At 39.7% G+C, this 69,086-nt stretch overlaps 3 protein-coding genes across 3 annotated transcripts in view; 1 reads left to right on the forward strand and 2 right to left on the reverse strand.

The window, feature by feature from the left end:
- The window catches only part of LOC139741436 (2',3'-cyclic-nucleotide 3'-phosphodiesterase-like), a 12,801-nt gene extending 12,011 nt beyond the window's left edge, over positions 1 to 790 (reverse strand). Inside the window, exon 1 of the mRNA XM_071652017.1 lies at positions 754 to 790. The gene's annotated coding sequence lies outside the window, so the exon portion shown is untranslated. The remainder of the gene's footprint in view (positions 1 to 753) is intronic.
- A 9,575-nt stretch (positions 791 to 10,365) lies between these two features.
- LOC139741437 (rab5 GDP/GTP exchange factor-like) lies at positions 10,366 to 30,343 on the forward strand. Its single transcript, XM_071652018.1, has 8 exons — positions 10,366 to 10,426; positions 14,233 to 14,447; positions 15,629 to 15,954; positions 17,601 to 17,849; positions 20,162 to 20,245; positions 23,462 to 23,689; positions 27,823 to 28,079; positions 29,310 to 30,343. Exons 2-8 carry the CDS (start codon positions 14,266 to 14,268, stop codon positions 29,703 to 29,705), a joined length of 1,722 nt encoding a protein of 573 aa, XP_071508119.1. The 5' UTR covers positions 10,366 to 10,426; positions 14,233 to 14,265; the 3' UTR covers positions 29,706 to 30,343.
- Positions 30,344 to 50,066: 19,723 nt separating this feature from the next.
- LOC139741439 (protein unc-119 homolog B-like) lies at positions 50,067 to 59,028 on the reverse strand (the record flags this gene model as incomplete). Its single annotated transcript, XM_071652019.1, has 4 exons — positions 50,067 to 50,359; positions 51,727 to 51,899; positions 52,825 to 52,936; positions 58,915 to 59,028. Coding segments are annotated over 4 exons (521 nt in total), but the record flags the coding sequence as incomplete, so codon positions are not given.
- Between the last annotated feature and the right edge of the window lie 10,058 nt (positions 59,029 to 69,086).

A 69,086-nucleotide genomic window follows, 5' to 3' on the forward strand; every position in this document is an offset into this window, starting at 1 on the left:
CTGGGCCTGGCAATGTCCATTTCTGCTTGCTGCATGCTGTCCAATAAGTCAAGGTATAGCCTAGGTACAGCCTAACCCGGGGCGCACCTTGGACACAGTTAGGCCTATAACTTCGCGTTCGGGCTGGTCGCAGTACGTGAAGTAATAGGTACACGAAGTATTACTGTGACAACTTACAGTTACATTGCATGGCTGGCGGAACCGTGGGGGCCGTGGGGGCTCGGGCCCCCACACTTTTTGTAGGTTCTACACCATAAATATCACAAGTTCAAAGGAATACATAACTATAAGGTGTAATCACTTTGGGCCCTCACACTTTTTTTAACAAGCAAGTACGTCAGTCGTAAGTGGCACTAAATAGAAATAGATAGATATCTGCAAACTGTCGACGTACAACTTATACAAGCTGACATTCTTATAATCTTAGTGACAAGTACAACAAACACTAACTAATTGCCAATTGTGCAAACAAACATATGGTCATACTGTGTCTGTGCTAGATCTAAACCAGGACAGGACACGCGCCATCGACCCACGTGGCACAGAAAGGTGGAGAAAAACGATTTCCTCCGATTTGCAGGTCAGATTTTCCTTCAGATTTTCCAATTCCTCCTGCTCCTGCCAGGTGCTAGGTGCTGGTGGTGGCAGCTTGAACTTCCTCTTCTTCGTAAGGATCGTCCTAAGTGACCTAACTGACGAGACGTGACCTGAGCTGAGCTCACAACGTCCTCGACATCAAATGGGACCTGGTACCTGTGAGCTGTGATCCTCAGGGGCCGGCGCAAGGCCTCGTCTAGATGCCTCAAACTTTTTCTGTAATATCAAAAAGTACAACAAAAACAACGCGATGCAGCTGGAAAAGGGACGCGACGCGACGACGCAGCTAGCCACTGAACTTTTGATACTCAGTAGTGGGTTTAGCGATGGCTTATGGAACGCGATTGTCGTTGATTTATTTAATTCCAAAATACTAATATACTTGTCCAATTTCTTTAAGATATATTAACATTGATGGATTATTTTTTCTTCAATTCAAATCATTTCTAGCATCATGCAATGTAAACAATTCTTAAATTATGACGAAACATTACCAAACAAATGCCATACACCATTAATCCTCAGTGTGTCTTATCGCGCTCCATAGACTTTGGGATTCCCCCTTGGCTTACGTCAGTCGTCGGGAATACTAGTACTAGTAACAGTCCGGCAGGCAGGGGTCCATGGGCTCCCATAGCCCCACCCCACCCACAAACTTTTTAAGATATTTCAAAGAAAAAAAATAGTAATAACGATAATTTTAATGATTTTAAAAAAAATCAAGGGAACAGAATTCCCATATTTTCTGAAGATTCCATCCTTACGTTCGTCTCTGTGTATGTGAGAGAGAGAGAGAGGGAGAGAGAGAGGGAGAGTATGTGTGTGTGTGTGTGTGTGTGTGCGTGTATGTGTGGGGGTGTGTGTGTGGGTGTGGGTGTTGGGGGTATTAGTATTATTACTTACAGCAACCGTATTCTTTACGAATTAAAGGTGGCCGAAATGATTTTTTTTTTCGAAAAAGGAAATTACACATATAGGAAAATTATTTCTAAGACCAAGAATGACAACGCTTCTAACAAAACTCAGGGAATATCAATATAATTTATTACATGGAGTTGTTTAAACAAAGGAAAATCTTTTTGAGTTTCGTTTTGTTGAAAATAACCGGTGTTCTTTTTTTTTTTTTTTTTTGGAGTAATCGGTAGAAACATATAAATATTTATTTTGGGATTCAATTCAATTCAATTCAATTCAAAGTTTATTTCATTTTTCGACAAAACATATGTTTCACTTCATTTAATAACAGAGAATAAGGTAAGTAGAACAATTTAAATGAAAAGACTACAACAATTGAGGACCTATAGTAATCATACATTGTATGGTAAGAAAGAAACAGAAGTGATCAAAGTGAAGTACATGTATACCGTTGCTTTAAGTGCGAAAAATGGAGGGACCCACTAAAAAGACAGAGCTTGTAGTATAAAGTGGGCCCCTCAGGAGAAGAACATCGATGAAAAGATAAATTGAATCATCGTAGATACAAAAAAAAATAACAAAGTGGAAGAAGTCTGGAAGCCCACTAAAAATTAGATTAACAAATAAATACATTTATTGTGTGTATATGTTAAGAATTTGTGGCAGAATGAAGTGATAGATAGGTTTGAGATGACAGATCTTCGAAAATTTTAGTGATGGAAGGATGATTATTTTGGTGTTATGGGCAGGGACCCAAAATAAAACTTTACACTACAATAATTTTCATTTTAAAATACATCATTTCTAAATGTAGGTCAGAGGGGGAAATTCCTACTTTTTAGGAAGTTTAAAAGTGAATAATAAGATTTCGGGATGAAGAAAAAGAAATTGCATTATAAGTTGGGATTACATTTGCTGAAATGGGAAAATGTTCCTAAAACAAGGGTCTATTAAGCATTTTTTTCTTTAGTATCATTTTGTTTTACGTATCAACATTTGGAAGTCGTTTCATCAGGAAGGAAGGTGGTATCGGTTCGGGTGTGTGTGTGTGTGGGCATGTGTGTGTATGTGTGTGTGGGTGTGTGTGTGTGTGTGTGTGGGTTGGTGGTTGTGGGCGTGGGTGTGATTTGGGTTTTGGTGAATCGGGGGTTGGTATGGGGATTTGATTTGAAGAAGGATAGTTACAAATTGTACGAAAGATATTGGTATGATTTAATATTTAGGATATGGTAGATGTAGATTTGTTTTGGTTGGAAGGGGAAGGGTTGGTGGGTTTTTAATGAATGATTTAATTCTAGATTTGTATAATTTATTTGGAGTTTTTATGTATATGCCCTTGCAAGTGAGAATGAGTTTCATGATTCAATATATTCGAGGGATGTAGGTTTGGTATATGTCAATACATTGTACATACTCGTGAAGAAATTGTCAGTAGGGTTGATTATAATCGAGTTATCTTTGCTGAAGAGAGATTATTTGCAGTATGAATTGACATATGAATTTGTTTGTGTTTTGAATTGCATTAGTACCGTTTTTGTTCATGTTACACCCAGAATGGGTTGATTTATGAATGATTTGAATGAAATCAATAAACATAAAGGAAAAACAAAAACAAAAATAGTGATAGGGGTAAGAATGATCAAAACAAAACAACAAAATAAAAGATTTTTGGCATTAGAAGACAATGGTGGTCACAGAGGGTAAAGTAATCGTGTAAATTGTTAGTTATTTGCATTTTATGGAATCAGATATAAAAACCATTAAAAGTGTGTGGGATGTGAGGCAGTGGCGGATCCAGAAGGGACGCACCGGTTCGTACCCCCTCTTTATTTTTTTTTTTTGAACAACAAAAGAAACAAATCAATGATATAAGATGTTACTATATGTTTGGGGGGAAAGCACCCTACAAGCCTTGCTTCTTCAGCATTCCTCCCCATATCCTGCATTTTCGTAACTTCAGAATGTTTTTGTGTGTGTGTGTGTGTGTGTGTGTGTGCTTTTTCTTTTTCACCTTGTCATTTGTGCATCTATAAATTCCATTTATCATATTTTGTAATATTCACATAATTATATATGTATATCTATATTATATCTTATGTGGAAGGAAAAATATATTTACAAGTTCCGTTGGAGATGGAAAAAGTGAAATGAAATGAAATGAAATAAAAAGAAAAGAACGGAGGCGCTTGCGCCCCTCCTTTAATTTTGTAAGGCGCCTCCCCTTTACAGAAATCCTGGATCCGCCCCTGTGATGTGTACAATATTGTATTCATAAAACTGAAATGAATAGACCATATCCATCGTGTCATCACGATTGAAGAGTTGTATATAGAATATAGCATTTTTAATGATAGATTCTCACGGGTATCGCATGCAAACAAACTGATGACTATGACGCGTTTATCTGCGAATCATTGAAATAATTGGTATTGGCAATCAAATCATCACCTAATTTGATTTTACTGGACTAACAACCAATACCTCTGTTTCGTTGAACATGTTGAATATCAAGTCAGTAACTTGTGTATCCTCTTTCATTAAATGTGACCCTGCATCACGAAAATCAATAAAAAGTCGCCAGACATGGATTTTTCGTTTAGGGCAGATTCTAAAAGAGCATACTCCAAGCTTTAAAATGGTGTATAACTAAATTCAAATGGACTCTCCTAATCTATATATATCTGAATATTGGTAAGAAATCACATATTTATACACTGTTGAAAAGTATGAACTGATAAGAGGCTCTGAAGTAGGGTCTATTCATGCGTTTAATCTTTACCAAACGTGCTAGCTGTGCGTAAATGGGACAAAAACGGGATCTAAAAATGAAGGGATTATCAGATTAAGCTGAAATAGAGCATGCTCTCGAAAACATATTCTGTCCATAATTGATGCCAACTTCCAAAGCAGCAGTATTATCCTTTAAAAGTTATTATAGTTGAAAATTAAGAGTGTGTATAAGGATTTTCAAGAAATGATAAGGAGCTTCTAAAACATACCTGATCTCACTACTTTACAAAAAGGGTTGTAGAAAAACTGCTGAAAACGTACTTTCCCATTCATTTTATGACCCCAAACTTAGCGGGAATGTAGAAGAATGATAGCTCTTTCAGAAAATATGGAAAACTCAAGACTGACTTGGTTGACCAGTTTCACCCTTTTTGAGTCCTAATGTAAAATCAATGGGTGTGATTTTTTTGTGGTTTTGTAATCCACGATCACAATTTTTTTCTCTTCTGTTATCTATTCAGATTAGTAAATTTGAAGATACTCACTGTAAACAAAAGTGAATAAAAGTTACCCTTTTTTGAAAGAGCAAGCTAGCAAACAATATTGGGAGGTTCTGACCATTTCATGTATTTTTTTTTCCAGGATTTTTCTTCGTCCGCTCTTTGAAATCTTCCTTCTCCTCTTTCTCCTCCCTCTTCTTTTTTAATCTTTCACTCCTTTGTTTCTTCTTCTTCTTCATTTTCTAATCATTGACCTTCAATTCAACTCAATTCAATTCAAATGATTTTATTTCCACATAAGTAATATAAAGTGATATTTAACATTTACATGAGCAAAGTATACATAATATTTTAAGGAACTTTGAATCACATAAGTTTCAACAAAACATGGATGCAATTATAATAATATCAACTTTGATTTTAGATGAATATTAAACAAGTAAGCGATACAAATTTATTTTGTAACTCTTAATGGAATAGAGGAATTCACAAGAGAAGCATGGCTTGTAAATTTTGTGAATTACTCTAGAAGATGAGTGCATCTAGATTCGTCAAGGACTCAATGTATGAAAATTTTGATATCATGACGTCAGGCGAAACAAACAGAAAGAAAGGACTATGACAAGGACAAGACCCAAAGCAGGGACGGAGCAGGCAGGAAAACAGAATAAAGATAAGCATAACAAAGAAAGGAAAAGAAACAAAGACGAATGGTCTACAATTCGGTTTTTAGGAAAGGTCTCCAAGGCAATGGGTAGAAACTTGAAATTCAATAAAAAAAATTGCCAAATGGTGAAACACAAACCCCTAATATTGGAAAAAATACTTATCATTTATTTTTTTATTTGTTTATTTTAATGAGGATGAAAAAAATCCTTTCTTTATTTATTTGTTTGTTTTTGTGAGGATGACAAAATAAATCTTTTCAGTTTTGATTTGAAGGAAGGAAAAGTCAGAGCATCTTTTAGAGTGTTGTCAAGGCTGTTCCAGAACCTCGGGCCTGTGAAAGCAAACGTGTTTTGGGCAAGAAGAACTTTATATTGTTCGTAATAATGGTAAATTATATTCACTGGAATGTCGAGTAGGATTATTGTTTATCGCATCGTTGCGACGAAAGATTTGATCATTAATATTTGTGGTAAATTTTTATTATAGTATTTAAACATAAATTGACCCAGCTGAAATAATCATAAATCATTCATCTTTAATTATTTATTATCACAAAACAAATTCTCAATATGAGCACTCGGATTTAAGTTGAAGATTACCCTCAATGACTTTTTTTTTTTGCAGCAATAGATTTTTTTTTTCTAAAAGAAATTGATGCATGTTGTCCCACACATAAAAGTCCATAGTTCAAGTACGGTAAAATAAAACTGTAGTAAAGCATAATTACTGTGGAAGATGGTAAAAATGAACCTCACTCCAATGCACATCAATCTCACGTTTCGTTGCTATAGCTGCAAATATAGGCCTAACACTAACAAGACACACATAATAGTGCATGAAAATATGATTTACGAGAAAAGAACGTATTTGGAGATCACAGACTATTTGGATACAACGAACAATTATATATAGTCATAACATCCTATATATCTATCATCTGGTTACAACTATTTTAAGACGTTTGGTCTATGTGACAGTATGTGGATCAATTTTCGTGCAGGTGTTATGGAACTGAATTTGAGATTGCTATTATGTCTTTATCGGTCAAGCATCCCAGCCAATCGGGGGCATCCCACGAGACCGACACCCACGAGTCATACGGTCCACGAGACCGACATCAATAACAGGTCCATGAGTCATACAGCCCACGAGTTATACGGCTCAGGAGTCATACAGCCCATGAGTTCGACACTACGCACAAAAGGCTCATGAGACCGACACTAAGCAAACATAGCCCACGAGACTGACACTAAGCAATAAAGGCTCATGAGACCGACACTAAGCAAAGAAAGCCCGCGAGACCGACAGTAGGCAAAAAGGCCCACGAGGCCGACACTAAGCTAAAAAGGCTCACGAGACCGACACTAAGCAAACAAAGCCCACGAGACCGACACTACACTTAAAAGGTCCACGAGACCGACGCTACGCTACGCATACAAGGCTACGAGACCGACAGGATGAACAGCGCCACCTATAGACCAATAAATTGTATAGGGAGTCCTGATACTTAGCATAGGAAGATATGAGAGATGTAAAAGAAGAGTTGCCATCTCCGTCAGGGTGTAACCCCATCAGTAAAGTTGCCCCCCCCCCCGAAATGATTAGGATCTTTAATTGTGTTTGCATGGGTGTTTGTGAAAAAAAAATGAACAAAGTACAGTAAAAGTGTGTAACAGATCTTTCCACAGTAAACATGCGAGGGTGTTGAATTAGTATTAATGAGAAATAAAAATAACGTAATCGTCTATTAAGATAGTGTAAGGGATTCGGAAAAAATTAGATGCATCCATGAAAACAGCTATTGTATTTCACGAAAATGTACTGTTAGGAGGAGAATAACACAAGCAAAAATTGAGGTGAATCCCTGCGATATAAAACGTTTTAATCAGTAGCATTATATTACAGTTACAGAGACAATTACAAATAGATCTTACTGCAAAACTTACATGCAGGAGGGTAGAAAATCTAAAATAGAATAAGTAACTAGTGAATCGGGAAAGAGAAGAGGTAAAAATTATATCCTGTCCATCTTCTAGCTAAAAACTGGGAAAGCCTATTAAAATAGCACGATGGCATTATCAAAACTTTAGAATTAATCCGTACATCGTTCTTGCCCTTTTTTAAATTCATTTGTCTTTTTTTTTTTGGGGGGGGGGATGAAGAGTACTAATTCTTTTATTTTTTTGGGGGGGGGCATGAAGAATACAATTCTATTTTTCTACTTGATAGCAATGTCGCTCCCACACTTGCCCCTCCCCCCCCCCCCCCCGAAGTATGTAGAAATACATGTTTGATGTCGTTCATTAAAATTTACAAATTACAACCGCCAGTATGTTATTTTTCCGTTCATGGAACACCCTGTACAGGTGATTGACATGTAGATGGCGCTGTTTATCCTGTCGATCTCGTGGGCCTTCTTTGCCTACTGTCGGTCTCGTGAGCTTTCTTTGTTTAGTGTCGGTCTCGTGAGCCTTTTTAGCTTAGTGTCGGTCTCGTGGGCCTTTTTTGCCTACTGTCGGTCTCGTGGGCTTTCTTTGCTTAGTGTCGGTCTCATGAGCCTTTATTGCTTAGTGTCGGTCTCGTGGGCTATGTTTGCTTAGTGTCGATCTCATGAGCCTTTTGTGCGTAGTGTCGAACTCATGGGCTGTATGACTCCTGAGCCGTATAACTCGTGGGCTGTATGACTCATGGACCTATTATTGATGTCGGTCTCGTGGACCGTATGACTCGTGGGTGTCGGTCTCGTGGGATGCCCCCGATGAATCGGCCTTAAAATTCTTGAAAAAAAAAGACAACAAAACAACAACAACAACAACAACAACAACAATAAAGAGTAACAACAGAAAAACAAAGCAACCCGTATATAATGGTGATCTTAACCACCACTAGGAACTAAGACTTCGTTTTCAATATGTTTACCCACAGTATGTAACAGACAAACACAGAAAAATAAATTTGAAATCATAGGCCTGCAATACATTACTTATTGGAGTCATCCACGAGATTGACACCGGCCAAGAGTCAAACTATATACAAGCCCTGCTTTTGCAGTTCCGTAACATACATGTATTTGACATCTTGTTTAGAATATTCTTTTATACACATTTTCTCGTCTTAATCAACTGATTATACTTACTTGTATTTTGTATATTGTCGTTTTTTTTCATATATGTTTTATCCCAATGTCAGGTGAAATATGAAGACAAAATGTATACGGAGCTGTTCGCCGAATCTCGAGTGTTAGACCGGCGCAGAATCAAAAGGTCCTTACCTTTGGGGGCAGTGATTTGAAAATGTTCAAGATATCACTTTTGATGCATATAATTATGTGTACGTCAGTTATATCACAAAACATCCTACCATACAAAATTTTTGCAATAAAGCCTAAAATATAAGGAGATATCACTATTTCCCCCATCAACTGTGGACGGTTTAGTCTGAAAACATTTTTATTATAACTATTGTTCACATTTTGTATATTTAGCAATACTTAACATCGATTATTCTGGTCCAAATTTTTACATTGGTGGTTTCTATCCCTAACTCACATTTTAGAACTATTTTGAAGCTCTAATGCTGGGTTTTTATTTTATCTGCAAACTTTCGAAGGTAAATTATGCCTTTAAGAATGATTGATAATGCAATTGCAAATTGAAAAGTAGAATATCGCTGTCTCTCAAGTTATTATACATATTGTAAACAAATAAAAAGGAGGTCCTACTTTTTTTTCAATTCATTTCCAATTTTAGCACACCTTCTATTGTTACTGCTGGTATTATTTTTACCCTATCACCTACCAAATCCACTCTGGTAAGGGAGTGACATTTCATTTTCAAGCATAATAAACTTGTTGATTGAGATTTTCGAGACATGGATACGCTCTTACATTTCTGGAGCAGCGTGGTAACAGTCATGGTAGCTCGAATTATCGTTATCTCCTCGGTCATATCAGCAAGGCGAGAAAGGAAAATGACGTTGCCCGTCCCCTACTAGGACGCGGGAATAGTTATTTCCTTATAACCACTCTCATGCACAGTAACATACTCACTTTCCAACGGTTGGAAAGTGAGATGTTGTCCTCCTTCTCCTTCTTTCCTCTCGCTGTCTTTTTTTTTTTTCTTCATGTTTGAAACACAAATGTAAACCTAACGTTAATACGTTGGTGACGATGATGCTGCTGCTATTAATCATTATCATTATGATGATGAAGATGATGATGTGATGATGATGACCGATGATGATGATGATGATGATGATGATAATGATGATGATGATGATGATGATGATAATGATGATGATGATGATAATGATGGTGATGATGCTGATGATGATGATGGTGGTGATGATGATGATGATGATGGCGGTGGTGGTGGTGGTGGTCATAGTTATAATATACTAGCTATTTCGTTATCGAATATCATTATCATCATATACAGTACACCTACACTTCTAATGTGGAATCAGTTGTTGTCACGATTGCCATTATCGTATAAGATCAGGGAGGTGACTCCCCTCCCTTTTACTTAGGACAGTTATCATTACCAAGATCATTGAAGATTATCAGATGTGAGCTCGGGTCATAACAAGATTCGCAAGAACGCCGAGCGATCTAAGGAGTGTGTACAGTAAACAACAAAAACAAACACATGAACTATGAGAGACTCTTATAAGGAGAGCAGTGTCAGCTGATTAAAAATCACATGATCAGTGAGGTAACAGACCAACCCCGTCTGAATGTGTGCGCTATGCGCTATCTGACGTTACGGGTTGAAGGGGAAGAACGCCCATTGCATGAGACATAGCATCTCGTACGTCCTGTTCGTCTATATACTTAGTACACTGTAGCTAGTTGTGCGTTTCATGAAGCTCCGGACCTTGGTTTCATTCATTTCATTTCAGTGCGTCAAGTTACAAGCTTTACATGCGTTTTTGTCAGGATTTGGGCAGTGGAGACGTGGAGACCACAATCGCGCCTGATCTTTGGTCGGCATTTATGCTGAAGAACACTTGCAAAGGTAAGAGGTAAATTATAAAGACTTGTAAAGAACACAAACATGATTGAATTTATGTTGATCTACACACTCGACTCCCTGCATCATAGTGCATGCACAGGCACACTGCAAACCCTGGTCACTCACACGCACCAGCACAGGAAGTCTTCCACAGACACCACAGACACAGTGAAAGTGCGAAGAGGTTTCCGTATCCCCTAACCCTATAAAGCCTTCATAGACGCAGTACAGAGTGTACATTACAATATAGCGTACTCTAAGTAATAGCTCTTGGTTTTGCTCTCGAGTCTTGGCTATGTAGCCTTGTAGGCCTAGTTTTGCTCTTGGCTAAGTTACAAGTATGCCTACACTCGGAGCTGATCGCGAGTTGAACAACACAGTCAGTGACACTGCACTGCACTGTTAGTATACTGTCAGCGTCATGTCATATCATGCCATGGACATTCACATGGTGTCTACTCTAATTTATTGATCAGTAATTTAACTTTAACCACTGTAGTGTAGCTCTTCTGTACAAGTTTCTTGGACTTTAGGGCTAGATCTATAGATCAGTAGATTAGATGCACATGTAACAGTGGAGTATAGTCTCTACATTGAAGTTATAAAACTTATAAACTGGACCCTGGTCCCTGCTGAGCCAAATGTGAGTGTCAAGTGAGTGTGAATCTGTGATTACTAGCACCACTGGAACTCGTTGATAGATTGTTGAGTGTTGTTAAGTAGCGTTCTGACAATGTGTGTTCATGCATTCTCTGTAGACAAATTACTTGCTACTGGTACTCGATACTCTGTAGAGGGTAAGGGCACCAGTATTCGGTCAGGTACCGGTATTCGGTCAATTTACTTGTCACCAGCCAGTAAAGTTCAACTGTCACAACACATGCAAATCACATCAATTCACATACTTGCACACTCATTCACAACAGGAAACTCCCTTAGCCCCCTCCAAAAATCCATCCAAAATCCCAAATTTTACCGTCAAAAGTGCAGAATCGGCGCTACTTTCCAAAAGCGCGCGCAAATTGAGCCCAGTTGTAAGAGTATGGGTTGCTGAAAAAGCGCTTAAAATCGAGAAATACGCCGTTCTCTCGCGAGATTTTTGGCTTATCGCAAGCTCGGAGTGTGATGGTAGCCTCAAAAACGCAAAAGAAAAAAAATTTCTGTACGTGCCGATACAGTGTCTCAATGTACAAGGGTTGAATGCAAGTGCCGATTCCCTAGTATTCGGTCACCAATGGGCGCCGCAACGTCCCCGATGCAATTTTGCGCCAACAAGGTAGCACGCGCACACATTTTTCAGCTGCCTTGAACACGCCTTGACTTTGAATGCGCATATCGCGTAACCGAATACTGGTCGTGGTGACCGTATTCTGGGGAATTTTCAAAGTGATATATTTTGGGATTTTGTGAAATTCTGTGTGATATTTAACAAAATAAAAATTGAAATTTAAGAAATTTGATATATTTCACATACATTGCTGCAGATATGATGTATGTATGCATTATTTTAGTTTCAAAAATATTGCAAAAAAAGTGACCGAATACTGGGGATGTTACCCTACTTTCATTGTTTTTTTTTAAATTATGCAGACTTGCTGAAGGACAGTCATTTTTGGCTGAAGTGAGTGAACTGGGGTAAAATGCAATAAACTCAAACACATATAAGGCCAAGTAAAAAAAGATAGTAGTTTCTCGTCCGGGTTTTTTGAGCAAGGCGATGAGGGAGGTCCTTACTATTTGATATCTTACTATTTTTTCGAGGATTGTAAAAATGAAAGTAATATGTGTTTCTCGTCCGGTAATTCTGAAAAAGGTATTGCGAAAGAGGATTTTATATTTTCTATATCCAATTCATGAAATGAAATATCACTCTGGTAGCTGTGTTATGAGAGACCAGGTCCCAAGTGTATGTCTTGCCTGCACTCTGTGCATTTTCAAACAAATAGATTATGTACCATACTTGAAATGAAACTTCATGCATGCAGAAATACATTTGCTTTTTCTTTCCACACAGATGTCAAGGGAAAATGACCATCTTAATACTGGTATTTAGTGTTGTAATGGCATTTCTGATACCAGTGTACTTGCAATTCTGATGTATTGTGCTATTAAATGAAACAGGTATAAAACATGTCTTTCAACAAAGAATGTACGACTGAAATAAATTCCATGATATTCAAAACACTGCTTTATTCATCATTGGTGTTTGTGACTTTTTGTGTCCACACAGCTGGTATGTATCTGCATTTCTTAACAGTACAATTGTATCACATTCAACTGGAAACTAGCTTGTACAATTGCAGATGGATGTCAAAATGATACTGATATGGCATTATAGCATTAAACATTAAAAGATGTTTCTTCATGTTCTAAAAAGACATTTGATAATCACTCATCATTTGGATGATGAATGATTGTATACCACACTACAGAATGGGATGATACGACTCACGGCCGTGTCCGTGAATTTACATCGTAAAGAAAAGTATCCCGCAGAAATACGAGACAAACCAGAATCCGTGGAAAAGTTATTTATTTTGTAGATACACCCATTTGATAATTCTACATTTGCTGGAAAAGTGCATTCATTTTCTCTTCAAAACAGAATAATACATCGCCGTCAGATGCAATGTTACAGAGCAGAGTGTACGGGCTTCTACACATTCGAATGTGTTCATGCATGCGTGCAGACAGCTGACAGACCAGGGGATGGTACCGGTGACCGACCCTGGACAGCTACAGCTACATACAGCTAGCTACAGACACGCACACTTTGCCAATACGGTGCGGCACGGCCACTGCACCGGCACCGTACCTTCCGACACTGCACACACATGCACATAGTCACAATGACATGAAAATGTATACAAACTCGATACAATCCTCACAAGCATTTGTACAGTACAATTCATCCGCTTGAAATATAAACGGGGAAAAATACGAACAATGCGCGAAATATGCGTGGAATATTGACAGCGATTGATCGCAAAAAGAAGAAGAAAATGTAGCCGCGCTCGCGTTCACGACGTACCGAGTGCGCTGTACATCACAGCTAGCCCAGGCCGGCCCGCCCGCGCCCATTATCCAACTACAGTTCGACTGCTTTGTGGGTCATTCCTTCTTGCCGAGCTCGCAGTGTGAAATGCATGCGTTATCATACGCACTACAGAAGCTACAGCTGTACTACAGCGAAGTAGCAGACGTAAGGCGTAGGTAGTAATTAGAAATGAGACATGTACAGTATCACGATTGGTAGGTGAATTGTCGATTTTTTTTTCGGCGGCCGAAAAAATAGTAAATATAAAAAAAGTCGATGCGGCAACTGAAAATCGATGCGGGCGGGGAGCGGACTGGGACGAGAATTATGAATTTCTTGGTATTTTCAGCGCCATTTTGAAAATAGTAAATAGTAAAAAAATTGATGCGGCGGCCAAAATCGATGCGCGCGAGGACGAGAAACTGGTTTCTTTTTTTACTTGGCCTAATGCAGGCTGCCCATATTTCGACCACAACGCTGTCCAAAATTTGACCGCCTGCTACATGTAGAAACCTACAAAATGCTGTATGATTTTGGACGGTGTGTGCTAACACATGGTCTTTTTCTCATTTTTTGTTAATGGGTCCGCATTGGTGGCATTAGGTATACAAAGCACTACTGTTGCTTGATGAATAGTGTATATATGACCATCACATGAATTCTACATAATTGTGGCACAGTTGATAAAAAACATAGCATACAATAGTGTCTGGATGCTACGTATTGTCAAACAGCCCATGAATATTCAGTATTTTGTGTTTGTGCCTTTCAGATATAGCCATAGGGGGCGGAGAGAATATTCACAATGGCTGCGCCTCCAAGGAAAAAGAAGGGCTTCCACATTGACGAGTCTGAGCTGCTGTGCAAGAATGGATGCGGTTTCTATGGCACCGTGGCATGGCAGGGGTACTGCTCAACATGCTGGAGGGAGGAGTGTCAAAGAAGTCGGCAGGCACAGATAGAGAGTGACGCCCTCTTTGCCAGGAGGTAGGAAGGATGTTGCTATGAGACTGCAAAGTGTCTTGCTAGCTGATGCGGGGTTTTTTTGTACCCTGGGGTACCAAATAGAAATCTGTTATTCTGCTGAAGTATTTATTTATTGATTTTTTTATCGCTGTACCCTGGGTTACCAAAAACCAAAAAAACAAAAAAAAACTGGGTGAAAGTAATTTCTAATGCTTTATAGAAGATTTTGTTACAGCAATGATCTCAGCAGTGCAGCAGTATTATAACATCAGCGTTCCTCACACACACTACACCAGTGGTCTCAGTGTCACATACAGACAGCTGCATGGCTCTGTGCATAGCCAGTCCATGGAAGACAAAAATAAGTAATCATAGGACAAGTTAGTGGTTGCATATGATCTCATTCTGACTTAAAGGGGAAGGCTAGTAACTGATCAGTGGGAATCAGTGGAAATGCTGGGAGATGATTGTTCCAATCCTTATGGGATTCATTCAAGAGTTCATTGTATATCTATTGTTGTGTGAAAATGATTTGCTTCAGAATGGTCTCATATTCACGTAATGTGCAGATTAATGCTCCGTCACTGACCAGGGACGCTAACCTGGAAGCATTAAACTGCACATTACGTGAATATGAGACCGTTCTGAAGCAAATCATTTTCACACAACAATAGATATACAATGATCTCTTAAATGAATCCAACAAGGATTGGAACAATCATCTCCCAGCATTTCCACTGATTCCCACTGATCAGTTACTAGCCTTCCCCTTTTTAACTGCAGTAATATTTATTATTTTGAAAAAAAAAAGTTATAAAAAGTGTCATTATTATAATTGTAATTACTGTGAGAACTTTGTAACAGGGCTGAATTGGCACCAGACTCGATATAACCTATTGCTAAATTCTGAACTCCATAATGGCAGTGTGTGAAGAACGTCTTTTGAACACGAAATGGCACCATGCGACATGATACCCTGGGTAACAGCTTGAAGCATCGTTTTGAGAACTCAAATGTGAAACTCAGAGTGTTTAGATATATCTTTTAAGGATAATTTCTGAGAAGTAGATGACATCCTTTTCATTGGTAAACTTCTTGAAGTTTGCATGCAAAAGAATGTTGAAATTTAAGAGTGAAAAGTGCATGAATTTGGCATCACTTCTTCATTTTGATGTTTTGCCCCTGTACTGTATATCATATAGACTCTATGAGAGTGAGATGCAGCGAAGTCTCCGCCCGTCCACCCTCGTTACAACGCCCGAGGGGTCCCAGGAACCAACCCACGCTCCCCTCAGCTTTCCCCAGCGTCAGACCAAGGCGAGCCCCACCAGCGGGCACCATCCCCCGTCTCCCGGCCAGGATGCCACCTCCGCCTCGGGGATCCCGGCCGCCCAGGCGACTTCCCCCGTGGCGCAGAACGAGACGCTGACGTTCGACAAGTTTGAGGAGAAGCGGAAGCAGAGGCAGCAGACCAAGTCGAAGACGATGATGACGCTGTTTTCAAAGAGCGGCAAGACATCAAGCAGAGGTGAGAGTGGGGGGATTCCCCCATGCTTGACTGCACAGCAGGGGGTAACAATGGTGCCATATCATACAAAATCAGAATTGACAATAGATTCCTTAAAAGGTTTTCAGAGATGTGAAAATGATTCATATTGAGAGCAGCTTTGTATTATGATCTGAACGATTTTGAATGTATCGTGTGAGTTGAAAGGCAGAAGTTTCTTTGTGTTGGGGGGATTCCCCCTGTGCTTGATTGCATAGCAGGAGGTAACAACTGTCCCATATCATACAAAGACAGAATTGACAATAGGTTCCGAAAAATGGTTTTCAGAGATGTAAGAATGATTCCTATTGAGGGCAGCTTTGTAATAAGATCTAAAAGATTTTGAATATGTCATGCAAATTTAAAGGCAGAAGTTTCTTTGTGTTGGGGGATTCCCTTGTGCTCGATTGCGTAGCAAGAGGTAGCAATTGTTCCATATCATGCAAAGAAAGAACCGAAGAGAGCTTTCCAGAGTGGTTATCAGATAATTTACAATGAGTCATCTGAGGTGTGGTATTATTATTAAAATTTGAGTGATTTTGAACATATTGTATGAGTTTAAGGCAAAAGTTTCTTTTGCAATCCACTATGTCCCCATGTCCACCCCCCCTACCCCCCAAGGTTAGGTCACATTTACAGGCTTTGTGATTTCATGTGTGATGCTTCGTAATAGAATAATACCAACAGATGAAAAGACTTAATCATATGTTTGGCAAGATCCTCATGTTGCAACAGCCCTGACTGGAACTGTTATTTCAAACTATCACCTTACCATCCTAAAATTGTAGAGTCTTCATGTACATCTCTTCTTTCAGGATTATTCATGGACAGTAAGCAATTGCCTGACAGTCGCATGATAGCAATGAAAAATATACTGTCACATACACCATGTATTTTGCAGGGTTTTTATTTCCATGAATTTCCCGAGTCAGGTGCTAATGGCAAATTTAACAATGCACAAAAATATCAACTCTAATCCAAACATGAATGCGGCGTGCACACATATATTTCTCTATTCTTTACTGTATTTCATGATTGTGAATTTAAAGGGTGTGTACAGTTCTGGTCGAGGTGAGGATTTAGCTTTTAACATTTGCGAGATATTCAGAAACCACTCTATGAGATATCAAAGAGCATGCAATTCTAAAGGGTATCAAAAGTTTATTTGATGAAAATCGGTTTTGAAATGGCTGAGATATCCAAAAACAAGGTGAAACAAAGAGATCTTAATAAAGTTGTGGCCTGTCGCCTTTTATTACTATCACTTTTTTGGATATCTCAGCCATTTCAAAACCAATTTTCATCAAATAGACGTTGAATCCTTCTTAAAAGTACATGCTCTTTCATATTTCATAAGAGGTTTCTCATCATCTCACTTACAGTATGTTCAAAACATGAATCCCTTACCTCAACCAGTACTGTACAGTCCCTTTAACCACTCATAGAATTGTTTGGAAGTCCCGATTTTTAAAAATATTGGACTTGCTAAATGTATAGCCTGTACTGTACTTGCTGTGGATTTAATATTAATGCATTGTGTTTGATTGCTTCAAGAGAGAATAGGCTCTCAAGTTTTGTTTTTTGTTTTTCCACCATTGTCCATATGTCTTGCTTGCTTGCATCAACAGAGGGAGCCTCTCCGCACGCTCGGCTGGAAAAGCAGATCAGCACGGAGAGCCAGCGGGCCATGGGGGACTTCATGGAGTTCCTCAAGGTGCTCAACCGTCCCGCCGCCCAGGACCTCAACAAGCAGTGCCGCGCCTTCGTGGAGCGCCTACAGCGCGATACGGGCCTCTCCGTGGAGGAGCAGGCCGAGCTGGTGCAGGACTTCTACCACAGCATGGCGGACAGGATGAGCACGCACAACTCGTTTAAGGGTGAGGACTCGTGGAAGTTGTGAGGATGATGGTGATGATGATGAGAAGGAGGACGAAGGTGCAGAAGAGAGCATGAATGAAAGAGAAAGAGATAGATAGATAGATAGATAGATAGATAGATAGATAGATAGATAGATATATAGATAGATATAGATATAGATAGTGGTAGATATATATAGAGATATAGATATAGATAGTGGTCGATATATATAGATATAGATAGATGGATAGATATAGATAAAGATAGTGATAGATATATATAGATATAGATAGATGGATAGATAGATAGATGTAGATATAGATAGTGATATATATATAGATAAAAATAAATCTAGATATAGATATATGGGGTGTTGCAAGAAAGTTGCAATCAATTGCAAATAATTGCTAATTTTGAAACAACCATTCTGATTGGCTCAGGGTCTGCCCTATTAAGAAGACATGCATGCAACAATGATTTTGATTGGCCAATGACAATCAGTTGCAAGTTGCAATTGATTGCAACTTTCTTGCAACACCCCAATAGTTAGATATAGATCGATATGAGAGAAATAAAATACTGTAAAACCAGAAACATGCATGGCATGAGACTTTCGCGAGTTGGAGCTGACAGCTTTTTTTCATGGCATGAAACTTTCGCAATTTGCCACCAGAACTCAATGTATTGTGTAGCCAAAACTTTGGTGTGCACTCTACTTTCACAACTGTTGGTTTGTGAAATTTGCGAAAGTTTTATGCAAATGAAATAAAAACTATATAACAACTGATACAGTGGGTCACTCTTATTAGTGCTCATAATCCCTGGTACAAGTAGGTTAAATGAATTTGCCATCAAAAGTGATGTATTTATAGAAACTTATTTTAGATGAAATTCATTCAGACGCTTAGAGCTTGACGCTTTGAGATTGGTAGTGATATTTAAGTGTGTTATGGTATAATGTGAAGGTCCTTGTTACTTACGAAGTAATCAGTACTTCATGTAGTACTGTATAAGCCATACATATGTCACGATTATAGTATTTCGCAAATTGGGACTCGTAAGGCAACATCATAAGTGGTTGAATTTGTGATCAAGAAATCATATGGATAGAAAAAAAAGAAATGATATCTCTTTCAAAAAAGTTAGCAATCTCCTTTTCAGACTTTATAAACTATAAAACAACTCACTTTGCATACCGGAGGCAATTTTATTCCTTTTTTTTTTAAAGTTGCTGACTTCATTAGTATCACTTGACTTGCAAATCTGCAAAAAGAGGGAGGGAGAGAGAGAGAGAGAGTAAGTTTGAGGTTTAAATGTTGATTTCAGTGATGTGGCGACTGATTTTAGAGTCAAGGGTTTTTATTCATGAGTAGTGTCTTCAGGCTAGGAAAGAGATTCTGAAGGTCAGGGCGTGATAGTGGGATGTCACATAGAGACGACTCGGTTGATAAGCTTCCCCAAGATTGCTGTTTTCTCACTGATGACTAAAATTTTCCAATGCTGCGTACGATGACAGTCCTGAAGGCATCAGGGTCTGATTTGATCTTTAGGGCAGACGTGGCAGGAAGTTTGCGATTAATGGTTTACAGCTATTGCCGGTCCAAGTATACGATCTCTCACACAGGCATCTTGGGGCTGACAAAGTTTCAAAGAAAAGGAAGAAAAGCATGCACAGAGTTGGTCAGGAAAAACATGATTGAATGATCCCATCACCTTCGTCAAGGAGCCAAATAAAAACAGCCGTAAACAAACAATCCTCACCAGGGGACGTATTGGTAATCTGATTAAAGCAGTACAGAAGGCAGGGAGGTCGTGCAGCTAATTCAAAGAAAAACCGCAAAGGCAGTCATGCTGGGTAGGCCATATTTATCACAGGATCCTTTGATGCCAAAGGTGCAAATTGCTGTATAAATACCAAGGGGGGGGGGGGGATTGTTCCAACAAAAAGACCAAAGAAACAATCATGAATTTTCCTGTTAAAGAGTTTTATGCCCAAATGTGCAGTAAATGTGTTAGCACCCTGTTCCCTTTCTTTTATTTTTCTTGTTGATATGCTTGAGTTGGTATTTGTGTATTTTTGTTTTGTTTCTACATGTATTTGTTTTTGTACAAGCAGTTGCAACATACTCTCCACCTCATGTCCATGTTCACATTGTGCAAAATCAGTAGACTGCGCTTAATGTATTCTTTAGTTCATGGTTTGCTTTCCAAAGCACACTTAGACTGGAAGTACCCCAAACTTTTTAGTCCTCCCAAGAAGGGAGAACACACATGCATGACAATTGAAACTGAAGCCCCGTCATGGTCATAATTTTATTTCTCTCTCCTCTAGGTTATAACCGGCGCACTCGCCATCTGAATAGGTACAGGTCAGATCCTCATGAAGAGCCCGACGCTGGCTTCTTGCCATCCCAAGGTGACACACCCAGTGTGCATCTTTTCCCCCATCATGCATCCCTTCCCTAAGTCACATGACCTCACTCAATTATGCCCCCCCCCCAAAAAAAAAAGAAGAAATAATAATGAGAGGCTCTTGCATTGATCCATACATATTGCACTCACATCTCATCATTGAGCTTGCTGGTAATGAAATTGAGGTGTTTTTTTTTTAATCATTATGTACAGGTGCCATATTTTGGTTGTAATGTTGACATTGTATTTACCGGTAATACCCTGATTTGATTGTGATTAAGGTGAAAATGTAGCTTGTTTTGAAATATACTTTGTTTGATGTTATTTTTTCTTCCCCCGAGCTCTAGCTGTCTAGTGTCGAAAGAGATAATGAACAACACATCATCGCCTCTCTTATTTAATGGGCATCAGTACCTGTACGTAGAATGCTGTGTGTTTATGTCTTTTGTCAAAAATGGACAAGTAAAACTACCCATTTAATCCTCATCGATACTGGTCGTAACGACTTCAGATAATACCATCTAGTCTGGAGGCTGGAGATGTTTGTGGTTTCACTTCCATTGTTTTGCTTGATTTCATTGCGGACAAAGAGCGCAAGTGTCTCGAGTGTCACAAAACTAAACCTCAGCTCATGCATCTTCCATTGGTGGTGCGTAGTGATCAATACTTTTAAATCATGTCAGCTAATTCGTGCACAGAATGACAATGCCATGTCCATGTGACCTGGCATTATAAATTCTAACCCATTCATTGTGACTGTGATGAATGTTGCTTGTGGCCAGTATGGAAAAGATTGTTGTGGAATGAATACTCACCAGGAGATTTATTGTGCCTGAGCTCCATACACAGCATGCATGATGGTTGCCATGACGCATGACGTCATAGAGACCATTTATTGGGGAAAAAAACAAATCTCATTTCACAGTGGAATTGCCTGTGATACATGCTGTTGTTTTATCCAGGAAATATGCATCATAAAAAAGTATGCTACATGTAGAATGGCATTAAATAGAATAAGGTGAGGTCAATTAGGATATTGTATATACAAAGCTTGCCTCCCCAAAAAAAGTGTATCCCACCATCAGCCATCAAAATAGCCTTCAAAATATATTTTTGACTGTGCATCAGTGTGTTTCTTTGATCTGCAAAGGTTTGCTGCCCTGCAAAAGGAGAAAACTGTCCAAAATCCCTTGATACATCATACCGTCAGCCTCTAAATCTCCCCGCCCTCAAGTTTTCAAATTAGAAATATATTTGTGTCCACTGCATTTATTATAAAGCCTTATTCCTATCAGTTTACATACTGCAATCTGGAGTACCATTCGCTGGCTGCACTAATTGCAGACAGATTATGTTAACTGTCATGCAATTTAGAAGCTATTTTCAGTGTCATTATATCACGATGAAGCCTCTATATGTGTATTTCACATGAAGGAGCATTAATTTCACATTTACAAGGGAGAGTACTGCTCCGGGTGAAGCAGCTTGAACTATATTTGGCTGCCTGCTTTATTACCACAAAAAGGTCATTAAATTGTATTGTACTTGAGTGTTATGACATCTGAAAAGTATAACCTAGGTAATCATCACCTTTAGCTTAAGATTGTTCTTCAGACTGGGAGCATACTAATCAATGGATTTAAGATGAAAACATTTTTGATGTAGGACATAGCTCCTTCAACCCTAAAAGGGCCGGGGGGGGGGGCAGAATCCGCCCCCCCCCTCGACATTTCGCGCTATAATTCTGTAACGCGAGAAGGCCTCATCGCGAGGCTTCTTGACTTTCTTCGTTCCAGTCTCGCGCAACGTTTGAGACCAAATTTGCAACGTCCGCGCATACTTTTGCGAAGCCACGCCCATTTTTGTACCGGAATGTCGCCCCAAAACGGGCACAATTTTGTGATTTTGTGTACATTTCCTATGGAAAACAGTGCTCTGTCATGAAAGTCATAAAAACCTAATTATTTTTACAATTAATCACTTTCATTGATTAATTTTGTGCTAATTATAGTAGAAAAGTGGTCTGTGACAATTTCCAATGAAAAAACAAAGAAAAAACAAAAGTTGAAAAACGGAGAAATACATAAGAAATTCTGAAAACAATAAAATACATAAGAATTGAAATGAGTTTTGGAAGTTTTTGTGATGTACAATTGTTGAATATGCTAAAACAGATTTACAGATCAAAAAATAGACTCTAAATGCTTTTAATTAGGCTAAAATATGATCTTCAGCTTAATTTGCATAATTATTTAATTAAAATTAGAAATTGATTGTTTCAAAAAAATCTTATGACACAGTCTTGTAGATTTTGATGTGGGTCTTACGCATGCGAAATTTCATCGCGATCGCACCACCGATGGCCGAGATCTCGGGGGGGGGCGGAATCCATCCCCCCCCCCCCCCCGGTCTGAGCACTGAGCATAGCCAAAAAAGCCCAGCCCCTTTAGGGTTAAGAGATTTTAAAGAGAATTTCTTGTTTGCACTGTATATAGAGCAGGGATTCCAGGAAAATTGTACAAAGACTAAAATGAGATACCACTGCATTGTGTACATCCAATGCAACAAAATGCTGGCCATTTGTCATCTTGTGGTTCAGAATTTTGCAGTCCCACACACTGACACTCATGTCATAACTAGTTTGCTTGTGTCATCTTTAGCAAGCTTTACATGTTGGGTTCAATATTGCTATAAATATATGCACTGAAACAGATACTGTATACGCCATATATTTAGCGAGACAAATTTTTTGAGAATCGGGACTTCCCGACGATTTTCGCAAGGAGTTAAATTCATGATCGTGGAGTACAGTACTGAATGAAGAAATATATGCGTGCACGTCACATTCATGTCGGGATCAGAGTCAATATTTTCTTATGTCTTTAATTCACGAACAGCACCTGACTCGCAAAATTTGCGAAAATAAAAACCTGGCAAAATATCTGGCGTATACAGTAAATGAATCAATAAACAAACAGATGAATATAATCATAGATGATCATACTCATGATAGAATTAATAAATAGACACACAATTGAATGATTGAAAGAAAGATAGATGAGAGAAAGAGAGAAAAATGCTAACTGTCACATGTGGATCTTAAAATGCATGTAGGTTCTCTTCTTGTAGACAAATCAGTGCATCTACACAATCATAGGTATGTAAGTTTTCTTTTTTTCTTGGGGACCCCCTCCCACTCTACTTTCACGCCCTTCCTCAGGAACCACACCGGAGCAGTGCACCAACATGATGGACCACCTGGAGAAAGTGGTGATGACACGCCTCTACCGCCACCTCTTCTGCCCCCCGCTGACCGACGACGAACAGAAGGACCTGGCCATCCAGAACCGCATACGGCGGCTGCGGTGGGTGACGCCGGCCATGCTGGACGCGGCCATCGACGAGGGTAACCCGCAGGTGACCCGCCTCATTGAGACTGCCCAGGAAGGTGAGTGCGATATTCATTTGTTAGCGATGGTGAATTCTGTAATCTGATTGGTCATTCAGCTACGCAATATATCCAGAATTACATGGATGAGGTCATTGCCCTTGTTGTATTTTGTATTTCGCATTATTCATTTGCACGCATCATAGTTGGCACACTTGAACTGTTACAATTTGCCACTAGCTAGCAGCCAGCACACTGCAGTAGTTAGATTACTGTAAAAATGTTGAAATTTTCGTGCATTTCGCACAATCAGAAACTAGCGCGAAAATAAAAGTATGCGAATATTTTTGCTTGCCACATGTTCCTGTGCGTGATGTCTTGATTCCGCGGAATTAAAAACATGCGAAACTGTTCTTACCCGGCCAAGCGGGAAAAATAAGTCACGTGAAAATATCCACTTTTACAGTATATGAAAGAGAGACAAGAGAGCACAAGAAGTACTGTAGGTAGACTAAAGTTTGTGAAATAAAATTACGGGTCTAAGTTTTTATAGAAAATTTCACAATGAGATTACACCAGAAGATGAAATTTTTACCTCCTACTTGTGCGAGGTAGACGTAGGGAGGTTCACTGTAGCGCTAATAAAATTAGTAGAGAGTGACCCTAACCCTGAGACTGTGAAAATCACAGTCTCATCAACAAACTTGTGATTCAAACCACAGCCTTACAGTAATTGCTGTGCAGTGAATATGGTGAAAATATTATCCTGAAGTGAGAAGTTTTCGTGGATTTCTCAAAGTGCAATATCTTATTGTTCGCATGAATTTATTTATCTTTTTAGTAATGTCTTGACTATCAACAAATTTAGTGCATGCAAAATATGTTTTTAGTGGGCAGAGCACAAAAATTTGTACGAAATGTCCACTTTTGACATCATTTGATTTTCTGTGATGCTCATGAACACAAAAGACAGGAAAGACTGTCTAAGATACCAATTCATTACAGGTTATGTGGGAGAGTATGGCAACATGAAGAGGCAATTGAACAATAGTTTCCTTGTTGAGAGAAAGCACAAATAAGGAACAACTCATTGCACAATGCATCATCTTCAGTCTCAATAGAAGTCTGAAAGAGGAAGTCGTTTACGATAACATCAGCGGAGCAAGGACAAACACGTGATTTAGATTGTTGGTGAAAGCTGGATACACTTAAAGGGATTGTATAGTTTTGGTTGAGACCTAATTTCAGGTTTCTAACAGTTTTTGGTGAGATAATGAGAAACCTCTTATGAAATATGAAAGAGCATGTAATTCTATGAGGAATTCAATGTTTATTTGATGAAAATTGGTTTGGAAATGGCTGAGATCTCCAAAACAGAGCGATTCTAATAAAGTGTGGGACCCCCATTTTATTACGATCGCTTTGTTTTACTTTGTTTTTGGATGTTTCAGTCATTCCGAATCCAATTTTCATCAAATAAACTTTGAATTCCTCTTAAAATGATATGCTCTGTACTATTTCATAAGTGTTTTCTTGGTATCTCGCAAAAAGTTAAAAGCCCAGTTCTCATCTCCACCAATACTGTACCATCCCTTTAATGTCAGGGAGAAAAAAACACAATAGCAGGCTGAATGTGGGTAAATTATATGATGTAGTATCACGTGTTGGCCTAAAGATAGCCTCCCAGGTCACATGACATTGTTAGTATGGCAGTCCTTGTTTGGCCCATTCGCAGCAAGAGCATAGACTTTGATTTTTCCGAGATATTTCTTACAAAGAACTTGGCTTCCTCTCTTTGAGGATGATATGCCGGGGGGGGGGGGGGGGGGGAGACTTGTAGTGTAGCCAAATGCCCAATTTCTGATTGTGGTATTTGCCAATTTTCCATGCTCTGAGGTTTCCAGTGACGTACAATTTGTCCCACCTTCACTTCCAAAAACTTACCATGGAAATGGTAAGAATTCCAGCCATTAAATGATACAGAGTTATGGAGAAATCAGTGTGAAAGTTAAATGATATCAATCAGGCAGATGATTAGGTGTTTGAAAGCCATGGGATGTTTCAAAACTCCAAGGCCTGAATTCACGAAGGTGGTACAAATGAAACCATGGTTTAAACCATGGACAAAAACCATGGAGCGCCAAGTGTTGCATGGAATATTTCGTTACGAAATCAGTCATTTCGTCGATGAAATGATTATTTTGTAACGAAATGACAACATTTTGTAACTAAATGAACATTACGTCCTCGAAATGAAATGATAATTTCATTAACGAAATGGTCATTTTGTCGACGAAATTACCAATTTCGTAACGAAATATTCCGTGCGACACTTGGCGCTCCATGGTTTTTGTCCATGGTTTAAACCATGGTTTCATTTGTACCACCTTCGTGAATTCGGGCCCTAGAGTTTTCTGCTTTGTGAAAACTCGAAAGTTTCCAATTTTAAGATATTTGTAGACATTAAAATCTGACCATGAGAAAGTTGAGGAAGGTATCAAACTTGAGATATTGAACAAATGTCACCTTTCTAGTTTTTCGACCAAATCTTTTTTCTTTTTTCTTTCTTTGCTTATGTGTGATTTCTTCAGCTTTAATGTCTGAGACCTTCCTAGGATACATGATGAAGGGGGTTGGGTCAGATATGTGTTATTTCCTTGATACTTGAGTAAGTTTATACCTTTTCTATTTAAGACATGGCAGGCCTCAAATTACCCGGGAGGCAAAAGGCAATTTGTCGCAATGCTCTATCTACTTGCCGCAATGCCTCTCTCAAAATTACCATGCTTACTGCAACTTTTCCATGCTGCCCTTCAAAAATTTTGAGAGAGAGTGCCCCTAAAACCAAAAATTGCCTGTCCCTAAAACTGGCAAAATTCAAGGCCTGACATGGGATGAGTGATGTCATAGTCACAAGATTCTCGTAATTTTTCATGAAGTGACCATGAGACATTACGTGAAGGGATTTCCTGACCTCCAGTGATGGCCATGGTTGGTCTGTCTGAGATGTTCAGGATATTGCTCAAGTTCTCATGTTTCATTTCGCTGCTTTCTTTGAGAACGCAGATATCCTGTTTCAATCACCTTGTTTTTCACTTCAAACTAGTGGTGATAAGAAACACCTCATTAGGGATGGGATACAATAAGCATTATTACGGAATAATTTTATTTAGAACTAAAAGTATGAAGTGTTAAGATTGTGAAGTATTTTCTGCGAGAATTCATGTGTGTAGGAAGTGCTGCACCCTTTTATTATTTGATTCATTAACTTATTTTTGCCCCTTGGTTTGTTCATTTGTTTTGTTTTGTTTTTGTTTGTTGTTGTTATTAGTTTTTTGTTTGTTTTTGTTTTTGTTTTGTTTTGTTTTGTTTTGTTTTGTTTTTTTTTTTTTTTTTGGGGGGGGGGGTTATGTTGTGTGTATTAAATGGAAGTTACCTTTAATTCACCAGTACGTAAAGGATTCTCAAGACAGGTAATGACTCTATACTGGGTAGTGATGGATGGGTTAATGGAGATGTTGTTGTCCTGACTAGGAGAGAATGTAACGAGTGATAGCAAGGAAGAATAGGTTTTTAGTTGTGTAAAGTAATGGCAAAAAATGGTTATGCCACAACATATTACTTATTTCACTGGCTAGTACTACGACCTGACCATAAGATATATCACCCAGAGCATGGTGGAAGGATGCTTTACAAGTACTCTTTAGTGCCATATATTTCGCGAGGTTTTTATTTTCGAGAATTTTGTGAGTTGGGTGCTGTTCATGAATTTAACAATATGCAGAATTATCACCTCAGATCTTGACATGAATGCGACATGCACGCATATATTTCTCCATTTCATTACTGAACTCAACGATCGCGAATTTGACCACTCGCGAAATTGTCTGGAAGTCCTGACTAGCGAAAAAATCAGACTCGCTAAATATGTTGCAAATACAGTAAAATATAACACAAACCTCACACACACACACAAACACAAATCAAAACCAAAACAAAGCCTATTAATTTTCTTTAACTGGAAAGTGCTCTCAACAGTTAAATAGAAATAACAGAACTCAATTGTAGCAATCAGTCACAAGTGAAAATGTTAGCATTACCGTCTCATCTTTTAGTATCTGTTCTGTATGCATATATAGCTACAGTCTAGCTGCGGCTTATGTGAAAGAATCTGATCTCTCTCTCCAACCCAGAGCTGATCGACATGAACAGCAAGAGGGCGCCCATCGACAAGCTGAGCTGCATCGTGCGCACCAGCAAGCTGATCTTCCAGATGGTCCACCAATCCCAGGATGCACCAGCCAGCGCCGACGACTACCTGCCGGTGCTCATCTACATGGTTCTGAAGGCCAACCCGCCGCAGCTGCACTCCAACATCCAGTACGTCTCCCGCTTTGCCAACCCTAACAGGCTTATGCAGGGGGAAGCTGGCTACTACTTCACAAACCTGGTAGGTGGAGCTACAATAAATTGTTTTTAATCATTTTTTTTTTTTGTGTGTGTGTGTAGTCGTGTCTTGGATACGGTTCCATGACATTTGCTCCTGCGACAGTTGCTCTCATGAAATATCTGCACGCTTAGCCAAACATAAATTCTACCCACAAATATAACCCTAACCCTAATCCTAATCCTCACATCAAACTGAACCTAAAGCCCTATAACAACCCTATAGGGCCTAACCCATACCCTAACTCCTTGGAGAAAATAAGACCGGAGCGATTGTCACAGGAGCAAATGTCGTGTCACCTTTGGATACAAGGCATTATTCAAGAGATTAATGTTTTAGCCCTGTAAATTCTGTTGCTATGCAGGGAATAATTTTCCAACTTGAATTTAATTAGCGATTTCAGCTGATGAATGATATTTCAAATGGTATCCTAGACACTTCCATGGAAGAAAACTGCTACATAAAAGACAGGTTGAGTAGCAGTGGTATAAAGAATGCATGGCAAATTGTGATGCAAGGAATATTATTCCCTGCTATAAATGTTGACTGGTAGTTGGTGGTTTGTGTCCCTCTCAAACCTCTGAAACGATTACCGACGTATCCAAGTTATCATAGCTGTTAACAAATCTCCATTGTTATCTGAAGTTATCAGACTTTCATTTGGTGTGATGTCTTTAATCATCTGTTTTCTTTGATCCATGTTACATTGCAGCTCAAATGGCACAGTGATCTTGCCTTTATCCAAGCTTGTGCAATGTTTGATAGATTGACAGGAATTTGAGATGTATTACATCAAGACAAAGCTCCAGATGATACTTTACTCATGAAAAACATTATCTGTGGAATCCTGTAGTTTTCACTGGTACAAGCAATTTGTGTAATATAAAAAGACATAGCTTTGAAAACCTGTCAAATCACAGTGATAACACAGTGGTGACTTTCAGCAGGTTCATAATTGAAAGATAACTTGTTTAAGGCCCCGTCACGCTAGAGCATATGTATCAAGCCAGTGAATGCCCAATGAATTCTAAAATTTGAAGATATGCTTGCATCCGTTCATATGCGTTGCTAATGCTAGAATAGTTTGTGACATGTTTGACGTTCTTTGTAGTCATTAGCTATTCGTAGGGATTCATAGAGATACGCTGGAGCCAATTTTTAGTTTTGGACATGTCCAAAATAAATGTATGTCCCTATAATTTGAAACTTCATTCTTCCTCTCTCCATGTTCAGTGCTGTGCAATCTCCTTCATCGAGAACCTGGACGCCCAGTCTCTCTCGCTCACCCAGACGGAGTACGACGACTACATGTCGGGGCGGGCGGTGCCCCCTGGCAGCGAGCGCACCACGGAGCCCATCTGCGAGGGGCTGCGGATGATGTACGCCAACCTGTCGGCCCTGGAGGACCTGCGCAACAGGCAGGACTGCCTGATGGAGAATGCCCTGGACCTGCAGCGGGAACTGGTCGCCTGGCGGGACGGCGTGGTCAAGCAGGTGCAGGAGGTGCTGACCACCAAGCCGCTGGTGGTCAAGCGATTCCACGTGCCCTCGCTGGACGAGGACCTGCCGCAGGAGGACAGCAGGGAGCTGCCCTCGCCCCTCCAGCCGGAAGTCGTCCCCCTCCCCTGAAATGATGTCCTGGCCGCCTGCTCGGGGTTGGGCCAAAAACCTGCTGCAAGCATAAAAAGAGGCTTTTGAGTGACATTTTTATTATTTCCTGATGCAGGCGTTGTACTGTCCTGAAGTTGAGCAAAGTTGGACACACACACAAAAAAAGTTCAAATCTGACTGATCACTTTTGATCATTTGTGAGGGTATCGTAAATCATCGTACAACCACGATGGACTTTCTCAGGATCAGGCAGCAACTTTGTGAGCAGCAGCAAAATCTTTGGCAAGCAAAAAAAAAAAAAAAAGCCTGAAGATCTTATGGCAGTTAATTTTACAATAAAGATTCACATCTTCGTGTAGCCTTCTAGTGTGGTGTGGGTGTCATTGTGTGACCTGTAGGGATCACATGTACTTTGGCTCTTGATTGCCTTTTAACCAAGTTCGGGACCAACTTAGTGCAAAATTGAAATTCCATATTCGTATGGCCATCTTGTGTCAACTTTGGGGCAGTGTGATGCTGGCCTTAGCGGTGACTCAAGATTTCAGCTTCAGCCCTCGAATTTTTTGGTAAAGTGTCACAGTCAGATACATGTGCTGTATGTCCTTTGTTTCCTCAAGACACATGTGGTGTGAGTCAAGGATTTGTCCAAAAAAAAAAAAAAAAAGTCATCAGATTTGAATGCAAGTAGCTGTCGTCTCTCAATTTGTCAGCGCCTATAGTCTGTTTCGCCTCAAATTTCAAGTTACTATCCAGTTTTTCCATGCATCTGCGACTTACTCCTTTCTTTGATACATGTGAAATATATTTCAAACGCGTTTGAAATGGTTCATTAGAGCAGCTTTCATTTTTCATAACAGTAGCATCAGGCCAAATGGAGCGCAAAGTTAGTATTTCTGTCTTTAATTTACGGCAGTAATATGTCCTATCCTGTAGTTCTTTATGCATTCGTGAGTTTAATTGTCCTCTCGGTACATCTAGTGTCTGGAACGAAAAAACAAAATCACCAAGACCCTCCCTCCCCCCAAAAAAACAACAACAAGCAACACACACAAACAAACAAACAAAGCTAAAACAAAAACAACAAAACAAACAAACAAACAAACTTGTGATGAGATCATAATTTGTCAGGACAAGGGGGAGGGGGGAATGTATGGGAGGTACTAGTAATGCTGGTTAAATGTGATAATATCAAGGAGTAGGAGCTACACAAAGGTAATGCCATTAAAGCACTGACTGTTTCCTATGTGTGTGACAGGTGTCAATTCTTATGGTCAGACAGCCGGGCATTTAACAGCGGCTGGGGTGAAAACGAACCCATGGTCAGCGAATTTTTGAGATGAAATTATCTATTTTTCTTCATAATTGGCTTCCAAATTCTATGTAAATGTCAGAAATGGTCCATCTGAATATTTCTAATAGCCACAAGAAATGTTACTGACAAAGTTCGATAAAGAGTGGTAGACGGAGGATTCTGAATGACGACACCATACTGTGTCGTCTGTGTTACCACGTTCATTCGTACACTGCATACTTGCATGCACTGCTGCATTTACAGCGATATGCTGTATTAACCGATTCTGTGAGGCGGTTTGTGTATTATCGGCATGGGCAGCGCCATTACTGCGGTGTCCCGGCCAACCCCCCTCCCACTCCCCCACCCCCTCCCTACATTAGCACGTGCATGGAATGAAAAACTAATGCATGGTTGTTTTAGCCAATAGGCGTCTCGTACTGAGTGCACGAACGCTTGCTTAGTGCGCGAACCTTTGTTACAAGTGCGCGATAAACATGTTGCGCGGGGGGTGGGGGAGAGGAGGGTGGGGGGGGGGGTCGGCTGGGACACCGCAATTTGAGCTAATGGCTGCGCCCAGTGCCACAAATTGTCTGCTGCCCTCAACGAACCCGAATCGGTCAATACCAGCGAGCTGTTTGTTTTCACTCCAGCTATACTGGATGTGACGTATAACTGACCATGAGAATAGACCATTTTCAGTATTTTTTTTTCAAATTCTATGCATGCTCTGTTCACAGAAGTTGTCCCTAGCAACCATGAAGCTTGCTGGAGGCTTGCCCTACCTAGCAACAACTGAGTGAATTCCTGCCTGTGGAACTTAATATAGGGAACGGGTGAATGAAATGCTTGTTTACCAGGCTGTAGGAAAATAAACATCCATGAATGGTAATACATTACAGAAACAAGTTTATTGGTATCACAAGATGAACCTGGTAATTCAGTCCGTTGCTTTAAAACCTTGCACACAGTTGCAGTAAATCAGCTTACAAAGCATTGCTCTGTTGTACGTGTAATTCCTATTTTGTTTCCAATTTCTGCAAACATTGAAATTTCTTTGTGACTTAAATCGCTTTCTACTCTCTTGATATTTACCTAAAGTCTTGCTATTAATTTTTGCTTTTATGTCTTGATTGAATACAGAAAGTAGAGGTTACAGGATTTGTTTTTTGGTTTTTTTTTTCAAGGAAACTGCTGTATATGATTTGATAGAGTTACATGTGCTTGTGTCAGTTTGGAGGTGGTTCTGTTTTTAATCATTCTCTCTGTCTTCATCAATTGACGAAGAAGATGTTACGCCACATCACAGCTTTATCAAAAACGAAAAAATTCTTGATTCATTTGTCAAAGTTTTACCATCCTTTAAACCAGTGTTGTTTTACATTATTACAGCAGCATGATACTTTTCTTTATTTACAACTTTGTGAATTTGAAGAAGCTGTATAAATGTGAAGACATTTTAATTTATTTTTTATTTTTTGAAGGTTTTGGTAATTTTTTTTTTTTTTTTTTTTTTTTGGGGGGGGGGAGGGAATTTTAACGTAAGTTCAGAGGACTGAAGGAGAATGCATGTGAGTTAACTGAATGAACGTACGGAATTAGTATAGAGTAATAGTCACAATTGTTGCTTCATTTTCTTTCATTAACATTTTCAGTATTATATTTGATTTGACATGATTGCACAAATGAATGGATGGCATTCATAATTTGCACTTTTGTAGAGACCTTCCGTTTGATGTACATAAAGTGTACAGTTCACTCGCAAGATTTTACCTTCGTGATTTCCACACCATGACTGTTTAATGTGTCTGTTACATAAGCATTTGCCCAATGGGGAAAGAGTGGATTCAACACTTCATCTTGCTGCAATTGAGTGATGTATTATGATTCTAATATGAGACACATTAAAAATGTGCTGTGTATATGCCTGTTTATATTATTGATTGGACAGTAGTTATGGCTAATGTTTCTGTAAATTCAGTTTCAGTTATGGCTATCTGTTCCGTTTTATGTATATGCGCACTTTCTTATGTAAATCTCTGGAATATTTGGGTTCAGTTGCTTTGCATGTGCCCCCACTGATCATTTCATCTTTTTTTTAAAAGTGCAATAAAAGTAAATGTTGTAATGGTCATACAAACGTGTGTCTTAATCATTATGGGGAAAATGATGTCTTAAGATATCGTCTGTTGAGAATGAGAAGGGCGTTAAGTCATCTTGAACACTCTGGCCCGTATTCTGCTAAAAACTTAGACCCGAGTTTAAACCCACGCCTGGGTCTAAAGTGGGTTTTTGGGGTTTAAACCTGGGTTTAAACCACCAGTTTAGACCCAGGTTTAAACCCAGGTTTAATTTGTATTCTGCTAAGTCCAGCTGTGGTCTAAATTGGGTTTAAATTAAACCTACCCAGGAGGAGGTTTATTTCGAGTTTAAATCGAGTCCAACGATGACTGGTAAGGGTACCAGCACACAGATCAATGCCGATGGCACAAAACGAGTGGCTGGCTGGATACAGCAGCTAGCTTGCCGGCCACACGCGAGTACACACGAGATACGCCTACTAGTACATACTAGATCTAGTACTTATAGCAAATTGTAGACTTAGAAGAGACCTCGAGATCTAAATGGTAGAAATACTACTACCTGTACTAATACGTTAGTCTAGATAAGCTTTACGATGAAAATAACCTGAAGACTAGACCAAGAACTCAATGTAGGACTAGAGGGTAGAGCCTGAGGTCGATTTGGCATAGATAGACTAACTGTTAGATCGAGAACCTAGATCGATCGTAGGACTAATGTTAGGACTAGTTAGTAGGAGTAGGGTCCTACTAACGTTAGTAGAACCTATTCGAATAGCTAGAGTACATTATTGTAACGTTAGGACTAACGTTAGATCTATTAAAAGTTAGGTTGGTGTGGTACGGTAGGTAAAATCTAACGTTACTTCTAATATCGAGACAGGGTTGATAGTAGATCTAGATCTATTTCTAAATTTTAGAATGGTTTCCATTTTTATTAACTGACAATCTTAAGAGAAAAGCTTTTATTCAATTTCCTACCTCAAAGTCCTGGTTTGATCAATTGCCAGTCCATTCCAAATTCACGATTCAATCGACATAAAAAGCCATGTCCCATCCAGCGCACACAGCAACCGTGCCGCCGGCCGGCGCGGCGCGATGGATCTGCTGGTACTGAGCATTCAAAGCTAGCTAGCCAAGAATATTATAGCGCTACGCTATACGCTTACCATGTATCCTGTGATGTGCGTCGCACACGTACACAAACTGTACAGTAATGCACAGTGCTTCACGAGTCGTCGCAAGCAAAAATACAGCATGCCCTTATTCGACATAAATACCCGTAAAAACTATTCAAAATCCAAGAAAGTCACGCTCATGTGGCTGATGCACTGCCAATAATAAATTTAAGTGGATTTGTGGAGAGAAAAGTACTCAGAGAGGGAGAATTTCTTCTTCCATAGAGGGCACCATGGTGGCTTGACCCAAGACTATTTCGGGTTTAGTTAGACCCGAAATAGACTTGGGTTTAACTAAACCTCGCTAGCAGAATACAAAATTAAACCTCGGGTCTAGCTAAACCATAGGTGAGTCTAAAATGGGTTTAAACCTTGGTCTACAGTACAATACGGGCCTATGGGTTTTGTGACAACTTAACGCCCTTATCATTCTCAACCGACGATATGTTCTCTTGTGTGTGTGTGTGTTTGTGTGTATGTATGTGTGTGAGTGTGTGTGTGTGTGTGGGGGGGGGGGGGGGGCAGTCATCTTTTGTCAAATTTAAGCTCCATTGTACTAAACAATGGCTATGTGTTGATGTCTAATTCTGTGTGTGCCTATTTCACATCCAGCCAGCCAGACATAGAGATACTGTAAAAGTGGAAATTTTCTTGCATTTCGTGTGACCAAAAAGTAGCACGAAAATAAGAGCACATTAGCATTTTTGCTTGTTATACAATGTACCACTATGTAATGTCTTGATTCCGCAGAATTAAAAACACATGAAATTTGTCTTACTCGGCGGAGTGCAAAAAATTACTCGCACAAAAACATTCACTTTTACAGCAATGCCTGAGATTCTCAATTATACTTGGATTGCTTGAAAAACATTTGATGAATATCATGTGTTTAGGAAACATTTTGCTCTGTTTTCCCCAAGAGGCAAAACATTGACAAGATTTGTGTGTGTGTGTGTGTGTGTGTGTGTATCTACTGTGTTAAAAACTGGACAATTGAGGATATGTCATGCATATGAAAATGTCACAAAAGGAAGCGGTGGATTTAAATTGGGTTTTTGCACTTGAGAAAAAGCAGTGTTCTGGAGGTCAATCTGAAGTTGAAGCTATTTAAATATATACAACCACACACCCATACACTCACACAGACACACACAGACACACACACACACACACACACACACACATATATATATACATACAACTACATCTTTATGTGTATGTGTGTACCCAGTACTACTACATTGACTTACTCATATATCATGACTATGACAACAGGGAGGGACTTTAAGTTTCCAAATCATTTACCGAAGATATGTTTTATATCTTTGTATGCACAAACCAATTGGAGAGTTGGAAGGCAATGACATACATGTACTGTAAAACACAATATTTTTGCGGCATGAAATTTTCCCGAATTGGAGCCGACGGCCTTTTTCCAGGCATGAAATTTTCGCGAGTTGTCTCTAACATTCAATGCATATAGTGTAGACAAGGACTTTCACATGCATTTTAATTTCGCGAATCTTGGCTCTTGCGAAATTCGCGAAGTTAAAATGCACGTGAACATTCCTCGTTATACAGTACACTGTAATTGCCTCTTCAAATCTGCAGAAGTAATTCTATCACCCAAAGTCCTCGCCTCACTGTCTCATGAAAGCACATGAAACTTCAAAATTTCATGATTTTCCTGTCTTTTTGGTAAAGTTTCAATTAAACTTGTAATGGTGTTCCACTTTACGAAAATTTGGCCATGTAGGACAGTGCAGCAAAATACAAGATGTAGAATTAAAGGAAACCAAAACCCAAATATAAATAGAGTGAAAGTTGCATTATTAGTAGAATATATCATTTAAGGTTTGAGAAAAATCAGACACTTGAATCAAAAGTTATGAATTTCTAAAGTTTCAGTGCAGTAACTGCTGGATAAGGAGATTACTGCAGTTCATGACATCATTGTGAACAACAATATAAAGAAAATACATGGAGAATTCCGCAAAATTTAATTTTTCACAGAAAGTTCGCATTCCATCGACATGCTACTGGCACATGTTAAGGGTAATATCATTCCTTCTGCTTTCTGAAAGAGGTAAGCAAAGCACTCTTTCATAATGCTAGAAAAGTGAAAATATGTTGAATTTTCTTTACATTTTCTATATATTGTTGTCTATAGTGATGTTATGAACTGTAGTAGTCTCCTTGTCCAGTGATGACGGTGTCAAAACTGTAAAAATTCATAACTTTTGAACAGAATGTCCAATATTTTCCTCAAACTTTCACTGATGAGTTCAACTAATGTTGCTGCTTTCACTCAATCCACATTCATATTTGGGTTTTGATTTCCTTTAAAGGGGATGGCTAGTAACTGATCAGTGGGAATCAGTGGGAATGCTGAGGGATGATTGTTCCAATCCTTGTGGGATTCATTTAAGAGTACATTATATATCTATTCTTGTGTGAACATTATTTGCTTCAGAATGGTCTCATATTCAAGTAATGTGCAGTCTAATGTTTCCAGGAAAGCGTCCCTGGTCAGTGACGGGGCATTAATCTGCACATCACTTGAATATGAGACCGTTCTGAAGCAAATGATTTTCACACAACAGTAGATATATAATGTACTCCTAAATGAATCCCACAAGGATTGGAACAATCATCCCTCAGCATTCCCACTGATTCCCACTGATCAGTTACTAGCCATCCCCTTTAAGGAGCTCTTGCAGTGCGAGAGAATATATAGATATAGTTTCTGTGCTCGACAAATGATTAATTATTATTTTACTCCATTTATCAAAAGTCAGCTTGGCAGATTAGCAGCGTGTAATTCTGACCAATGTCATCATCTTGTGACGTCAAGTGATACTTGAAATTTCATAGGTATTGTCCGACATCATTGACAATGTTACTGTTTTATTTGATTTTTAGTCTCAATGTGTTTAAAGTCAAAATGAAATGTTTACTGCCATTTCACTTTAATTCAAAGGGGAAATCCAGTCCAAATATAAGTTAGTTCGATTTAAAAAATTGAATTCAACGGTAAAACTTTGACTGAAATCGGATGAAAAATAAGGAAGTTATGACATTTTGAAGTTTTGCTAATTTCTGCAAAACAGTTCTTGTACAGGGGATATGAATATGCAAATGAGTGAGTTAACCATGTCATACCCTCACAATTTTCCATTGATCCTGTACAAAAACAAGAGACCCGCGGGTCTAGCGCTCACCTGAGTATCGCAAGTTCACCTTTTACGCAGTCACTAATCTAAATTATTCACAGCTCTACCAAAATTTGACGAGGCATTCTCAAGTGGAAGATGAAAATGTACAATAAGGGCCCAATTTTTTCAAGATTCCTTAATTTGGGGGAATTGGGGCCCCCTGGGGCCCTCTGGGTGGGGCATGGTGCCCAGTTTGATAAATTGAGATCCTGACCACCTAGGGATGCTACCTGCCAAGTTTGACAAAAATCCATCATGAGGTTTTCAGGAAGAAGATGAAAATGTACAATTCAGGCCCCCATTTGGACCCTTCCAACCACCCCCCCCCCTACCCCCAAGAGGGGCACCCCTGGATCTCCTATGAACAAACTTGAAACTACAGTCATTAATGTACTCACTCATAGTATTATCTCAGCTCTATAACTTCTGATTCTAGAGAAGATTCTTAAAGATTCCTTCATTTGGGGGGTTTGGGCCCCCTAGGGGCCCCCTGGGCGGGGCATGGTGCCCATTTTAACAAATTGAGATCCTAACCCCCTAGGGATGCTACCTGCCAAGTTTGGTGAAAATGGGTCATGGGGTTCTCAAGAAGAAGATAAAAATGTACAATTTAGGCCCCATTAGGACCCCTCCTCACCCCCCCCCCCCCCTGGGTCCCAAGGGGGGCACCCCTGATTCTGCCATGAACAAACTTGAAACTACAGTCATCAATGTGCTAACTCATAGTATTAACCTAGCTCTATCACTTCTGGTTCTAGAGAAGAAGATTTTTGCGGATTCCTTAATTTTGGGGGGTTTGGCCCCCTGGGGGCCCCCTGGGTGGGTCATGGTGCCCATTTTAACAAATGGAGTTCCTAACCCCCTAGGGATGCTACCTGCCAAGTTTGGTGAAAATGGGTCATGGAGTTCTCAAGAAGAAGATGAAAATGTACAATTTAGGCCCCATTAGAACCCTTCCCCACCCCCCTCCCCTGGGTCCCAAGGGGGGCACCCCTGATTCTGCCATGAACAAACTTGAAACTACAGTCATCAATGTACTAACTCATAGTATTAACTTAGCTCTATCACTTCTGGTTCTAGAGAAGAAGATTTTTACAGATTCCTTAATTTTGGGGGGTTTGGGCCCCCCTGGGGGCCCCCTGGGTGGGGCATGGTGCCCATTTTAACAAATTGAGATCCTGACCACCTAGGGATGCTACCTGCCAAGTTTGACAAAAATCCATCATGAGGTTTTCAGGAAGAAGATGAAAATGTACAATTCAGGCCCCCATTTGGACCCTTCCAACCACCCCCCCCCCCCCCTACCCCCAAGAGGGGCACCCCTGGATCTCCTATGAACAAACTTGAAACTACAGTCATTAATGTACTCACTCATAGTATTATCTCAGCTCTATAACTTCTGATTCTAGAGAAGATTCTTAAAGATTCCTTCATTTGGGGGGTTTGGGCCCCCTGGGGGCCCCCTGGGTGGGGCATGGTGCCCATTTTAACAAATTGAGATCCTAACCCCCTAGGGATGCTACCTGCCAAGTTTGGTGAAAATGGGTCATGGGGTTCTCAAGAAGAAGATAAAAATGTACAATTTAGGCCCCATTAGGACCCCTCCTCACCCCCCCCCCTGGGTCCCAAGGGGGGCACCCCTGATTCTGCCATGAACAAACTTGAAACTACAGTCATCAATGTGCTAACTCATAGTATTAACCTAGCTCTATCACTTCTGGTTCTAGAGAAGAAGATTTTTGCGGATTCCTTAATTTTGGGGGGTTTGGCCCCCTGGGGGCCCCCTGGGTGGGTCATGGTGCCCATTTTAACAAATGGAGTTCCTAACCCCCTAGGGATGCTACCTGCCAAGTTTGGTGAAAATGGGTCATGGAGTTCTCAAGAAGAAGATGAAAATGTACAATTTAGGCCCCATTAGAACCCTTCCCCACCCCCCTCCCCTGGGTCCCAAGGGGGGCACCCCTGATTCTGCCATGAACAAACTTGAAACTACAGTCATCAATGTACTAACTCATAGTATTAACTTAGCTCTATCACTTCTGGTTCTAGAGAAGAAGATTTTTACAGATTCCTTAATTTTGGGGGGTTTGGGCCCCCCTGGGGGCCCCCTGGGGGCCCCCTGGGTGGGGCATGGTGCCCATTTTAACAAATTGAGTTCCTAACCCCCTAGGGATGCTACCTGCCAAGTTTGATGAAAATCGGTCATGGGGTTTTCAAGAAGAAGATGAAAATGTAAAAAGTTTACGCACGACGCACGACGGACGACGCACGACGGACGACGGACGACGGACGACGGACGACGCACGACGGACGCCGGACGAAGGGCGATCGCAATAGCTCACTTGAGCCTTTGGCTCAGGTGAGCTAAAAAAGGACAAAAATTCAATGTTTCTGTCATTGAAGTCTGAAACATGTTATTATTCCTAATTGAATAATTTCAGAATAGTGATCAGTTGGATATACCAGGAATTGAGCCTTGGGCATAATTGCGTTTGAATGAACAACTGAAAATTTAAAAATTGTATGTACAAACTATATAGCAAGTTGTCAGGGTATGACATGCTCACTATGCCATTTGCATATTATATTCATATTTACCGTTCAAGAACTGTTTCCTGAAAAATTAGCATAACCTCAAAATGTCATAACTTCCTTATTTTTCACCCAATTTCCATCAAAATTTTACTGTTGAACTCATATTATTTTACTCTTTCTAATCAGACTAAGTTATACTTGGACTGGATTTCTCCTTTAAACTAATAGTGTGTTATTGGAAGCAGAAAAACAAACATAGTATTAGCACAGATGACTTCGATTTACGAGAGAGACTGCTGAAAAAAGGAAGATTTGACAAGCCTTGTTCTTTGCAAGACATAAGGAGAACTTTATTTTCTGTCAATGAAATATTTTACATCCAATATCTTATGTCTCTTAAAAAAGTCATTTATGAAAATCAACAATTAGATGACAATAAAGAAAAAAGATGGAATAAGCCAAAAAATAGTCATATATTCAGTAATTACATCAAATTATCATATATCACACAGAAAAAAGAAAAACAAGTATCCTATTTAGTTACAGTTCTGTGAAGATGACAAGTGAATCTCTACATACAGTTGCATTCTAATGTTTGGAGAATACACAATCTAGTACCACAGTGTTTGGTGAGAGATGAATTATCTCTTTATACACCATCAATGCATGTCATGTGTTCACAAGTATTACAAACATGTTATCAAGTCGTTTTCGTCCAGACACTGATATGGGGAAGATAGGAAAGTCCCAATTTCTTTATACCTCTCACATGTATCAAAGAAAGGTGAAAGTATACAGCTCTGAATATACCATACCCTAACCTGCTATGCTGTACAGTTGGAGTGTTACACTGAATTCAGCAACTACTGTGTGACATCAGGAATGCAATTTTTTTTAATAGTTAAAATGCACAAAAGAAACTCCCCACTGACAATTCTGGATCTGTAAACTCCTTTCCTTTCTATATTATGTGGTGCTTTTCTTTCTGTACACAGACTGGCCACATTCCTGTTCACAGGCAACATAAAGTGTAACATCGACCAGAATCTTTGTTCTACTTTTGCAAAAACACTGAAGTTTTCATGCACTGAATGTAGCACACGTAGAGACCAAGCGCGAAACACAGAGCGAAGGCGTTCATCCCGTGACAAGTCAACAGCCACGAACAGCAGGAGACGCGATACTCGCTGGGTGGGTACATGTCGGCACTAACGCGTGGTTGACATATTGCAACGATTTGTCTAGACATACTGCAACGTACGTGATGACAATGCAAAAGCTTGATTCACAATATACACTCAACACAGTCTGAAGTATGCTCTATAGTACTATGGAAAAATTACAACTACTTTTAGCTGAGGGGAAAAACAAGCTGGTAGTAATTACTCATTCACGCACATTTTTTTTTCAAGGTGATTAAACAAAATAATCATGCACATTATCAGTAAGTGTATTTTCTCCATCCACAGAGAAATTATACTACCAGTCTCACTGAAGGATGCAACATGTACAAAATGTGGTAAATCAAAAGAACTTAATTATCGCTAGCAGAGAGTGTTATTTTCTTAAGTGAAATCTGAGGATGAATTGTAAGGGAATCCACAATAGGCCTTATTTGTCATGAAACTCAGCAAATAACTTGCTGCACTCTTATTATTTGTACTGTAAACAAAAAAAGACCAAAAATTTGTTTTCTCTGGTTCTCATGACCTGTGACACATTCTTTATTTGTCCCATACACTTGAAGACTAAAACTGATTTCCCTATGCCTTTTGATGTCATACACACATTCCTTATTCTTTTGTACAGAAAATAGAGGGACCACAATGTAGCTTTCTTTGGTTTGTTCAAAGACATTTCCTGCCTGTGAGGGTAAAGAAGGATATTGTATCCTCCATAAACCTTGACTAGAGGTAAGGAGAAATCTGGAAATGATCCTCTTCAGTAAAGACGAGTTTACAGTGAGAAATAGAGGGAAAGAGAACATTCTGGAAGAAATGTGGGTTCTGCAGGTAACCATACACCCTCATAGCTACAATGATTTTTCCATTGGGTGCCTTTTTATACAACTGACCAACACTCAAGTGGTAACGACTCATGATTTGCATAACTTTGCCCAGTTTTTCACTGGTCAACTTGATTTCTTGTACCTGCTTTCAATTACATAATGACTTTGACTTCTGAAATTCCTCTGGACTCTCTTTTGTCACATTTCCCAGCATCTCATACATAATTTTTTGTCACTTTTGCACAGATCAAATTGTTGATGGATAAAAGAGGACAAGCCAACGAGTAGGCTCAGCGTACACTGTATACAATTGATAGGCCTCACATGTACTCTAGCTGCATATTCCAAGTTCTTCACCATCACTTTTCATTTTCCATGTGCAACGAAGCAGCCATGGCTTGACTTCTAATAGTTGCCCAGACCATGAATTTAGCTTGCCCAACAGCAAAGTTTCATTGGCACTAGGGCAGGCAGGAGGGCAGGATGTGATCAAAACCCTGTATAGTGCATTGTGAGGTCATCTGAGCTGGCAGTATGAACAGAAGTCACTCTTGACTGTTTTGAGTGCCATGTTTGGAATGCCAATATCCTCATTACCATTACTGCAACATTAACCAGTAACACACAAAAAACCCCCCACAAATGTAACATTGTTCATAATACCAAAAGTTTGTGGAAAGAAATGTCAGCCCCAGTAAATCTGGTATACCGGTAACTCTGTCTGTTACACTGAAATCAGAAATAACGGAGGCCTGATTATAAGTCTACTAGCCTATACTGAAGTTAAACAGCATACTAAGTCAAGATGCCAATTTGTAACAGTAAGTTCTGTCTACTGGTACATGTTTGCGCCCCCAAATAAACAGCATACAACATCTTTCTATGTCACTTCTGTCTCCATTTAAAGAAGGGAATGACTTTAATAACTGAATCGATGTATAATTTTTCATCGAAACTACTGCTCAATGAATATCAGTCACATTGTGTCATACCAAATTAATTTACAGCAAATACACAACAGCTCTGGATCTTGGTTGAAAAGCGCAGCAAGCAGACTGCCAGCCACATGGCATAGGGCCATATAATAATCCTATCTCTTAATCTATCTCTCAAAATATCCATTTATATATAATAGAGCCCAGAACAAATGGAAGGAAATATTGTCCAATCACATCCAATCCCTTTATCAAGGTCCATGTTAAACACTGATGCACAATACTTGTATAGCAGTGATGCTCTGTAAAACTACAACATAGAGCTGAGAAAAGTACATCCTGTAGTACATATAATGCTACGCCGAGATGGGAAACAGCACAAACTATGGAACAAAGATGATATATACCGATCATATGGCATAGGCACTTGAATTAAATTCTCTTTCCTCACTAACCATCACAAAACACAGGCAATTCATAATCAAGTCTTGTGGCAGCAAAGGTTGTGTGCAAGTGAAATAACAAAGAAGCGACATGCATCCACTAATGTCTTTGGAATAGGGGATACACTATTCCTCCTTCTATCAAGCCATTTAATGTGATACCATGTTGGCATGCTTTTACATTTTGTCACAGAGCATAGGAAAACCTATTGCAGTGAGTATAATGCCAACTCACATGGGCAAAAAAACAAGGTAAAACAGCTGGGATTCAAGGTTACCCCTAGCACATGGTTCACTGCCACAATCATCCACAATGACAACATGACAAACAACAACTGAACCGACCAGGAGAGAGAGAAAAAAAAAATCACTGCATTCACACAGCCATCACTTTCATAAATGCCTGTCCCAATGACGATCACTGGAAAAGCCAGGGACTGCAACACTCCGGAATGTTACCGTAGCATCCTGCGTCCCGCACTCATCCCGATCTGCTCCCGTCGTCGACACGCAAGAGTTTTGCAAATGTCATCTGTGATTAATGCCCTTGACGTGCTAACGACAAAACGCTTTTGCGGAGCCATGGCACTATCATCAGCAGTGGAAGATTAGGATAACAATTACACTGCTCTCTCTCTCTCTCTCTTCCTCTCAATCAGCTTATAACCAGGCAGAGCTTGTACAATACATGCCACCTGCAAATTGGGGGCCAACAAACTATAGCATGCTGCATGCTGCATCTACTCCACAGGTGACTGCAATGTTGGAGCTTAGTGAAGAAATCTTCAGCATCAAGACAGCTGACTGCTTGTAGACTTATGCAAAAAGAACAAAACAAAACATGTGTACATACACACACACATCCATACATATACACATATGTATATATCATCGCCAGGGTGACAAGACCTTGTATCTCAAATTTTGGTGAAAATGGCTTTTTTGGATTAATGCTCAAATAATCAGTTAAGTGATGTCCTGTCTAAATCCTAGCTGTCTTACCCTAAAATGAAGCCACCACAACATGTCAAAGGAAAGACTATCCCATTTGATAGTGCTTTGGTTACCATGTTTTGTTTTGTTTTGTTTTGTTGTTTTGCTCTCCTGAACATTTGACATTTTTGAGATGCGAGGTTTTGTCGCCTCAGGGACAATATGTGTATACAGCAGACAAGACACAAAGAGAAGATGAACAGCGATGATACGAAGTGGATAGAAACAATAATCCTCGTCAAATTTGCTGTGTTGTTTCGTGAAGTACGCAAGACATTCTGATACCTCTTGTTCTGCCATAACATTACCATGGTAGTCAAAAGTGCATTGCATTGACTCTGGTGGAATTGGAAAAAGTTAAAACCATCAGCCTATTCAGATCAGACCACAATCTACCTTGCTTTTGTCTTATACGGGCATGAGACTGTAACATTCACCTAAGCTTCCCAGAGCTGGCAGCCAACCAGATCCAAAATGAGCAAAAAACTTTGCAACCTGTACCTGAATCATACCAAAGCTGTATTTGAAAATGACATCACATTACAATGGAAAAGGACAATATTCACACCTACTTTACATGCTGTGGTATCCATGTTCTGTATAAACATGTATCAGGGAGTGCCGTTGAACCTTGTTCTGTTCACACACGTACTTTAAATATCATTGTGAGCCTGTGATAGGGGGGGGGGGGGGGAGGCAGGGTAGAGGACCAGGGTTGACATGTTACTGGTCATCCAACCTTGACCATCTATCGACAAAGCAAATCTTCACTATTTTTCTTTTTGTCTCTGTTTTTCTATTTACTGTTTTGATTTAGGTGGGTGTTTTTTTTTATAGTTTTTTTGCTGTCGTTGCTTTTTTTTTAGGTAGCTCCAAAATCATAATGGGGTTTGAAGCAAATGTCTGCCTCTTGGACAACTACAGGCTATATACCACATGGAATCTTGTTGCTCCTGAAGTGGACAAATCATTGTGAAAATCTGTCTAGAAAAATATACAAAAGCATTATCATATTTCTCTTGCTGTCTCATTTTATCTTTTTAAAAAAAAGAACAAAAAAAAAACACACCCAGGCTCTGACTGCCTGCAAGTGCAAAGAATGAATACTAGTATGTCAGAGATAATGGAGAAAAGCGAATGATTTCACAGATTCTTACGAGTACATTCAGCGAAGGATGGAATATCCAGCAGAGTGAATGCCACACATGCACAAAAGCTCTCACAGATCACCAGTTTTCTTTATTTCTGCAGTTAAGATTACAGTAAAGCTCATGAATACAACACGTTGGACGGTTCCTGAAAGAAAAAAAAAACCTAAAACTAAAATCCCCACTTACATCCTGTGAATTTTGTAATACACATACACACCAATATGAAAGACAAGTTAGCAAAAACATCAACAAATCAACTGACATGATCACAGAATGCAGAACACACATGACAACTCAACACAGTTACCATATTCATAATCTTCCATTGAAGTAAAAATAGATTGTGAACATTTATGACGACACTATAATATTCACATGTACTGCACAAGTGACGCATACAATACATGAATCACCAAAACAAAAACAAAAAAGTAAGAAAAACAAAGAAAAACTAGAGGTATGCGATGGCTATGGCCCTTGAACAGTATTGGCACAACCATTAAAAAAAACATAAATATAATGTAGTTTCACTAGAGAAAGTATACTCCTAGGCTATAAATGAGAAAACACAATTTTGTTTCTTTCAAATAAGCAACAATCAACATATTTCATATGACAAAGCAGACATGGGGGGGGGGGGAGGATGTATTGACCAAAAAGCTTGTAGAATCTACCAAAATGCAAACATAATAACCATTCATTTTCACTTACAAACAAGGTGCCACATGGTGGCGATATTCAGGGATCATTTACAAATGCTTCCAGCATAAGGTCTATACATCTGCATGTGGACACTTTAACCGCTACGGGAAGAACTAGCCTTGCTTCCAGGCTACGGTCTGTAATACGGACTTTTCAACTGTGTGGACAGGGACGCCATTCTCTTACTAGAGTGGTTTCAAATGGCTGCTGTAAACTTGTTACGTCTGCAGTGTTATCACCCATTTCAATTTTCAGTGCACGCCATTCACGATGAACTGTTATGACGTCACTACCCCGTCCCCTCCCGAGGGCTGGCAATTGGCATGCCAAGCAATGGCGTCATTCCCGTCTTGAATCTAGGAGGATGTGAAATCCTGAGAAGACATGTTCTCGATTCTGGCGTTGGACGTGCTGGAGAACCTAAAGCATGCGCGGTTCTTTTAAAAGACATCATTATCTTGCCATCCACGTCCAGGACATGAAATCGAGAAGTCCTAAATGTCTGCATGTGGACACTTCAATTGCTACAGGGGGAACTAGTCTTGCTTCCAGGTCTTCAAAGCAAGTATCATCTACAGATACTTATTGTATCATGACACACACAATTTGGCTAGACTGCCAGGCATATAAACAACTCTAGTCTTTACGCATCTGTGCTGCACTTCGCAACCTAAAACCTTCGTGGTTTGGGGCCGAGAATGAGAAGGGCCGAATATGAAGCTTGCACGTTGAGGATGACAGACGACATCACTCGTCAAATCACGTGCTGCACTTGCTGCTGTTGTTGTTGTTATGTTACTCACCACTGCTTGTCAAACAGAATCGCAGTAACAACACACCAACATTTAACAGTTGGCACAAAATATGTCAACAAAGGTTTTTGTCGTTTCTCCATAGCAACACAACTCACACAACTAGACTTGCAAGGTGAATAACGGGGTTACTTTTTAGTCTCGTGTAGAAGAGAGAGCCTACACATGATTTGAACGTACACACATACTGCTATACAGACTCGCGACTTGAAAACTTTAGCTGGAATGAGGAATTGATACATGTATTATATACAAAGTTACAGATAGCTTTTGCTCTAAGTACTGGCTCAAAGTGATCAACCCATTGGTCGAATCTAGTCCAATCAGAAATATCTTCTCTTCCATTATTTACAAGAGAAACCCACACAACAGAATCTCCACACGTCAGAGTCAGACTCGAAAGTTGACAGTCATTCTCGCAAAAAAATAAAAAATAAAAAATACTAATGCACAATTCATGCTGTGGATCTCCACAGCAGGCAGTACAAAAAAAAACTACGGTCAGTGAGATTCTCCTAAAATAAATGTAGTCTACACACTACTAAGCTATCACACAGTACTGTTATTTCTCACTAGCGCCCTCCATTCAGGTATACCTCCCATCCCATCCTTAGGTAAAGTTTGAAGTGTGGTTGTTATGAATGCCTGCCAAAACTTCTCTAGTACCACTTGTTCCTCATCATCATGATCTTATCCATTTTTTTAAACATTAATAATGATGATAAAGAGAAGACACCCTCATTTTAAAAAAAGATGAGAGTAACTGCGGTTTGAAATAAAGACTAACGGAGACCTTTACATGATAACAGATTCAAGGCCACATATTAACATGTGACGGTCAATTTGTGGTAATATTTGACTGTGAATAGCAAGGTACATGTAGAGGGTCTAGACCCAGACCCGGCCTACAGGCAGTACTGATCCTATACTGACTCCAAGTCAAACAGCCTTAGTTTGGTTCTGACTACTAGGGGAATGGGGGGGGGGGCATCTACTCTCAGTCATTTTACATCTCAAAGACCTAGGAAAACAGTCAGACCTCAGACTTTGCTTTTTAACATGACACAAATCTATACCCTGAAAAGTTCATGCTCGAATCCAAAGAAAGGCAAATACCTACAAGATGAGAAGCAGAGAAAGTAACCTGAAATGTGAAGCAAGCAAATGCAAGGGGAACTTTCTGAGGCAGAAATAAGAAGGCAGTTTGATGCACGATGTATATATATATCAAAGACAGTGGCCAAGACATCTTTAGATTAAGTATAACAGAGGGTGAGATGGTTAAGTACACAAGAGGACTAATGCCAACAAAAAGTACTGCGTGCGTGTGATTGAGCACACCACATACTCAAATCTCTATGCACAAATCTATAAACAGTGCCCTCCTTGCATGGACACGCACGTTTCAGACATTCCTTCTTCTTTTTTTTTTTCAAATTTTTTCATTCAGTATAATTAAAAAATTTTCCCTTTCATCTGTGTTTTTGTTGTCTATATACATGTTGAGTTTGAGCTCAGAGATATATATGTGTATGTGTGTATATATAAAAGGTATGAGAATAGGTATCTAACTTTTCATATGTATACATGAGAATCCAGATACATTGGGTCGAAGAGAGAGGTGGTATAGTCCAATATGAGCCGCTATTGGTCTGGAATAGATCTGAAAAGATTAAAGCCATGGCATGATTTGAGACTTTGAAAAAACATACAGATGTGGACTGACTATCAGTAGTATACTTTCAGTAGTGCATCGTGTAGGACTTGTTCAGACCCTGTGAGGTGACTATGTATACCATCTAGTTTGGTCATGAATGAATGCATACATGCACTGGGGGAAAAACAAAATATGACAAAATGATGACATATGACGTACACACATGTGGGTCACACTTGCATGAAGCATACGGTTCACAATCACATTTAGCTGTGTTACAAAGCATGTCTGCTTGCAAAAGAAGACATTCTTACCCAATCAATCTACAGTGTCCAGGATACACGGGAACATAGCGTGGTCAAGACAGACTGGTAAGAACCTCATACAAACAGCCTCTTCATTGCCATCTACACCCAGAAAGCTACTAAAGGTGATATATGTCTGGCTAGTAATACCGAAATTATGCTATCACCCAGAGTGATATTTTCATTCATTCAATTATGATTGTTTTCAATGCATACTTCTGTCGGAAGTTAATCCTTTCCCTACCTCCAGCCTTGTCGAAAGTTTTCCCTATGGCTTGCCTGACTTTGCTACGTCTGATTGAACACATCACTGAAAAGATTCATCTGATTGGAATATCAACTGGGTAAAAGTTCATTTTAACACAATCAGTTGCAAATTACCTGTTCTTGATGAGACTTTCGCCTACATGATCTGAAGAAGCCTGTAGATCCAGTAGGCAAAAGTCTTATCAAGAACAGGTAATTTGCAACTGATTGTGACAAAATGAACCTTTACCCAGCTGATTGAACACAATCTGCATTTCGTCTGGATAGAAATGGACTTGTGTGCAAGATAGCTTTGTGGGATATTACTTAATTACCATACCGTCGTCAGAAGTAATAAAAAAAACAAAGAAATAAATGTGACTCAGAACACACAAACAGTACACTGTACTATACTGTGCCACATTCCATGTCCAATAAAAATTCTGTGCCAACATCAAAACAATCATTTATTGACACGAAGACGAAGAAACAACACCAAAATTGCTGCTCAGTACTAACATAGTACTCAGTTCTCTGTCATTGTGCATCCCAATTTTACAGTGGGATCTCTCACTTGCTATTAAAATGCTCACTGACCGAAGAAATGTGGACACCAGTACTTACAAAAAAGTCAACGAGTAAGAGAAGTGGAGACAAAGTGATAGTTGCGTGGTGACTAACAGCCTAATCCAAACATATTGCTCCCACTCCCCCCCACCCCTTCCTTACCCCACAAACCATTTCTGAGTCTGGACACCAGCCTGTTGGCGAGTGACATAGACACACACATACATTCACACACACATACACACACAGACACACACACATACACACACACACACACTCACATACATACATACATACACACACACAGAGCTGTCTACCAGGACAGAAGACTGGTGATCCCATCTCACATGACTAAACACTCCCCACGTCCTCCCTCCTACTGACAGTCTACAGTGGGAGGAGTGTGCTGCCGTACACCGCTCGGCAGCCGATCACATGGCCCCGATGCCCCCGTTGTAGGCGTAGTCGGCCTTGTTGTGCATGATGAGCCTGTTGTCCACGAAGTAGAAGCTGTCCGACTTAGTCTCAAAGGGGTTGTCAACCATCTCATGCACTGTGAATGAAGGCAATTTACAAAGAGGAGACATAAAAGGAAAATTAGATATGAGATTCACAGATACCACCAGGTCGACAACAAAATCTGACCCATCAAAAAGGGGAGTGACTTGCATATAATGAGGTGAAACACAGTTCATGTGCAGTGTCTTTTAAAAGTTGTAATTCACGACAGCTTGTCATCTCTGACAATCGTGAAAGTATAAATCTTATGATTACGGTCAGTCCTTTCATAGCGAGATACATGACATTGGCAATGTGGGACCAGCCAGTACGTACCAACCTGGAATCTGCAGCAAACCAAATGGTACAGCACATTAATATGAGGAGGAATAACAAATTTCTTTGGCAATCACTTTAGTTCAGTATTTTGCTAGAACAGCCTCAAGACAGCTGCAATTTACTCTAGAAATCATTCACAGCTCAAAATACTGGCTTTACTATAGTCCCTTAATGAGAAAAACATGGACTGGAGGAGAGAATAACTGCTCTTACTGAAATAGAAAAAAAAAACAAACAAATGTGGAGAGCCAAAGCAATATTCCTTCCCTTAAAAAGAAAAAAAAAAGAGAGAAAACTGGCAGTAAATCAGTGGCTGCGTTTATCTAACTTGAGAGAGAGAATCACGTTTCAAAACACGTTGGAACGGTGTTTGCAAACGTGGTTTGAAACGCGATTCTCGGGGAGCCGCGTTTATCTAACCATCATACAATCGCGATTCGAGTGGTGTCACTGTGCAGCTGCTTTGCGCCGCTTGACCCGGGAAGCAAAGGTCAACTGCATACCACCAAACATGCCTCTTCAGTCACACACAAATAATGGGTAGAGAGCACAACCAGAAACAGCTGGGATTTGACCTTGAGATATAAATGCGTTTCAAAACGGCATTGCGTTTATCTACTCACAGAACGGCGATCACGGTCTCAAATGTGTTTCAAAACGCCCTTTGAAAGGCATTTCAAAACGGCGTTTCTAAATGCGTTTGAAAATACGGTTGCGTTTATCTAACCCCTGAAAATGCCTCAAACGCGTTTAGGATCGTGATTCTGCCTCAGAAAGGTTTTAGATAAACGCAGCCATAGTCTACTGTAAAACCAAGAATCACTCGCGGCATGAAACTTTTGTGAATTAGAGCTGACAGCCTTTTTCGAGGCACGAAACTTTGGCGAATTGCCAACCATAAAAAGACTACGAGTATTCTACAACACATTAACACGCATCGTGCAGACAGAAACTTGAGCGTGCATTTTACTTCCATGGCTCCTCTCAAACTTCATGAAAATCTTATGCATGCAAAAAAAAGTTTCTGTTTTTACAGTATTTGTTTTATATGAACACAAGAGGGCAGTGTTGTAAACAGCTCACCTTCGTCCGTTGTTAGCTGAGGAAACTCGTATATATGCTCGCACGTGTTCTTGCTCTCGGGAATGATGAAGCCGAAGTTGAAGTCGAAGCTCTTGAGCAGTCGGTCCCGGAAGTAATGCCTCTCAATCATTCTGAAGTTGCTGATTGGCTTGTCACCGACCACAAACTCTACCCTGTGAACGACAGAGAAGGAAGAATTTTCCACAAACACCTTTAAAAGTGGACACTCAGCATGGATGGACACAGTGCATGCAGCCTAGATGTTGAACAGGCAAAACTAATCTGTTGACTCATGCCTGAACTCAAATGGCAAAAAATCAAACAAACACACAAACAAATCAATAAATAGCCAATCAAGATATGAATGTGACATACAGTGCGTATAAAAAAAAGAAAAAGAAAAAGAAATCCAGATTTGGACAGCTACTATTTCATAATTGTCAGCTATGGAGAGCACAGTGTTAGTTGTGAGGAAAGGGGAACTCTCCCATTTTCCATTGATACCTAATTATGTTGAAAAATGTCATGCATGACTGAGCACATGAACTTTAACATTATTCCCATGTACATGAGGATGTTTTTTGGATAGGGAATAAATCTACGGAACACAGGAATGCCAACCTCGTAAACAGCACTGCAGTATTCAGAGGGTTGAAAAGGTGCATTTTTGGTGGAAAAAACAGTATTTTTACCTTTCCTGCTTGTACTAATACATTTGGGAAAAATAGTATTTTCCATGATACCTGCAATACTTTTGGACACAAAACAGAACTTTCAAAATACTGGAAAAAAGAAGTAACAGTTGGCATCTCGGAAAGCACCTTGGAAAGTTATCTGTTGTATATGATTTATTTCCTCTCTTTTTATATCTTTTGCTTTTCTCCACTTGTGAGGGGTTTTCACTATCTTCTATTAAAGAATTTTGGTTTGTCAAGTTGCATATACCCAAAGGCTTATCCCTTCCATATTGAAAGATAAAAGAAAACAGAAAGACTGACCAACAAGTACAGGAGAAGAGAGTTTTAAAAAAAACAAGAGAGAGGGAGAAAGACAGAGACAGACAGAGAAACAAACAGACGGGTAGACAGACAGACATACGTCGCTCCAATAGTCTTCAGTTTCAGGAACTGTGGCGTGAATTGGTAGCGAACAAAGCGGCCCGCATTGGGGTCGACGTCCTCTGGCTCGGGCTCCACGTCATCATCATTTTCTGTCGGTGAGAACAAGAGTTACGAGAAATGCAGTGTGAGATCACATTATGCATCATAAACTGTAACATGAGGCCAGACATCTATACATATCTAATAGTGGCTGTATCAGTGTGATCAAATGCAGCAAAACCGCTGCTCATGCTGACGTCAAATCGGCCCACTCAACGCACGCTTGCATTTCACTGGTGCAAACATATCGCCGGGTCACATCGTGGGGGCCCAGCGTCACACAAAGATTCTCAGGATTACTGTCCATTGAACGAATTGCAGTTGCCACGGCTACAACTAAAATAACAGAATATATCTGTGTTATGCTTTCACTGTTACCATGGCAGTCGCAAGTGTCGTCTGTATCGGTGCTTAATGAAACATGACCCTGACATCCTCTAGATTGTAATCCACTAGAGTGGTCTTAACTTGTGCTCTCTTGTGCACTGCAATTATTTTTACCTTCTATGAGCTAAACAAAACTGATCGTGGACAAAAATAGAAACAGCTATCAACTTTGGGGAAAAAAACAAAAACATTACGAGTTTGACAATATATGTCTCTAAACTTAGAGGCTGGTGAAACAGTCATTGACCATAACAATGAAAATGGGTCATATTAAAATTTTCCATTCCATTCCATCATTGAAATCATTGAAATGTGCATGAAATTGAGGTTACACCACAGCAAAATTTCGATCTAGAAAATGGTAATGAGCGCTGAACCTGATTCTACTGATGCCCCCATTCATTGATTTGTGACGGCAACCTACAAACCACTATCACTACACAATGGACGAATATGATTCATATGCGCATATTGGCAAGCATCTGTTGGCACTGCAGGCATTGCAGCCAAAGTACCTTGCAATTCTTTTTTCTTTTAAATTGTTGATCACAAGCTACCATGAAATTTTGTCATGACTTAAACACAGCAACATTGAAATCTGCAATCCTCTACCCCCTCCCCCCCCAAAAAAAAAACCTTTGAAAAATTTTGAGGCTTTCTACACTGCAAAAATAGAGCGTTTGCAGGCATATTTAGGACTGAAATGCATGCTAATGGAGACATAGTTCTGCATCTAAATGACTGGTAATAAGCTTTCGTGTCGTGATGCATGGTGACTGGGTGAGATGTCATCGTTTTGTTTACTCACAAGAATGGGCTGCCATAGAATTTTATCACATGACAAGGATCTGCTTCATCATTTTATAAAACAAATAATACACATCATTTTGACTGGCCATTAGTAGAGTTACCCGCACTTGGTACCCTTGAAACAGTCTGAACACTCTCGACCATTGCCTCAGGCATGTCAGACTGTTCCAAAGGTAGATAGGTGGGTAATTTTTACTAATGCCCTCACTGATGTATATCATTTGTATACTACAGATTCACAGGGTGCTAAAAATGCACTTGCCTACTGGCCCTGGGGAACTGAAAATCTCTACTAAAAATTATGAAAGGCATGTGCCTATTATAACAGTATGGTACCCTACTTTCAGCGGCCATTTGATTTGAGCAAGTGGGTGAAAAATCTTTGGTAATGCAGTGATGAGCCTCCAGAGTAGATAAATACCCCCTTCTATTCATCGCCAGGTAATAGAGAAGGCGGCTAGAGACAGATCCAATTCATGAGTTTTATTGATGACATGCAAATCCAAGAAAGGCGTAAGAGATTTCACCTTTACCGACACAGAGGAGATATATTAAAGTGCTTGAAAACAGGGACGGCCTGTGAAAGGGTGAGGTGGTGGTGGTGGGGGGGGGGGGGGGGGGAGGGGTGTAGAGCTTCATTTCATTCCGGGAACTGACAGACATTTCAAATTAAAACATTCAAACTCTGGATTCTACAGCTGTGACTGATATGCCCTCAAAACTCAAATCCACCCAATCTTGAGAGATATTGAAACTTTTCTGTCCATTGATCTGTAATATACGTTATATGTAATGCAAGTGTATCTGTAATATCTATCACTTATACATATGTTATGTATGCACATAGGTTGCATTCACATAGCCATGTGCTCATTCATGTGCACTGTATATCACCAATTTTCAAGTAAGTATTGTAAGGAAAAAGGGCCCAGCATTTCTCAAATGAATCTTTTTTGATGATCTAAAAATCATTTGCAAAAGTTATTACACACTGCTATAAAATGTGTGTACATATTTGTAACATGCATTGACCTGTTTGATTTGGGTGTTGTTCTTATGTTAATGTCTATGACTCAATTCAGTCATAAAACTGGGGGCTTCAGTATGCAAACAATAGTTAATCTATGCATTGACATAGCAATGTACCTGACTCACTGCATAATCCTTTAAATTACCTTTTCTTCTTATTTTGGAATCCCGCCAGTTATGACGTCATATGTAAGCCAAATAGGTCTACACAGGTATCAAGGCCAATACATAACAGTAAACATCATCTATTTTGTGGGGGCTCAATATTCATGAATTTTGTCACAGCAATTTGTAACACTGGCACAAAAAAATATGAATGCGTGACATTTCCCTTAGCAAAACCCACACATTTCCATTGATTAGCTTACCACAAATTTTTAAACTTGTGACATAATCTAATCATAAGGAATTCAGGGTGCCAATTGTTTATGAAACACAATGGCGTAGGATGATCCTATACTATAATACTCGAAGTTGTTGTTGTTGTCGCGGCCTTATGTATTTCCTGTTTTATTTCGGCGTTGCTGGTTTCTCTATCTCCTCCCGAGCCCTCGGCTCCGGGCAGTTGCGACCGGTGCCGTCGGCCGCAGGAGAGTATCCTACATCGAATGGCGTGGGTTTCGTCCCCTCTCCGCCTCCGTGTCGACGTCGAGGACGAAAAAGAAAAATTAATTAGCTACATGCATAATGCATTTTTGTGCGTGACGAAAGAGCCGAGCGTTTCAATATTCACGGAACCTGCGCTGGCCTCCTGCTTTCTCGATCTTCCATCTTTTAGCTTGCAGAGACACTGGGGGATACTAAAGATGATGGTGCAGCGAAATCTCTGACATCTTCCGGCGGACGCGCACGCACACACACAATGCGATACATCTCTATGACACAATGTACCTCGCAGAACTCTATACACACTCTACACTGTGTGTAATTATAGTTCTGTGATGTACCTTTGCCTCCGCCTGTTACGTGTACTGAATGTATTGACGATGGTTACACGAATCTGTGTGTGCGTGATATGGACTACAAGGGCATTTACGTACAGTTCGCCATTATTGGCGTCCCCAAATGAAAACAACGAACGTTGGTTATGTAATTGTATTTTGCACAACTGCAGAATACTATATGCAGCTCAGGTACGTCATTTAGTTTGCTCGCCGTTTGCTCTCAAGTCCGGTGTCATTGTACGCAGACTGTTTAGGACGCGGCTAAGTATTTGCCGATCGTACCCTTACATATCAGATTACACGCGCAGCTGTGTCCATTCGTTTACTGCAGAGCTGCTGTAATCATACATATTCATAAGATGAGCGGACGTAGAGGAAAACCTCGCTTTGCCGACCGCCTATTTTTAAAATTGCAAGTGGAAATAGAATGTGTGGTTCTATGGTCTATCAAACCAAGTTTTGGTGACAAAAAAAAGAGGGAGCAAATGAAGACGAATGCAGTGATGTATATATTCTTCTTTCTTCCATAACATGGGAAAATATTAAAGAAAAAAATACGAGGTCGTGAGAACCTACTCCCACGGGTGCCTATTAAACCTGATGACTATGATCTCCCCCTCCCCAAATAATAACAATGATGATAATAATAATAATAATAATAATGATAAGGATAATGATAATAATGATATAATAATAACAATAATAGGAGCAATAATTGTAGGCCTAATATTAATATGATAATGTACAATCTGAAGCAGATGTAGTTCTATATTAATATGATATATCAAGCCAAGTTTTGGTGATTAAAAACAACAAGGAGGGAGCAAAATTATGAAGACGAAAATATCTTATTTTTCTCTCATAACGTGGGGAAAAGTAACATGAAAAAAAAAAAAACACAAAACAAACCGAGGCCTTGAGACCAGCCGTGGATTCCCGCGGGTGCCCGCGTGGATGCAAGAGCAGGGGGTAATCAAAGTCATAGTGTTAATATCTTCCCGTTTCGACAGGAACAACCTGTGGGCAGAACTTTCGGGGAATCTCATTTGCGTTTTTGGTAATTTTTCCCTGAATGTTTTTGTTTTCTACCCTGCGGAGGTGGAAATGTGTGTGTGCGTGAGGGGGGGGGGGGAGGGGTGAGGGGCAACAAGACAACTGTTGGACTTCAACGGGTGCAAATAACCCCTCAAAACTCAAGTTCTATAATAAAAGCAAGTAGTGGCGGGAATGATCCCTACCAATGGACCGGATCGCCTGGCATATACTACAAAAATGTATTATAAAATTTCTGGGAAGGGTGGTCATTTAGAAGACAGCACAATTAACGAAAGAATGAGAAGACTTTTCTTTTTATTTCTTCAATAAAAATGTGCAAAATCGTATTATGAGAAAAAAAAATAAAACCCCTCAGACCCGTGGATTTCCACGGGTGCTGCTAGTTAATGTTTAAGAACACTCCCTACTGCATTGTCATTGCACTGCATCAGATGCATGAATTGATTGAGAATATTATCCAATTACAGAAATTAATTGCCTCATAAGATGGCACTGTCAATCTACTCCACCATCTACCACGGGTAAGAGTCAAGATACCACATCTACAGATAACTCTCAAGCTAATGGCTCGAGAATCAAAGCAACGATTACTCATAAATGTATGACTGTTTGATTGCTAGGCAAAAACATGACAACAGGTTGTTTCAGGTACATGCTATGTTGGCACTTCTGGCCTACACCTAGATATCACAGCAGAATGTGAGTGTGATTCGTTGGATGAACTGCATAATTACACCAACCACTTTAGAGAGAAGCAGCCCTTGTTTGGAGGTAGGTTTGTTTGTTTGTTTGTTTGTTTGTTTGTTTGTTTGTTTGTTTGTTTGTTTGTTTGTTTGTTTAGTTGCTTGTGTGTGTGTGTCTGTGTGTGTTGGTTTTTTTTTCAATGGGGGGGGGGGGGAAGGGTTTGACTTTGCTGATATCCTCACAATTTGATTTACTGGCAGCCAGTCACTTTAGAACAAGTCCAAAATCCTGATTCAGCTGGATTTTATCATAGGCCAACCATCACCGTGAAAGCCTAAGTCCCTAATCAATGATTTTTCTTTTATGGCATTTCTAGATTCTCTTGACTCTATGCATTTCAGTGATGTATTACTTGCATCACTCTATTTCCAAACAACACCCAACAAAAAACAAAAAAACAAAAAATGGTAGAAAAGCAGGCTATCACACAAAGGCACTTTGGAAAAAGATCAGCTTATAAAGCTTAAATGCAAACAAGAGTGTGCCATAGATTGGTTATTCACAGGCCATGGGGTGATTAACAGTATGTTATGGCATGTTTCATGAAACCCACAAGCTTCCACTTTCAAAAAAAATTCCAAAGCTCTGAAAGTCAAACAGGAGATAATATGGATATCAAACTTTTAATCTTTGAACAAATATATAAAATATCTCATCTTTCAGTCACATAACCTAACTTGGCAGTTTCTACACTTCACCATCAGTGACTTTATTCTGGCACTGTGCTGGTACAGTAGGTCACATATCAACTTGAAATTTAAAAAAAAATGATAATTTTCCTTCTAATCTCAATGCTTGGGCATCCTCAGGTCAATCTCTGTCAAAAGGGTCAAATTCAAGCAAGAGGTCAGTGTCAAATTGTGAACAAAAACAGAACAAGACTGGTATGATGTAACTCAGATCTGACATGTCATATTCTGGAGCAGCAAGACTACAATCAGAAAGAAATAATCTAAGGAGAATTAAAAAAAGTCTTAAAGAACAATAACACAGGTCATATGGCACCAGTCTTCAACACAGTATAAGGCTACTCCCTTCCTACTCTGCTAAGGATTTACCTGATGGTGGGGGCTTTGCGATCTCAAATAAAATGGTCCCAGTCTCCATGTCTCTGATCTTGAATCTCGTGAAGTCTATACTGAAGATGTTGGCGTCTGGGTCGCAGAGGTAACCTGCAGAGAGCGAGAGAGAGAGAATAATGAAAGATTTGTTTTACACACAGCCATCTGTTCATTACAAATTAATTGCCTTGTGATCTAGCGCTGGAGTGTCAAACCGACTAATTCCTACACTGTGGAGGCATGGAATCATCATCGTCCTAACAGCTGGAGCTGTTTCTATCACTCATCTGTCCCCCCCCCCCTCCCTTCTAAACACCCTATTTCAATAAATTGTCTGCAGTGAGACCTGTGGAGAATAAATTGCCACAGTTAGATGAAGCCAAGGAGATGTGTATCAGGCACTGGTACAGATAATTTAACTCATTGAACCCCAAAGTACACGCACATTTAAGAACAGTTGTGGAAGATTCAGAGAGGTGGCCACAGCCAGGTCTGGGGCTACTAAAGGGTTAAAGGGGATTGAAACCCAAATATCATAAGTGAACGGATGGAATGCAGCAATTCTAGTAGAACAGATCAGCAAAGTTGGAGGAAAAACAGTCAATCCATTCAAAAGTTATGAATTTTTCAAGTTTTGATGCACATTACTGGATGAGAAGACTACAATACTTTATGCCGTCATGCATAGACGATATAAAGAATATATTTAAAAATTAACATATTTTCACTTTTCTAGCACAATGAAAAAGCGCTTGACTTACCTCTTTCAGAAAGTTGGGAGAACAATATTACCCTTACAATATATGCCAGTAATACATGTGTAAGTCAAAGGACTGTTCACTTTTCATAAAAAATTAATTTTGTGGAATTCTCTTTGTATTTCCTTTATTTTCCAAACATGATGTCATGAACTGCAGTTGTCTTTTTAGCCAGCAATGGCTGCACCAACACTGTAAAAATGCTCTACTTTTTAAGTGATTATCTGATTTTCATCAAACTTTCACAGATGTGTTCTACTGATATTGTTGTGTTTACTCAATGCACATGTGAATTGGGGTTTCATTCCCTGCAACAATGGCAGTATTAGACAAGAATGCATTACACATCATACAATCTTCACAGAGAGCTGTATCAGCTGCCTCATTGAAAGTATCGGAAGGAATTTAATGTCTATCATAAATTCTGTGGGTAGCAAACACAATCTTCAATCATCTTCAGTATTTGACCTTACTGTGGATCAACTGCAGGAAAATTTTCTTTTGGAGAAAGTCCTCCAAATGAAGTCCATTTTAATGATAACATCTACACATACTGTAAAGTTGCTATATAAACAACTTCAATGTAACATAGGCCTACAGCAGTCAATGTGAGATGCTCTAACTAATTATGCCAAAACAGAGCCACTAAAAAACTTCCTCTTCTTACATCCAGTTTTGCTCTTCAGAATTCCATGGGGGCAAGAAAGAGGTAATAAGATTACTTCTAACTCCATATTTCGATCATGAATGTATAACACTGTCTTAATCAATTCATGTCCTAAGGGGTTCAGAGAAGACAAACTAAGAAAGGGAGGATTGAGTGAATGTGGGATGCATCATGTATAAATAGCACTGAACGACATAATTCATAGTGTGAGGCATAATGGGGTGCACTATGTCTTTCCAGGGTCTAATTAGATGTCACCAAATTCTGCCTCATCAAGGGAAGTGCAGCATAAATCAGGAGACCGATGCCCGACTTCTCCCAGACGTGTGTTATGATGTATTCATTCTCGTGGTACAAGGCATCTAGGGTGAAACATTATAGCACTGCTCAAATTTCCTGCCATTACTAGAAATGTATCTCTTCCCCTCTCCCCCTCCCCCTCCCCCCCCCCCCCTCCATTGCTCCTGAGAGCATGAATATGAGGCGGTGGACAGTTTAAATGAAACCACTGATACATCCATTCAATCCTTGATCTTGCAGGGAAAAAAAGACATACCACACGCATATTCATCTCTTATATCCTTAGGGCTCAATATAATGTAAAAATCAAGACTTTTATTGCTGATGCTCCTAAAAACTATGCTTTGTTGAGAGGAGCACAGCTATATGCAATGACCCACACATCTCTATCTTTATCTTACATAGGTGCCAAATATTGTAAAAGTGGTTATTTTTGCGTGAGTAATTTTTCGCCCTTGGCTGGGTGAGATGAATTTCCACGTTTGTAATTCCGCAGAATCAAGATACATATTAGTGGAACATATCACATACAAAAATTATTTCCTGTGTTTTTATTTTCAAGCTGGTTTCTGGTCGAAAATTTCCACTTTTACAGTAAATAAGAGTGCATGCAGCTGAATATACAAACTTTTGAATTATACCATAGTTGCTTTTAAAAATTGTGCAAAAATCGAGTAGTGTAAATACCACTTCCTATTTCATAAATCTACACAGAAATTAATCAGATCAAATCCAACGCGACAAAACTATCATACAGTACACAGTATGTGATGCGTGTTGTGTCTTACGGACAGATGGCAGCATCGTCTTCACTCAATCCCTTCAAACCACATGACATTTGGTGCCGCGCATGGACAGCAGGATCTCCTAATGCCTAAATCCCCCATGGCCTTGATGTCCAAATATTGCCGGGCAAAGCATGCCGGGCCAAAGGGAGTCCATCCCAAACAAATTGTGACATCTGAGGCCCGAGTTTACAAACAGATGGGAGAATTTTCCCCACCTTCCTTGTGCTCCAATCCCACTAAAAGCCATGGGAATGATCGTCATCCTCACATCATTGTGAGGATTGTCAAGCAAACTGCCTCATTGTCTTTACAAAAAACAACAACAACAACAATGGCTCACTGAATTAAAAAAAGAAGTACACTTAAAAAGAGTCCATTGTATTTATACATTAACAAAATGCTTTAGTTTTTTTTATTTCATTTCATTTATTGAATTTTCATTTTCAACAGATGATTAATAAAAGTACACTTAAAAGAATCAATTGTATTCATATATTATCAAAATGCTTTGGTTTTTTTTCATCTCATTACATGTATTAAATTTTCCAAAAAAAAAGATCCTAACAAAAACAACAATGTACACATTCTGAAAATATGTCAAAATATAGCATCATCACAATATAATAGGTTATAAAGCACAGATGCATGTTGAGAAGCCTAGACAATGCCATAACTTGAAAAGGGAATGGCAAAAGAATGAATAAAATCAGATAATAGCTGCTTTTGTGCCATGCATTGACTAGGGTAGATGGCTAAAAATACTTACTGGAAATAAATTTAATTCATGACAGATTTGCATTGTACATGACCATATCAAAAGTAGGTTACATCCAATTTTTGACGTGTACACACATTATCCAATTATCATCTTACACAACGGTGTTGGCATAGCTTGCAAAGGGGGTACGGTGCCGCTTTTCAATCGCTCTCATTACATTTAATCAGCGGAGAATGCGCGTGATGCTAACAGTGTGCGATCAATGAATCATTTCATGCATGACGCACCGCCTAATCTATATACATGGCGAACCCTGGTCCAGACTTAATGACTCAGCAACACAGCTCACTGGGATCAGCTGCAAGATGCTACATCCAAAGTGCACACGTGTGTGTGTTTGTGTTTGTGTGTGTGTGTGTGTGTGTGTGTGTGTGTGTGTGTGTGTACAGTGTCTATGAGACTAAGCTAGGCATATGAAGTTTTCATTTACCATGGCTGCCGGCAATAGGCCAGCACCGCCGTATAAACCACATTCCGACTTTGGCAAAAAATTTTGAAAACAAACAAGCAAACAAATAAACAGCAAAACAAATGCAAAAAGGAATATATTCCCATTAAAACTTTCATCATTTTTCTGCATTGCAAAATCCAAATTTTATTCGTATTCTGCATGGTTTTGCACACACCCAAGCAATATGTTTGTGTTTGCTTAATTCCATGTTTTATAGGTATACACCAAATGGATTTTGAAGAATAACTGAGTATGGATGTGTGTTTGAAATGTTAAAGTATCAAACTTAAGAATAAACCACTGCAAAACCAGAAATTTTTGCATGCATGAATTTACGCGAATTTTGCAAGGAGCCGAGATTCACAAAATTAGAATGCATGCAAAAGTTTTTGTCAATACTATGCATTGAATCCAACTCACAAAAATTTCATGCTGAGAATATTTCTGGTTTTACAGTAGTTGAGAAAACCAGCGTGCACATTTGTGTTTTCATTCAAACACACCATATAGTTTACTGTCTGAGAACCAAGTCCTTCTTTTCAGCCCAATTTTGAACTGATCTGATATTCCCCTTTGTGTACCATGCAGGCTTCATACATTTTACATGCTCTGAATAGTCCTTGCCCAGCTGTGAGTTCTATCTGCCCCAGTCAAGTGGGCATGTAGACTTGTAGCAACCAGCAAGGTACTTCTCTGACCCTCTCCCAGGCTAGATTGGTAATCCCTTCATTTAGTTTTGGTTACAGGTATATACAGTTCTCAACCTCTTTACCTTTGTTTTCATTAAAGGGGCATTTCAGACGATTTTCATAATTTTATATCATGTAGTACATACATCGACAGTTCCATGTATAGATTTGTAGAATTTGTTGTGGTACTTGTGCAGAGAAACCAATACTCTGAAAATCTTAAATAAATTACACTGAACAGAGCTGAAGACACAGGAGCCTCACATACTTTTAGAAATGTAGCAGTATAATTTCATTACAATACCGCACGCTTAACAACTTCACCTGTGTAGAATTTATGCATGCCTTAGTAATTCTTCCTTTATTCTGCTTCCTTGATCCCCAACTCATGCATTCTTATGGTGAGGCTGCCATGTCATCATCCTTGTTCATTGCAATTTGTTATAAATTTTGAAAACATTCTTATTCCTCATCCCAATCACTACAAATTCTGAAACTCTGTACTCAGTATAACTAATTTATAGTTGTTCAAATGTAAAACTCTGAAAATCATCCAGAGGTCTCCTTTAAAAACAACACTGGAAGTCCTCAAAAGAGTGTAAACTTCTGCCAAGGTCACAAGATCACTTTAGTACATGTTGGCCATAGAACTGCGCATGCATCCTTTAAAAAAAATCTAGATATAGTCCAGATCTGGAAACCAGCAAAAAACCCACCACCTGTTTCTTCAACCACAGCAGATCTATCCTGAAACTTTCATCAAGATCCACTCATAAACTTTCAAGAAAAAAAAAATGCTAGCAGGTATAGAAAAACACCAACGCCAAAACTATAACCTCCTCGGTGGAGGGTACAAATGAAAATTCAAGAGGCTAATGAGTTTTGCTATAGTATGCCACTGAAGTCAAGTACTGTATAACATGACATGACAAAAGAGAAATTCTGTCGACAACTTACGTCACTACCTGCACTGCAAAGAATCAACACGACAACATGACCTAAATATCATTTTGGCTGCTTTTAATACTTTATCTCCCTGTACACCCATGAATATATAATATGAGAATCATCCCCCCCCCCCTTTCATATCTGCTAGAATGATACAGCCACACTTCCTGGATTCACACCCACACTCCCAAGGTCATGCACTGTTGACAGGGGAGGAAATTTATACCATCCAAGCCAACTTTGTAATGGGGGAAGACTTTAATGAGTTCACCATTATAAGCTCAAATTACCGTCTCATTCCCTGTCACGCATCAAAGTAAAACACGCTTAAAAGTGATTGTGATTTCCACAAAAGTGCACTTGTAATGAAGTCATAATGGCAGGAAATCTTTTATTTACAAGTTTGGTACACAATACAGGGATAACTTTTTTTTCCTTACAGTTCCGAAACACTTTTAATCCTTTCTTTGGGTACAATGCAGGCCTCTCTCTGTCATGACAATCAGTTCTCCTTCATTTCATGGAAAAATCATGCAGGATATAATGATGCCTTTATGCTAGCATGCTGTATTGCTAAAAATAAACACATTCTTTGCCTTCTGATGACTCTGACACACACACACATACACACACACACACACACACACACACACACAATAACCCTGGTAATGACTGTTACAGGGGTGGATGGATATAGCTGCAAGTACCACTGGTCATTAGAAGTATATTCATATCTTAAGTAGATTAAACCTTGAACAAGTGGCGAGATGAGACGGTCGGTGGCTAAATATAGATAGGCACCGCACAGGAGGCGGCAAAGGAATATTTAGCTGTCTAGTGCACATTGGTATGTGTGATCAATGTTTGCAGATGGTGTTTCCTGGGTTAACCCTCTCCATACCATTATTCAAGTCACACGCAGTCTTCTTTTTTCTCGTGTCACTCCTTGTTTTTACTTTCTTTCTCTGTATTTCCTCATATCTCTCTCTCTTTTTCTTTATGTCTCTTTCTAACTCATATTTCTGTATGCCCTTCCCCCTCTCTCTTTCTAAAGTATACGAATGAACAGTTTCAATGCAAAATGGGTGTAAGTGCTATTTCTAAGCATTTTAAAGTAAGTCCATCATCAGATATATTATAGAGTAAAATTGTTGGACAAAATTCTAGCAAGTGTTTTGAGAAGTTTGAGAAGTAGTTGCTCACAGCCTGAAATTCTGTCTCAGGACGTGAATGCTGTGATACTGTGACCTTTAACCTCTAGACAAAACATCCCTCAAGGTTTAACATATAGTGCAATCACGCAGACATTTTTGCCACACTTCATGTGGATAGTTAACCAACTTATGTGTGGGTTATTTTTTTTTTTGAAAGTTAGTAAGGCAACAAAAGACACCCACAGACAGTAAAGGCAAGCTGGAAAGATAACACCTCTAGCAGCTCTTAGAGTGACAAAGATATGGAGACCACGTTGGGGATGAAAGCAAAGACGGAGAGCAAATACCCTTATTCTACGGCATATGATACAAATAAAATAAGAGAACTGGCCACAAATGGCATTGGGCGGCAAACAGAAGAATACAAAAAAACAAAAGGGGAGGAAGGAATAGAAAATAAGAAGAGGAAGAGAGGTTGGTGAAAAAGAGGAAGTCTGGAACGAAGAGAAAGCAAACGTTGACGGGAGAAGAGAATTGGCGGGATGCGAGGCGAGAAGGGCTGACTCTCTATCACACGTACGCCACAGACAGACAGACATGCACGCATTTTAAGGGAGGCAATGTTGATGTATTCGCCTCGGTTACCTGGCGAACAAATACGAGGGAAGTACTCCCTCGCCTGGCTATAGAGACACTCTTTCCAAATGCAAGGTGGAGGGTGGGGTGGGGCGGGGGGGGGGGGGGGAGGGAGGGATGACGATTCCTTGGCGACTGAGGCAAGGGCTCAGCATCTTTAGGGGAACTTACTCGTTCACGTTGCTTTTCAATTGGGAAAACATGAAACACAGAACATTTTGCCTAAGATGCCGCTACATAAATTTTTCTTAGAGATGGAACATTCATACATGTAAACAGACAGAGAAAGAGACAGAAAGGGGGGGGGGGGTGAGAAACAAATACATTTTCTGAGCCCTGCATTTGGAAAATTGCCTGGGTATTACTCATCGCATGGCTCTCTGTTCACTTCTCGTACACTCCATCAATCAAGTCAAGGTACAATATACTACAAGTACATAGGGTGTACCTTATTTTTAATGTAGTTCTTTCCCTTTAAATAATCTTTCTCTTCTTTTCCTATTGTTCTTAAATTCTTCAACAAAAACTGAACCCCTCAAAGCTTTAATAGTACACACATTGTGCACATCAGGCAAAGTGCAAATTTTGCCAAATGACTTGGGTTAGAATTACGAATACATTCACACCGATAGCAGAGGACAATGTGTTCAATTTTGTACTCTTGTGCAACACGTCCCCCTGTTCACACCGGCCAAAGAACTTATTTTGTGAACATGTATAGAAACATGTTTCATGTTAATCGAGTTATTTTGTGCGCCTGAAAACAACCGTGAATCAAGTTTCTCCTGAACACATCCTCAAATTACATTCGGCCAATTTGTGGTCCCATGGTGTTTTCTCATCGAGTTTTGCTCAATTCTGGGCACACGTTTACGTAAATGTCTAAAGGTTTGATTTCTGAAACAAACTGGAAGAACCCGAGCTTTAACAAGACCTGCATGCACTTCTGGCCGCCAAATCATGTACTCTCAGGATGTACACATGTATGGCACTAGCAAGTATGTTCCCACTCTTGTAAACATGCCAACCAAAAGGGCTGCATGTTTTCATTGACATGCCATGGAAATTGCACGACGGAGTGTTCTAAAGGAAGGGTAATTGCAAAATGACGTCGACAAGGAGATTAATTTCCATGTCTGCAAAGTCCCTAACCCAATATAGTTATGCATTTTGGAAGCATGATTACAAACAACAAAATTGTGCAGTCTGAAAGAAGACTAGGATGCTGCTGTAATTTAACACCTTTGTAACTCTAAAACCCAATTCCACACCCACAATCATGTACCCTACAGAGCAGGTGAATCTTTCTTTGGATGTTTTTGTTTACTTTCTAGTGGCACAGTTTTCACAGTCAACAGGCAGCAAATATCCTTTGCTACCGTATAATATGAAAACAGAAGAGACTTAATAAGGGGTGGGTAGGCGATGGGGGAGTAAAGGGAGGGCAAGGGTCTGAGAAAAGGGGAAAGTATGGACAGGGTATGGGGAGGGGAGGGGAGGGTAAAGGGATGGTAAGGGGAAGGCACAAGGAGGGTAAGGGGAGGATTAGGGCAGAGGAGGGTAATGGAGGGAAGGGTAAAGGGAGGGTTAGGGGAAGGTAAGGGGAGGGTAAGGGAAGGTACAAGGAGGGCAATGGAAGCATAAGGGGAGGATAAAGGGAGAGGAGGGTAAAGGAGGGGAGGGTGAGGGAAGGGATGTGGAGCCGGGAAATGTGCAAACGCCGGGAAATGTGCAAACGCCTGGAAATGTGCAAACGTCTCGCCGGGAAATGTGCAAACGCCGGGAAATGTGCAAACGTCTTGCGGGAAATGTGCAAATCTCTACATTTCATCAACGGGAAATGTGCAAACGTGACGCCGGGAAATGTGCAAATGTTCAATTTTGCCGGGAAATGTGCAAAACGTCGCCGGGAAATGTGCAAACCATTCATTTCACCTATATTATGTAGAGATGGAAGAGAAACTCTCAATCAAAGCTGCGCACGAACCGTTATCATCTTTACCACCTGTCTTAGCGACCATCTGTCTTTTTATGCCTCCGCCACGGAGGCATTATGTTTTCGGGTTGTCCGTCCGTCCGTACGTACGTACGTCCGTCCGCTTTCGTTTACGCGATAACTTGAGTAATATTGACTGGAATTTTACCAAACTTGGTTCAAGTATAAAGTATGATGGGGCAATTATTTGATAAGATTTTGGATGAAATCGGCGTAAGGTCAGAGGTCAAAGGCCAAGGTCAAATCATGAAATTGTATCCGTTTACGCGATAACTCAAGACTGGATCGAGCAAATTTCACCAAACTTTGTCGGAGGATGATGTATGACGGGGCAATTACTTGATAAGTTTTCTAGTGAAATCGGACAGAGGTCAAAGGTCAAAGATCAAGGTCAAATCCTAAAATTTATCTGTTTACGTGATAACTCAAAACTGGATGAAGCAGCTTTCACCAAACTTGGTCCAAGGATGATGTATGATGGGACAATTAGTTGAGTAGATTTTAGTGACATTGGCAAGAGGTCAAAGGTCAAAAGGTGAAGGTCAAATGCTAAAAATGTTGCTATTTCCCCCATATCTATGCAATGCCCGAAGGTATTTTCTTGAAACTTAGTGTAGACATGTACTTCTGCGTAAAGATTCTCCAAAGAGAGTTTCATAACATAAGGTCAAAGGTCAAAAGGTCAAAGGTGAGGGGAAAATGTTGCAAGATCACTTTTCTCGCAAATGTTTCAATGTATCTTCATGGAACTTGGTGCATACGCATGTACTGACTGACAGGGATTATCTAGGGAATTTAGGAGTCGTGGGTCAATAGTCAGGGGTTAAAGGTCAAGGTCAACTCCTCAAAATTTTACTATTTCCCTCATATACTAGTTATATGCAATGCTTGCATTATTAGTTTTAAAACTTAATATATACGTGCATTACCTAATGGAGATTCTCCGGGAATTTCCAGCCAGAAGGTCAAAGGTTAAGGGTCAAGGGCCAGGTTTCAATGCCCCC

Source organism: Diadema antillarum, unplaced genomic scaffold, assembly GCF_040938485.1.
Source record: "Diadema antillarum isolate AM-2024a unplaced genomic scaffold, OU_Dant_1.0 seq00000929_RagTag, whole genome shotgun sequence".
NCBI classification, from domain to species: Eukaryota; Metazoa; Echinodermata; class Echinoidea; order Diadematoida; family Diadematidae; genus Diadema; species Diadema antillarum.

What these genes read in the sequence shown, in the direction of transcription:
- LOC139741437 (XM_071652018.1), top strand. Translation starts at nt 14,266, where the DNA reads ATGGCTGCGCCTCCAAGGAAAAAGAAGGGCTTCCACATTGACGAGTCT. An exon ending in GACGCCCTCTTTGCCAGGAG is followed by an intron (nt 14,448 to 15,628) that starts GTAGGAAGGATG and finishes TATATCATATAG; the next exon opens with ACTCTATGAGAGTGAGATGC. An exon ending in GCTACTACTTCACAAACCTG is followed by an intron (nt 28,080 to 29,309) that starts GTAGGTGGAGCT and finishes CTCCATGTTCAG; the next exon opens with TGCTGTGCAATCTCCTTCAT.